The sequence below is a fragment of the Bos indicus genome, chromosome 8, assembly GCF_029378745.1.
Source record: "Bos indicus isolate NIAB-ARS_2022 breed Sahiwal x Tharparkar chromosome 8, NIAB-ARS_B.indTharparkar_mat_pri_1.0, whole genome shotgun sequence".
In the NCBI taxonomy this organism is placed as follows: Eukaryota; Metazoa; Chordata; class Mammalia; order Artiodactyla; family Bovidae; genus Bos; species Bos indicus.
This window is the reverse complement of record NC_091767.1, coordinates 96,835,036-96,907,124: the sequence shown is the minus strand read 5'-3', so window position 1 is coordinate 96,907,124 and position 72,089 is coordinate 96,835,036.

Genomic DNA, 72,089 nt, shown 5'->3' with positions numbered 1-72,089 from the left:
CATGGTGAATTGAGCATGTCAAGCAAAGTCCAGCATGTCACTTCCACGGTAACCACCTGCAGTATCCCTAATATCCCAGGAAAGAGGCTGGAATGTTCGGCAATTTTTTAAGGGTGGTGGGGAGGGTGGAGCACCCTGTTCTTTGGTGGAGCAAATAATTTGGAGCGCTCCATTTATCTTGAGAGAGTTTCCAAACTGTTTCTAGGGAGGTAAGTAGTTGAAAATATTCAAAGAGCAAAGGTCAAAGCTTCCTGAGATTGATCTCACCAAATGAAGCAGGATGTGAAAACAAACAAAAACCACAACAGGAGAGAGCGTTTAGCCAGTGTAATAATAACAGCTGTCGCTTCTGCACCATTTACCACACACTGAAGGCCACTGCCCCGATCACTCGCACCTCACAGAAAATGACGACGAAGAGGACAGCAGCCATCCGATCCCAGGGTTTTCACTATTACCCACTAGTCTATATAAACAGAATGTGATCAATGGGAGAAGGATGTTTCAATAATAGTAAATTTGTACTGTAGTTATAGAAAGGGGCCAGTGCTCCGGCTGTACTTCATTCTTGAAAAGATAGAGCAGAATTCAAATGAAGACAAAAAGAAACCATGTGTTCTGTTAATATCTCTAGTTAATAGAGCACACTTACAAACTGATAAGAAAAAGTCAAATAGTCTAATAGAAAGTTTGCCAAATGATATGGACAGCAATACACAAAAGCACACGTGATACCATTAAAATATGATGCAATGATACAGTGTTAAGAAAATATATGTATATAATTTATGTATTACAATCCTGGTCTTATAAGCAAATAAACAACCGCCTTTACCACCACTGCAATAAATACATGCACAAAAAGACAGAACAATGACTTGAAGAAAAGAAAAGAACCAGAATGTTCACAGTGGTTCAGTTCAGTTCAGTGGCTCAGTCATGTCCGACTCTTTGCGACCCCATGAATCGCAGCACGCCAGGCCTCCCTGTCCATCACCAACTCCCGAAGTTCACTCAGACTCACATCCATTGAGTCAGTGATGCCATCCAGCCATCTCGTCCTCTGTCGTCCCCTTCTCCTCCTGCCCCCAATCCCTCCCAGCATCAGAGTCTTTTCCAATGAGTCAACTCTTCCCATGAGGTGGCCAAAGTACTGGAGTTTCAGCTTCAGCATCATTCCTTCCAAAGAAATCCCAGGGCTGATCTCCTTCAGAATGGACTGGTTGGATCTCCTTGCAGTCCAAGGGACTCATAAGAGTCTTCTCCAACACCACAGTTCAAAAGCATCAATTCTTCGGCACTCAGCCTTCTTCACAGTCCAACTCTCACATCCATACATGACCACAGGAAAAACCATAGCCTTGACTAGACGGACGTTTGTTGGCAAAGTAATGTCTCTGCTTTTCAATATGCTATCTAGGTTGGTCATAACTTTCCGTCCAAGGAGTAAGCATCTTTTAATTTCATGGCTGCACTCACCATCTGCAGTGATTTTGGAGCCCAAAAAAATAAAGTCTGACACTGTTTCCACTGTTTCCCCATCTATTTCCCATGAAGTGATGGGACCAGATGCCATGATCTTCGTTTTCTGAATGTTGAGCTTTAAGCCAACTTTTTCACTCTCCACTTTCACTTTCATCAAGAGGCTTTTGAGTTCCTCTTCACTTTCTGCCATAAGGCTGGTGTCATCTTCAGTGGTTAGCCCAGGGTAATAAGTTGCAATTTATGAATGTATTTTCATTTTTCCAAAATTTCAATAAATAACCTTTATTTAGAATTAGAAAAATAAACCACGACACAAATTATTTGAACATTTGTGAGTTAAGTTTAAAATGAAAATATTATACTTACATGTTTGTTGTTAAGCTTGATTACTTAGAGCATAGTACTTGTTTAAAACCCATAGTGTACAACACAGAGTGCACCCTAATTCATACCGTGTACTTTGGATGATGATGATGTGTCCGTGTAGTTTTATTGGTCATAACAAGTGCACCTCTGTAGTACAGAATGTCCGTAATGGGAAAGTTGTATGTGGGAGAGGACAGGGGATATATGGGAACTCTGTACATCCCATTCAGTTTTGCTGTGAACCTACAACTACTCTAAAAAAACTAAGTTCATTATTTAAAAAAAAAAAAAGAACATAGCAGCCATAATGGTGTCAGGCATAGGATTTCTTTAAGGAGGAAGTTTTGTAAATACTCTTTATTTAAATTTGGCATAAATTTGGCATGTTTCTGTCCCTCAATGCCAAAAGTATGGTTTTTCACATGGTTAGCATATCCATTTATAAGGGGCAAACCATTATTTCTTAAGTGCATCAGATTGAGGTATAAGACCAATGACTATTTATTATTTAGAATGACAGTTCTCACATGGGCTAGAATACACATATGGACATAAGCACTGTCTTTTCTTTGTGAAGTCATGGGAAAAGCCTATATTATCAGGTTTCTTGGAGAACCTGAAATTAGGAGAAGTAGGAACTAGTGTCATGACTTGATTATTTAAAATATTTCTCAAAGCATGAATCCACTGACTATGTATATCAGTCTCACCAACGACGTTCACTAAGATGGAGGTTTTTAAACACGAACCTACATTTACTCTATCAAAATCTCCAGGTATGAAGTCAGAGTCTGCACTTTTAACAAGCATCCAAGATCTATTTATGTGCATGGAGGTTTAGGAACCAGGGGTGCTTGGTTCCAGAGTAGCAAGGAGAAAGGGTAGTGGTGGCTGTAGAAGTCTCTGCCAATAGAAAATTAGCAAGTCAAAAGTGCTGCTAAGACTGACTTCACTAAATCTACTGATAGAGCACAGCTGATCCACAGTTCTGACTGCTTTTCTGTGATTCCTTGATGTTCTTAACTTCATTCGATTGCTGTCAAGTCATGGGAGAATGTCATTCTTCTTTCCACTGTATATCACTGCCCAGATTTATTATGTATTTTTATATATATTTATAGAAGCATAATTGCATACCAGTGACAATTTCATGAGTTTTGACAAATGTAGATATCCATATAACCAGTACTGCAGCTGAGTATACCTTCACCCTACGAGGTTCACTGTGGTCTCTTCCCTTCTCTCCCTGCCCCTGTCCATCCTGGCAACCACTATTATGATTTCTCTCCCTGCAGAGCAGTTTTGCCTGTTTTATAAATCCATAAAATGATGTATTGACTATGAGGGAACACCATAATTTTTACAGAAGACAGTGACACTAATTTTTCTAAGTTCTTTCAAGAGAAACCACTCTCAGTTCAGTTCAGTTCAGTCGCTCAGTTGTGTCCGACTCCTTGCGACCCCATGAATTGCAGCACGCCAGGCCTCCCTGTCCATCACCAACTCCCGGAGCTCACTCAGACTCACATCCATTGAGTCAGTGATGCCATCCAGCCATCTCATCCTCTGTCATCCCCTTCTCCTCCTGCCCCCAATCCCTCCCAGCATCAGAGTCTTTTCCAATGAGTCAACTCTTCCCATGAGGTGGCCAAAGTACTGGAGTTTCAGCTGTAGCATCATTCCTTCCAAAGAAATCCTAGGGCTGATCTCCTTCAGAATGGACTGGTTGGATCTCCTTGCAGTCCAAGGGACTCTCAAGAGTCTTCTCCAACACCACAGTTCAAAAGCATCAATTCTTCGGTGCTCAGCCTTCTTCACAGTCCAACTCTCACATCCATACATGACCACAGGAAAAACCATAGCCTTGACTAGATGGACCTTTGTTGGCAAAGTAATGTCTCTGCTTTTGAATATGCTATCTAGGTTGGTCATAACTTTCCTTCCAAGGAGTAAGCGTCTTTTAATTTCACGGCTGCAGTCACCATCTGCAGTGATTTTGGAGCCCCAAAAAATAAAGTTTGACACTGTTTCCACTGTTTCTCCATCTATTTCCCATGAACCACTCTAGACTCTTACAAAACTCCACATCATTTCAATTTGGGTTGATAAAGGTGGAATACCTTAAGATTTCTTGGCCTCAAAGTATAAACAGTATCCTGCTAAGGATGTTAGAAACTGTCCTTCTGTAATTAGTTAGCTAGTTTTAAAATCTTGAATTAGACATATTTTAATAGTTAAAAATATTCTGATAGTGAGAGTAGGAAGATGACCCAAATGGAATCAATTCTTCTGATCCAAAACGATAATATCCGCAATCTCCCAGAAGAATTTGAAGATCAACTTGCTAACTTAGGAAGAAGAAAGAAAGTGTTCAGATAGGCAAAAGAAAGCCACTTGATCCACAGACCAGAGGCAACCAAGTTTGATCCCAGATCAGATTCCAAAAGGGATCAGTAACATCTTCCCCAAACTTGGATTTCAACATATTCTTACCCATTTCTGTCTTTTCAGCCCCACAATTACAGTCTTTTTCACGGCCCAAAAGAGAACTTTGAGGAACAGTACATCCTTTCTACCATCCGTTGTCACAATTCCTTTGGTCCCATAACACGTTCTGTGGTCCTTAGCAGATTTGCATGTTTTGATTGCTCCAAGACTTGAACATTCTGTTACTATTTGTGTGGTTCTAGGTCACTCGTGTAGAGTTATCACTTGCCTTCATCTTTTTGAATGTTCCTTCTATATTCTAGTTTAAAGGGTTCTGTGCCGTCACTCTCATTTGTTTAAGAATCTCCCCACCTCTTTTCTCTTCATTGGAATTGCCCCAAGTCATGCTTCAGAGCACTTTTGTGGCATTATGCTTATTTTTTAAAAAATATTTTAAAGTCTAGCTTCCTAAAGTCTGCTATACACATTTTATCTAGCTCATCCTTGTCTTCCCTTGAAGATGACATGGTCTCCCAGGGTCTCAATCCTTCCTCTCTGATAAATGGCTTCTTCCCACTGGTTGGAATCAGTCAGAGCAGAGTTATTTTTATTCCTGCCTCTAGCATCTAGGATGTGAAATTGTTGGGAAGGCAAGTGAAAAACTCTGCTTTTATCTGAATGAAATATCCAGAATGTTATCCCCAGCATGTGTGCTCTGCCAATTCTGTGGCTTTCCCCCATGTGTCTCAGCTCAGTTTCCATAAAAACCTCACTTCTGTTCCTCTCTCCTTTCATCTTCATCCAAGTGTTCAGGGATTCCTCTGCATCTATTGTTATTACAGCCTACAATGCTGCTCCGTCTCCTCTCAACGGGTCTTTTGTGTACAGCACACCCTTCTATCACTGTGTTCCCATGGACCGGTTCCACCCCGCCAACTCTCCCGGTATCTGTGAGGTCTTGTTTGTCACGCTGTGCTGTAATCTCAAGGTTACTTACTATGTTCTGGGTATGCTATCTGGACATCTGCTGCCTACGTTTTGTTTCTGATGTCCTTCCCAATTGTTTTCTCATTGAATCACTCAGCACCTGCCTCACTGTTTCCCTCACTGTTGAAATCCTTCCCAGGCCCTCCTTCATGTCATCCATGGAAACTCATTTCATTTTATATAGGTGATTTTTTTTTTTCCTCCCTTCCCATCTGTTTTCCATTTACAGCCCTTTTGGCCAGATGAGTTGGTCTCTGACTAAACACATTCTTTTCAGTCTTTGAAAAATGTTCTCCATTCTTAGTCAAATATCCATCATTCCTACATTTGAAGCTGTGGTCCTGAAATGAAAATTTGCACCAACTGTGTACCCAGTCATTCATTTTTTCTTGTATCATATTTTTATTCTCTGCATTGTGCCCTAAGTCTTTTATGTTCCAAATTTCACAGCATCTTGAGATGCTTCCATACACTATTTTGATGGCTTTTCATTTCCCTGTAACTTGGCAGTTGATAGTTTGACCAGCCTCAGCAGGCTCTGCCATATGCTAGATTCATATTCCATGAAGATAACTCCCCTTCCGGCACGACTTGGTTGTGTCAATTCAGATATTACCATATCCCTCGCTGGGAGTCCCAGAATTCCAGTGTATGACTTTTCCTCCATAGCTTTACCATCCTCTGGGGAAAGGAATATCAGAGGTGGTGCAGAGTAGTAAAAAGGAGGTTTGCTCTGCCACTTGTTACTGGGAAACTAAAGAGGACACTGGGCTTTCCAGGTGGCGCTGGTGGTAAAGAACCCAGCTGCCAATGCAGAAGACGTAAGAGGCGCAGGTTCGATCCCTGGGTTGGGAAGTTCCCCTACAGGAGGGCATGGCAATCCACTCCAGTATTCTTGCTTGGAGAATCCCATGGACAGAAGAGCCTGGCGGGCTACAGCCCATAGGATTGCAAAGAGTTGGACACTACCGAAGTGACTTAGCACACAAAGAGGACAAATAACTGGGCTCCCCTGGAAGTCCAGTGGTTAGGACTCCATGCTGCCACTTCAGGGAGCATGGGTCCGATCTCTGGTCGGGGAACTAGGATCCTGCATGCCATGCAGCATGGCCTAAAAAATAAAAAAGACTGCAGTAACTAAAACAAGGAGTCAACTTTCCAAGCCTCAGCTTCTTTACCCTTTAAGTGGTAATAGAATACTGACCTTTCTAGGTTATTATGATGATTTAATAAGATACTATTTATGAAAACACTTTGTACATTGAAAGTAACACAAATACAGACTTCAAGAATAATCACTGGGTAATTTCACTTTCCTAGAACCTGCAGAGCATGTGCAGCAGGCATGAGAGGTTGCTCAATATTTACTCCAGCCTTGTATTAACTCAAATATTGAGTGCCTCCTAGAAGCAAGGTTCTCTAAGGAGAAACAGAGGCAGGTGCACACAACTCAGCAGTGGAGTTCTCAGCCAGGAGGAAACTGAATTTGGGCAAGCGTCCTTTCCCCAGAGGACTGTTGTGGGCATTGGGGTGGGCTTCACACTGCTCACAAACATCTGTGCTGTCCCTTATCCTTTGGCTTCTGATACCATCCTGCGCACATGTTCCTGAGCATCCCAGGGGTCATCCCAGAGAAGAATCTGCTCTTTTTCCAGAACCCTGGGAAGTTTGGGCCTCTGGCTCATGCAGGCCCCATCCTCAGCTAACTTCACCTGGGAACGGGCCATAGTACCCCCTTTTCCACCCTCATCATGATGGAATGGCCTAGCTCTCTAGTTAGTCTGTAGGACCATCATAAGAAAAACCATCCGTGATAACAGCACCTGCAGTTCTCATGTTCTGAATACCTACCATGTGTCACATGGTCTGCTAGGCTCTGTATAGACATCACTATTTTTCAACCATTTAAAAAAACTATTGCTCCCCTAAGGAGCCATTTGGTGTTTTTCTAAATATCCCCTTCATGAAATTTTAATGCCAAAGACATACAGTGTATTTGTTTATGTTTTATTATCTATGCTTTATAAGTAAAAAGAGATTTTTTTCATCCCCTCCCTTGAGAACCAGTTTTCACCCCCTTGAGGATATTATGCTAATTGAGAATGCATTTGATTAATATATCTAATTTGCATATAGTCTTTCCTCCCCCTTCCCATAATCATTCCCTGAATAATTTCTAAACTGCTCAATCTCTGAACCTGTTACACAACCATTGGCCCCGGAGAAAGAAACCTCACTGTGGCGGTAACAGGAAGCACTCTATTTGAGGAAAGGCCATGTTTCCGCAGCAAGCCCAGCCCCCAGGTCAAGCCTGCACAGACCCTGGTTTGGCGCAGTCCTGTGGGCCGTCTCGACTTACTCACTTCTTCGTGATCTCCTCCTCCAGGATCTTGAACGGCACGCTAGCCATTCCTCGAGAGAAACCCAAGGCGGACACTCACAAGACGGCCACAGTTTTCCTACTGCCTGCTGCCAAGTGTCCTGAGGGCCCAGCTATTGGGATAAGATGTTGCAGAATTTTGATGTATTTATTTATTATTATTATTTAAAATTTATATATAATATACAGCTCATACATATTGTATATAAATTCTAAAATTATATGTATGTATAAAAACCTCTGAGATTTCAGTTTTTCTGTAGTGTCCAAGGGCTAGAAAATGTGGCAGTGGGGGAAGGTAGTGGTGGAAGGATGGGTGAGAGAGAGAAGGAGAGAGAGGAAAGGAGTGGAGAGAAGCCCAGAGGGCTGGGGGTTGGAGGAAAGAGAAAGGAAAGGGGAATGAGGGAAAAGGTGCTGGAAAGAGCACAGGCTTTACAATCAGACAACTAGCTTGTTACTCTGTGACCTTGGGAAAGTTACGTAAACACTCCAGGTCATTAATATTTGTTTTCCATGGTCTACGTTGGGTATGTACAATATCTGGCATATACAAGGTGCTCAACTGTGTAAGCAATGTCATTCCACATGCACATATAGGTAGTAAAAGGAAATCAAATAAATTTGCCAGTCCAGTTTTCTTATCTTTAATAAAGGCTTATGTGAACCGATACAGATGGGCACAATCGCAAGACATTCTGTGAGCATGGCTTCTATCTTTGAGCAAGTAGGGTTCTGAATACCAAACTCCAGGATTTGACCAACTTATTCATCAGTCTCAGGCAATGCCAGAATAAGGCAGGCTTCCTCAGGTGGAAGGAGATGCCCGCTGTGGGTGGCTTCTAAGAAGAGGAACAGAAGCAGGAGCTAGGCCCTGCATGATTTCTTTCTCCTCCTAAACTCTCCCCCCGAGGGAAGTCAGTTCACCTCCCCCGGGGAGGGATGGGTCAGGAAGCTGAAGAGGCCAGGTGTGTTATGCTGATGACATCCTTCCACCTGGACAAGGTCAATCGGAAGGAGCTGGGGCACGAGCGTCCCACCATCCAGCCAGTTCCCAAAGTCAGCAGCGGGACATTTGCAGAACTAGGAGAATTAATGGGCCTCTAGAACTGGCCCATTTCAATACTTTGAACAACTCTCTGAATAAAAAACTGTATCAGTTTATACATTTTACTGATATAAAGGGTGTGTAGCACACGACTTATAAACAATAATAAAATATACAATACTCTTTATCTTAAATTCCATATAGCCAGCTGATTCTCACTGAATGCTTTCACTCATTTTTGCTGAACTCTTATATCCATAGCCAGCCTATGGTTGCAGTTCAACCATGATTTGATAAGTGGAGTAATTTCCACCATCCAGATAACAATAGATATAAGTAACTCATAAGTGTAGAAAATATTAAAATTTAGTAAGATTATGAAAAAGTGATGAGTTTTGAGTATTTATGGCCTTTGTTTTTAATGTAAGTTAATTTTGTCTACACATTACTAAATTTTAATAATGACAGTGTTAATAGTCCAACTTGTAAAAAGCCTACAAATTTATCAGTTGGCACACCATCCAGGAATATCCCACAGTTCTAATTATGTTTTTTTACAGGTGTGGCAAATTACAGTTTAATCCTCGTTTGAGGAGATATTTGGTTACTACACTTAGGGAGGGGTGGGCTGGCTGCAGGGATGTTCAGGCAGGAAGAATGGCACCCACCAGGGGGCAGTGTGATTCCAAGTGGTCCCTTACATAGAGAGCCAGAGCCCTTCCTGCCCTTACTAGAGGAAGAAGGATGTCACGAGTCCGGGAGACTCAGGGGGCTGTCTTCTGGGTGCTGACCAGGGTTCAGTTCAGTTCAGTCACTCAGTCGTGTCTGACTCTTTGTAGCCCCATGGACTGCAGCACGCCAGGCTTCCCTGTTCATCACTAACTCCTGGAGCTTGCTCGAACTCATCATGTCCATCAAGTTGGTGATGCCATCCAACCATCTCATCCTCTGTCATCCCCTTTTTGTTGACCAGGGTAGCAATCAGGAAACCAAAACAGAAGTCCTGAGGTGATAAGAGAAGGAGTTGATGCTGAGAGCTCAGCTTCTCTGTACTTCTGTGCCGAATCTCAGAGACAGAGGTTTGGGTTAAGTAGAAAAGAATAACTTTATTGCTTTGCCAGGTCAAGGGGGACACAGCAAGCTAATGCCCTCAAAACTACATGTCCCAACTTGGGGAAATAGACATTTTATAGTAATTGTTCAAAGAGGGTGTGATCAGCTCATAGACATTCTTCTGATGGGTTAGTGGTGAGGTAAGTGGGAGTCAGGGTCAAACTTCAGGTCGAACTGGTCAGGGGTCTACAGGCTTGTGGGCAGCATACTATTAACTCCTCTCACCTGGAGGAGTTTTAGTATATACGTAGAAAATCTCAAAGATATCGTCTTGTGTGTCTGTTGATGGAGAAATAGGACCTTGCCCCAAGGCTGCTCTTGACTATTTCACCCTGGTCTCACATCCCCTCCTTTCCATAATTAACAACTGCTTGAATCTGCCTGTGGGAACTCAGGGAAGGCTGTTTCCTACAATCAAATAAATGAAGAACACAGAAAAGCCTTGTGCCCAGGAGCCCACCAAGCCCTGCGCTGTGTCAGAGTGAGAGGAGAAGCCTTCTACCCCTTGCATCCATCTGGCGACAGGGCAACAAGGCCCCCTCCAGACCCTTTTCTGGGGCAGGGTTTGGTGGCTGGAGGGGTGGGTGGGGGTGGGACTCACTCAAGTCAGAGGATGAACCTGGGCTCAGGAGCTGGAGCAGGACAGAACTTAATTACCCCAAATGGGGCTCAGGGGCCTGTAGTTGAGAGGGTCAGGGAGGAGAGACCAGTACTAGAAGCAAAGCAGAATTTTCTAGTCAGTTAAACAATTTGGAACCTTGGAGAACTCAAGCCGGATCACAAAAATCCAGTTTCCAGACTGTTCCCTTTGCTCCGTACAAGGTCTGTGGTTGAGCTTTTAAGCAAAATCAAATTACACAGCACCACACATCTATCCACAGGGGCTCTGGTACGGGAAGTACGTTAGATGTGATTTTTCCTCGTTCCATTTTTTACTCTTACAGTCACTTTCTGGAAAGCCCATTTCAGTCTTAAAGGCCTCTTTCAGGCGCTTGGAAGTGTAATGTCTTGGTGACTTACTTTTTCCTAACTAAGATAAATCCAGCTGCCTTAACAGAGCGAAAGCAAAACTGGTACCTGGAAAAATTGCGTTTTCTTACCGATTTTGGCAGAACTGTCTCTAAAATGTTATAGACTATCCAAATCATTTATATATATGTGTAAATATGTAAGTTTTTGTTTGCATATATATATAACACACATTATATATTTGCAAACTATATATATATGTATATATTTATATATATTGTTTGTCTACACTCGTCTTTTAGGAGATTCAGATTGCTGACTTATTTTATTTGTGACCTAGCAGCAGCAGCAGCAGCTTTGTATTGAAACTTGAAAGCCCAGGATTTCAAAAGCATTGTGCTCTTCTCTTTTCTTGCTTCAGGCATAAAATGCTCCCAGGCCATAAGATAAAAGTCACTTCATAACTAGTATATGTGCCTTAGGTCAATAGAAGATCAACAAATTTAGTTTGTGACAAGTACCTGACATCATCGTACATGGCTATTTTTAACAGTTTATGAACACAGTGATTTACTAGAAATAATGAGAAAAAAACAAATTTTTGATGATTAATATCCATTATAAATTAGTATTGCAAGAGAAGGGGCAGGGGCAAGAGAATATTTCAAGTCTCAGGTGAGTTCCTGGGATGGGCTGCTAACTGAGGGTCCTTGACTTCACATAGGAAAGACTTCAAGAGCAAGTCAAAGTAAAGTGAAAGCCGGTTTATTAGAGAGATGCACATTCCATAGGCAGAATGCAGTCTGTCTCTAGAAGTGAGACTGGCCCTGGGGTATGGAGTTGTTAGTTTTTATGGGCTGGGTAATTTTATACTCTAAGGAGTGGGAGGAATATTCTAACTATTTTGGGGAAGGAGTGGGGATTTCCAGGAATCGGACCACCGCCCACTTCTTGGCCTTTTATGGTAGGCCTCGGAGCTGCCGTGGCACCTTCAGTATGCCGTTTAGCTGTCTTGTTACAATGATCAGGTGTTGAGGCTAAAGGTCTCCTGAAAGTCTAATCTTCCACAATCTTGGCCCTAGGGGGTTCTTACCAGTCTTTGCTGAATCCTGTTTTTCTCAACGGCTTTTTTCATGGTTGTGCCTGCTGCCTTCCTTCTTGTCTCGTGCATTCAAATTGTTAAATCATATATGACAAAAAGTGTTCAAAGATTATCATGTTTCATATTGAAGAATAAGAAAAACAATAGCTAAAACTAATAAATAGGATCATATATACTGTTTTCAAACGTAAACATGTTTTTACAGTGTGTTGTCTTATTTATTATTATTTTTTGTCCGTGAATTGAGGCTTTCAGGATCTGTTCCCCAACCAGGAATTGAACCTGGGCCACAGCAGTCAGAGCATGGAGTCCTAACTACTAGGTCAACAGGGAACTCCTGCAATGCATAATTTTAAACTTGCGCAGACTTAGAGAATGTAATGAACCCTCAAACTTCGTTAACTTGTTTCATCTATAGTCTTATATCCCATCAGCATAGCAGTTCATCTCTAAATATAGAACTTAAAAAATAACATACCACTGTTACATTTAAAAATAGTCATAAAAAATCCACAGTGACATGTACACCAATGTTCATCGCAGCACTGTTTACAATAGCTAGGACACGAAAGCAACCTAGATGTCCATCAGCAGATGAATGGATAAGAAAGTTGTGGTACATACACACAAAGGAATATTACTCAGCTATTAAAAAGAATGCATTTGAATCAGTTCTAATGAGGTGGATGAAACTGGAGCCTATTATACAGAGTGAAGTAAGTCAGAAAGAAAAACATCAATACAGTATGTTAAGGCATTTTTATGGAATTTAGAAAGATGGTAACAATGACCCTGTGTGCAAGACAGCAAAAGAGACACAGATATAAAGAACAAACTTTTGGACTCTGTGGAAGAAGGCGAGGATGGGACAATTTGAGAGAATAGCATTGAAACATGTATATTACCATATGTGAAATACATGACCAGTCCAAGTTTAGTGCATGAAACAGGGCATTCAAAGCCGGTACACTGGGAAAAGCCAGAGGGATGGGATGGGGAGGGAGGTGGGAAGGGGGTTCGGGATGGGAGGACACGTGTACACCCGTGGCTGATTCATGTCAATGTATGTCAAAAACCACCAAAATAGTGTAAAGTAATTAGCCTCAAATTAAAATAAATAAATTAATTAAAAAATCCATAGTGTCTTTCAAAACTAGTCATTATGCAGATTTCTTCAATCTTACACCCACAGGTGTGTATGCTTGGACTTATAAAGGCAATACAATTCAATACAATTAATTAATATTTCTCTTGTTTCTTTTAATCTCTAAGTTGTTCCGTCTCTTTTTTTTCCATTTCATTTCTTAAAGATAACATGTTCTTTAACATAACATATCACAAACATTTCCCCATCATACTACAAGGCTTCATAATATTCTACTGTGTGGATGTTCCATAGTTTATTTCCAAAATCCTCTAATTGTTGGATAATTAATTGTTTTGAATATTTTTCTAATATTCAATTTCCTGCACTCAATACCCTAACACATATATTTTTGGAGAACTGCTTGATTGCTTATTTAAGAAAAATTACTGATTGTAAGAGTCACACTCTTCTCCGTCCCAGTCCTTTTCCACATGGCTTGCTTTACTTTTAAAGACCTGCTTTTGAATTTTACGTAAATTTATACTTTCCAAAAACTGAGGTTTCCTGCAGTAAATTTTGAAATAATTTCTTACTGTATGGTAAGATTCAGGATTGGGTAAACAGGGTCTCATTACAAAAGGGTTAGGGAGAGATTTATGACACAGTGACTACACAGGTGTTCAGCCGAAGAGCCTGTTGAACTGGAAGGTGTCATGTGTCCTCAATAGCCCACCCTCTGGCTGGATGAGTCACTTTAGTTGACCAGAAAATACCACCCTCTTATATGATTGATGAACAGCCTCGAGCCTGCAAACAGAATGCCTTGGAAAAGGCGTTCATTCCTTCTTTGATGGCTATGCTCAAACTGTAAGGTTACAGGAAAGTCGAGTCTTCAGGAAGGAATGTGAGCAGTTGTTATCACCACAGGCTAAGATTCCATGACTTCCTTTGAAAGCTCTCAGGAATTCACTGTGGGGTTGGATGAATGAAAAGGGGGTCGGGGCAAAGATGAAACAAGATCAGCCATAAATTGGTAATTATTGTAGCTAGTGATGGGTTGGAGAAGGCAAGGGCACCCCACTGCAGTACTCTTGCCTGGAAAATCCCATGGACGGAGGAGCCTGGTGGGCTGCAGTCCATGGGGTCTTGAAGAGTTGGACATGACTAAGCGACTTCACTTTTACTTTTCACTTTCGTGCATTGGAGAAGGAAATGGCAAACCACTCCAGTGTTCTTGCCTGGAGAATCCCAGGGACGGGGGAGCCTGGTGGGCTGCACAGAGTTGGACACGACTGAAGCGACTTAGCAGCAGCAGCAGCAGCAGCAGTGATGGGTACCTGGAGATTTGTTCTACTATTCTCCCTCATTTGGGATGTGTGTGAAAGTTCTTGTCTGTAATAAAATTTCAGAAATTCTCTCAGAGCAATATGGCCAATCCATGGCCATGGGCACCTATGTGGCTCTTTGGGGGTCCAAGTACAGCCCTTGAAGCAAGCATGAGTGAATAAGGTTTCATGATAAATTATTATGATGGAGTGTTTTTAAAGTCATAACAATCGTTGGATAAATTTCAAACAATATTCTATGTGAGTATGTGCCACTCTTCACTTTTATTTCATGGAATAAGTGAATAATATAGGAGTATTTTACAAAGGAAAATTATTGTGGCCCCTTGCTAATGATGCTGGAAGATTCTGTCATACTCTTTGTTAAGCAAACCACTCAAAAAAAGCAAAACAAAACTTCACAATCAGGAAATTCTCATGAATTTGTATAATGTGGTTTATAAAAGGTCCTGAAAATACTTGTTGCTGAGTTGCTAAGTTGTGGCTGACTCTTTTGTGATGCCATGAAGAAGAATACTGGATTGAGTTGCCATTTCCTCCTCCAGGGGATCTTCCTGACTCAGGGATCCAACCCATGTCTCCCGCACAGCAGGTGGATTCTTTACTGCTGAGTCACCAGGGAAGCCACTGAAAAATACCTATGGTGTGCCAAATTGAGATTCATGAGATAATACTGATTTTTTTTCTCTTAAGCTTCTTTAGGAAGTCAGGGATTCCAGAGGACCTCCTACACAGTAAATAGTCACGAAGAGCAGCTGTAGGAAATAAAGTGTCTAAAATTTTAATTGTACAATTAATCCCAAGTCCTGGTGGAATAAATTTCAGACATTAGAGTGCTTACATTAGTTATTCAGATATTTTACCTATCTGAGGCCCCCTCATAGTAAGACTAAGTATTGAAACACAAAATCAAATCACTTAAGCAGCCTCAGTGGTGGTATTCTGACGTACAGAGGAGAGAGAGGTTTTAATTTATGGGCTGGAAACCACTAGTAAGCAGCAGGTGGTTGATTTTTAGTGTCCTCATACCCTGATAATTACAGTAAAGTTGGTGCTAGTGGTAAAGAATCTGCCTGCCAATTCAGGACACACAGGAGTCATGGGTTCAGTCCCAGAGAAAGGAAGATCCCCTAGAGGAGGAAATGGCCACCCACCCCAGTATTCTTGCCTGGGAAATCCCATGGACAGAGGAGCCTGGCAGGCTACAGTCCATGGGGTCACAAGGAGTCGGACATGACTGAGCACGCATGCATGCACCCTGATAATGAAACTAGAAAGCTATAACTCCTAATGGGCATAACTTAGATCTTGGTTACAAAAGACCTCATTTCATAAAAGAATGAAGATTTTATCCCTTCAGTTCAGTTCAGTTCAGTCACTCAGTCACGTCTGACTCTTTGTGACCCTATGATCTGCAGCACGCCAGGCCTCCCTGTCCATCACCAACTCCTGGAGTCCACCCAAACCCATGTCTATTGAGTCGGTGATGCCATCCAACCATCTCATCCTCTGTTGTCCCCTTCTCCTCCTGTCCTCAATCTTTCCCAGCATCAGGGTCTTTTCAAATGAGTCAGCTCTTCGCATCAGGAGGACAAAGTATTGGAGTTTCAGCTTCAACATCAGTCCTTCCAATGAACACCCAGGACTGATCTCCTTTAGGATGGACTGGTTGGATCTCCTTGCAGTCCAAGGGACTCTCAAGAGTCTTCTCCAACACCACAGTTCAAAAGCATCAATTCTTTGGCGCTCAGCTTTCTTTATAATCCAACTCTCACATCCATACATGACCACTGCAAAAACCATAGCCTTGACTAGATGGACCTTTGGCAAAGTAATGTTTCTGCTTTTTAATATGCTGTCTAGGTTGGTCATAACTTTCCTTCCAAGTCTATACAGTCAGCAAAAACAAGACCAGGAGCTGACTGTGGCTCAGATCATGAATTCCTTATTGCCAAATTCAGACTGAAATTGAAGAAAGTGGAGAAAACCACTAGATCATTTAGGTATGACCTAAATCAAGTCCCTTATGACTATACAGTGGAAGTGAGAAATAGATTTAAGGGACTAGATCTGATAGACAGAGTGCCTGATGAACTATGGAATGAGGTTCGTGACATTGTACAGGAGACAGAAATCAAGACCATCCCCATGGATAAGAAATGCAAAAAAGCAAAATGGCTGTCCGAGGAGGCCTTACAAATAGCTGTGAAAAAAAAAGAGAAACGAAAAGCAAAGGAGAAAAGGAAAGATATACCCATTTGAATGCAGAGTTCCAAAGAACAGCATGGAGAGATAAGAAAGCCTTCCTCAGTGATCAATGCAAAGAAATAGAGGAAAACAACAGAATGGGAAAGACTAGAGATCTCTTCAAGAAAATTAGAGATACCAAGGGAACATTTCATGCAAAGATGGGCTCGATAAAGGACAGAAATGGTATGGACCTAAAAGAAGCATAAGATATTAAGAAGAGGCGGCAAGAATACACAGAAGAACTGTACAAAAAAAGATCTTCACAACCCAGACAACCACGATGGTGTGATCACTCACCTAGAGCCAGACATCCTGGAATGTGAAGTCAAGTGGGCCTTAGAAAGCATCACTACGAACAAAGCTAGTGGAGGTGATGGAATTCCAGTGGAGCTCTTTCAAATCCTAAAAAATGATGCTGTGAAAGTGCTGCACTCAATATGCCAACAAATTTGGAAAACTCATCAGTGGCCACAGGACTGGAAAAGGTCAGTTTTCATTCCAATCCTAAAGAAAGGCAATGCCAAAGAATGCTCAAACTACCGTGCAAATACACTCATCTCACACGCTAATAAAGTAATGCTTAAAATTCTCCAAGCCAGGCTTCAGCAATACGTGAACCATGAACTTCCAGATGTTTAAGTTGGTTTTAGAAAAGGCAGAGGAACCAGAGATTAAATTGCCAACATCCGCTGGATCATCGAAAAAGCAAGAGAGTTCCAGAAAAACGTCTATTTCTGCTTTTATCCCTTCAAGGGATTCCTTATTTTACACATAGGGAAACAAAGAATGAACAAGGCTGATAAACTCATGGTTAGATTGAAATCATGGTCGGTTCTGACTTATCTAAAGTGACAAAACCTAAAATTCATCCTGGTGACTTGCTTCATAAAACAAGAGAACATCTTATATTCTGTGAGAAAAAAAAAAAATGCACTCTATTCTATCTGCTATCAACAACTGCTTGCTTCTCACTAATACCAAAGTTAGTGTGTGTGTGTGTGTGTGTGCGCGCTCAGTTGCTCAGTCATGTTTGACTCTGTGATCCCATGAACTGTAGCCCACCAGGCTTCTCTGTCCATGGAATTTTCCAGGCAAGAATACTGGAGCAGGTTGATATTTCCTTTTGCAGGGGATCTTCTTGACCCATAGATTGAACCTGTGTCTCTTGCATCTCCTGCATTGACAGGTGGATTCTTTACCGCTGGGCTACCTGGGAAGCCCTAATACCAAAGTGCAGTATCATTTCCATTTAGAGTGCATCTAGAACTGAGTTATAATACAGTAGGAGAAAGCAATGGCACCCCACTCCAGTACTCTTGCCTGGAAAATCCCATGGACGGAGGAGCCTGGTGGGCTGCAGTCCATGGGGTCGCTAAGAGTCAGACACGACTGAGCGACTTCACTTTCGCTTCTCACTTTCATGCATTGGAGAAGGAAACGGCAACCCACTCCAGGGTTCTTGCCTGGAGAATCCCAGGGACGGGAAGCCTGGTGGACTGCCGTCTATGGGGTCACACAGAGTTGGACACGACTGAAGTGACTTAGCAGCAGCAGCAGCAGCAGCAGCAATGAACAGAAGCCAGCTTGTATCAGCTCTGTCAATACATTTCTTCTGTAACATCACAGGAGTGACTTGAAATCAGACACAGCAGGAGTATTAACACCACAGAAATAGGCGACCACTTCAACCAGTACTTGTTATTGTTTAGATTTGGAAAGCCGGTTTGCCACTGTAGGACTTGTTATAATATATACACTTAATCCTCAAGGCTTTAATATTTATAGTTTCAGCCTATTTCCAGGTAACCACAAAGGCTTATTATAATCTGCTAAGGTGTTGATCATGTCCAGAATCCTAAAAATGAGTTGGAAAGATTAAATGAGATGATGTAAATGCACAATATCTGATTCAAAATATGTGCTTAAAGAGTATTAATTATTTGCATATAGAAGCATTTGTCCAATGAGTATACATTATTTACAGGGATCTTCATTGGAAGTGGGATCTAATCAAAAAGATAATTGACAGGGAATCGCCCAATGGAAATAAAGGCCATTACAGAAAAAATTTTATAGATCACATTTCAACATTTCTTTTTCTGATTTGTCATAAGGCAAGGAAGCCAAAGAGAGTGCTTTGAACTAATTGGGAGGGCCAAGAAGGCAATTAACTGCTCTCTAATTAAGCTGGTAATAGCCACCTTCCATTGGAGCGATCAAAAGCTGGAGAATCACTGCCTGTGAGGACATTTGAAGACGGGCCTCTCTCAGTGATGCCAGCCTTGAAGTTTTGAGCTTACAAAGGCTCTGTCTGCTGGGGTCCAAGAAGAGGAAGGTCCAGGTGAATGGAGGACAGTTAACAGTTTATCTGGAAAGTGGTCACTTGTATTTGGGCATTTGCAGCTACACTTGTGATTTTTTTAAGTATTCATAGGTACACTAGACCCTTGACTAACGAGGTTGATCTGTGTATAACTTAGAGTCGGCCCTCCCTTCCCAAGTTTCCTTGGCATCTGCAGATCCAACCAACCACAGATCATATAGTACTGTAAAACTTACTATTGAAAAATATCCACCCAATTCAAACCTGTGTTGTTCAAGGCTCAACTGTTAGCACTTTAAAAAAAGTAAAAAGGAATAGGTAGAATTAGTTTTAATAATCTATTTTATTGAAACCAATGCATATTGAATATTATTACTTTGGTGTTGTTAAATTGCTCAACTGTGTCCAACTCTTTTGTGACCCCACGGACTGTATCCTGCCATGGGATTTCCCAGGCAAAAATACTAAAGTGGGTTGCCATTTCCTCCTCCAGGGGATCTTCCTGACTGAAGGATCGAACCTGAGTCTCCTGTATTATAGGTAGATACGTTACCCTTGAGCCACTGGGGAAATACTTATAGACCTTTTACAGCTTTTTTAGGCGGGTACAATTCTTTGAAATCTAGTGTGCATGCTACACTTACAGCATACCACAATTTGGATTAGCCATGTTTTAGCACTCCACGGCCACATGTGGCAGGGGCTCATGTGTTGGATATTGTAGGGTAGAGGATGAACAAGTGGAAGGTAGCAATCTGTCTTTGCACACACACTGCTTTCTGCAGTGCCTGAAACATAAATGCTGTTCCATGAATGAATGTGGCAGGCAGAATTCTAAGATCACTTCCAAGGATCCTTGTCTTTGTATAATTCATTCCTTTTTAAGGGTGATCATGAGGCAGACATCAATCTATCGCTTATGTTATATGGCAAAAGGGAAGTGGTCTTGAGTGGGCCTGCTCTATTCAGGTGAGTCTTTTAAGAACAGAGAGTTTTCTCCAACTGGTAGCAAAGGAAGACATCAGAGAACATCTCTGCTGGCCTGGAAGAAAGCATACAGCGATGTAGTGAACTGCCCCTGGAAGCTGAGACATTCCCCAGCCAGCAAGAAGACAGAGACCTCAGGCCTACAACCACAAAGAACTGAATTCTACCAAATACTAGTGAGCTTGTCAGAGAACTCTGAGCCTTGGATGAGCACTGCAGCTGATACTTGAATTTTTGCTTTGTGAGACACTCAGCAGGGAGCCCTCTGCAGAGAACCCACGCACACAGCGCCCTGATTTCAACCCTATAGAACTATGAGCTAAGACACGGGTGGTGTTTTAAGCCACTGTGTTTCTTGTAACTTCTTACACAGCAATAGGAAATTAATACCATGAATAAATGTCACAATTCAGCGATCATCATTCAGTTGGGGACAATATGTTTAAACTTTAGGCATAGTCCCTAAGAGGAAATAGCAGCTTGTGAACATTAGATTTGAAAATCAAGCCAGTATCACGATAGCAACATATTTATCTTAATTATGCCAGGGCATCAGCAGTGTGGGGCATTTGAGTTACTATCTCTTTCCCAGTGCCACTTGCTTCAGAGGGAGGAGCTAAGTGAGAGGCAAAAAAAAAGTATGTGGTGGGGGAAGCCTCTGGAAATAAGTTTGATATACTCATCCTGTAAAGGAGTGATTATTGATTAAGCAGAGACTCATATAAAAAGACAATGACAGTAATTAGCACAGCTCACACTTGCTGGGTTTGCACTCTGTGCCGGGCATGCCAGCCATTGCTTTACTCTATCTGCACCAAAGCCCTGGAGGCAGAAACTGTTACTAACTTCATTTTATGGGTGTGGAAACAAAGCAGTTGAGGTAGGAGGAGATTTAGCTGCATAATCAGGTAATAAAGGTGGTTTGGAAGGAAGCAGATAAAAAGGTATTCTTGGAGAAAGCACTGTTCAGAACAGATTAGCCTGACTCGTAGGTGCAGCCCATCTCCAGGATGACAGAGAGCTTCATTTCTTCTCTGTTAACAAACTCTTTTTATGCCCCTTTCTTCTAACAAGATGCATTTCCCAAGTGGTCATTAATCTATGCATTCAATCTTTCTACTTTCTCCAATGGAGACATCACTGAATCCTATGACTCCCAGTAACATCTCTGGTCCTGATTCTGAAAGGCCCATTTTGAACTCAGCTGTTCTTCTGAGCACCAGCCCTCTAGTGACTGTACCTGGATGCCTCAATAACCTCTTAAATTCAGCTTGTTTAACAAAGTAGTGTTCATCACTATGGCCTGAAAACCAGCTCTCCTCTCCAATACTCTAGCCTTACCAACAATTCTATTATCATTGACAAGTCCACAGGGCTCCACAACCCAGAGACCATTCAACCCTCTCTCACCTCCATTCCCTTTAGTCAATCAGCTGCTAAAAGTATCTTTCCAGAATGTTAACTCAGCCGTTTCTTCTCCATTCTTCAACTTCCTGAACACTTTAGTCCACTGACCTCCCTCACTTCCTTCCTTATCCAGCTATGATTTCATGCTGCATCAATTCAGTCACTCTTGAAAAATGAAAGTGTTAGTCACTCAGTCATGTCCGGCTCTTTGTGACCCCGTGACCCCATGGAGCCCTCCAGGCTCCTCTATTCATGGGATTCTCTAGGCAAAAATACTGGAGTGGGTAGTCATTCCCTTCTCCAGGGGATTTTCCCCATCCAGGGATCACACCCAGGTATCCTACATTGCAGCCAGATTCTTTACCATCTGAGCCACCAGGTCAATCACTCTTACCAGAGCCCACAACCCCTTGCCACTCTATTTTTCATCATTTCTATTTGACATAATGTGAACCCAACTATCTTATTTCTCTTCAACTGGGAGGCCAAGCTGTGCTGAAAAAATGACAGAGGGGAGATAAAAGTAAAATAGAACCCTCTGTTCTGGTTTTCACTGAGGCCCCAAGGTTGCCAAACACTGTCACATTCCAAAGCAAATTATTTGGTCTGCCTACCCATGACTTGTGAAGAAGGTGGGTGAAAACAGATTTTATGAGTTTTATCTTCGACTTACCTTGAGCTGTGAATTCTTCCTGACACTCCCTCCCTCCCCACACCCTAGCCATGTGGGAGCTTCACAGGCATCTTTGATAGGTATCTTTTGAAGCTGGAGGAACACAAACAGGCATTAGATTCATGCCTAAGGAAAAAAAGTCTTTAATGAGGGGCTGGCTGAAGTGAACTGTGTCAATATAGCTGAGGGCTGCCTTTAAGAAATTAACCACATTCTGGCGGATTCCAGGCCAAAGCTACATTTTTCCAGGGACCAAATGTGAAACCCACAGAAGGAATGCGAGTCTGGGTTGTTTAAAAAGGAATTCTGACCTAAAGGACTTCCTGTCGTCAATGAGGTGTCCTCGGCAAAAAGTGGTTGGTGATTCTACTGGGTAGAGAAGCAGAGAGGGATTGTAGGTGGCTGGTTAGAAAAGAGGCACTGCCTGAGACAAAGGAATTCCAAGTGGAAGGGTCCAGCAGTAGGGGGTCCGAGGAGGACACAGATGCCCAAATGAGAGAATAAACGGCAGCTTAGAACATCAGCCAGGGGGCTTCCCTGCTGGTCCAGGGGAAGGTTAAGAATCCACCGTCCAATGCAGGGGACGTGAGGTCAGTCCCTGGTTGGGGAACTAAGATCCCACATGTCGTGAGGCAACTAAGCCCCTGCACCAGAATCAGAGAGCCCACGTGCTCTGGAGCCCCTGTCCACAATGAAAAACCCATGCGCCACTGTGAAAGATCCCAGCTGAAAACACCTCTGTTGATGTTTGACAGAAACAAGAAAATCCTATAAAGCAATTATCCTTTAATTAAAAAATAAATTAATTTAAAAAAAAGAAAGGGAAGAAGGAAAAAAAGACCATAGTACAGATTGGTTCCAAAAAACTAAAAAAAAAAAAAAAAATTGAAAACAAACAAACTAAAAACAACATCTACTAGAACCAGAGGGAACTACACCAACTTATATCTGTGTCAGTTGAATAAAGCCTTCCTTCCCCTTACCTTCCTGCTGTCTCTGCTCCCATCCCAAGTGGTGGGAGATGAGAGAGGAGTCAGGGGTAGTACTACTAGTTGGGAAGTAGAGGTGAAATCTGATTCTCCACTTCAGGGTCTTTGTTCTAAAGCATGAAGTTTGGAATTTTGTTACAATAGTTCTGGGCATGTTGTTGCTGTTTAATTACTAAGTCATGTCCAACTCTTCTGTGACCTGTGGTCTGTAGCCTGCTAGGCTCCTCTGTCCATGGGATTTCCCAGGCAAGAATACTAGAGTGGGTTTCCACGTCCTTCTCCAGGGGATCTTCCCAACCCAGGGATCAAACCCTCATCTCCTGCATTGACAGGTTGATTCTTTATCACTGAGCCACCAGGGAAGCCCCAGTTCTGGGCATATTAATTTATAAACTGAGGCTGTGATTTCGAGATGAAATGACCAGAAGACATTTTATCACCTAAAGCCATCAGAGAGTTAGAAGACCTTCCTGATATTTCATCTGAAGGGTGAGAAAGAGCTGGCCCAAAAGAGAGGAAAATGGGCAAGGGGTGGGGTGGAGGGTGAAGAAAAAATTGTTTTCTCTTCTAGCCCGAGGAGTCAGTCTTGTTCAATGAGATCATTCGGTTACATTACTGAAATAATCTCAATCCACAGCTAGGTTGAGACCTTTGAACCATGGCAATATAACAATTTTTTTCTTTTTTTTTCTGTTGGGAACCCTCTCCTATTCTCTGCAGTTACCTTAAGCCTCTCTATGCTTAGTTGCTCAGTCATGTTGGACTCTTTACAACGCATGGACTGCAGTCTGCCAGGCTCCTTTGTCCATGGGGATCTCCAGGCGAGAATACTGGAATGGGTTGCCATGCCCTCCTCCTAAGCCTCTCTACCTTCCCTGATCCCTGAGCTGTACACTGCCCCCTTCTGTTCATATGATCTTGCCTCAGTCTTTGCAGAAAGAGCATGATTCATCAGAAGGGAGGAGACTCTTTTCTTCTGCACCCCCAAATGAAGCTGAGAACCGTACTTAGAGTATTGTTAATTAACACATATATCATAAGTATGTAAAAGTACTTCCACTACTTGACAATCATATATTCTCTCAGGCAGGTAGACTCCTTTCTCCATAATTTTATTTTCAGTATTGGTTTGCTTATCATCTCATTTTCATACATTGCAAAAATAAACTTTTAGCTTAATTTGGAAGCTTTTTCTGTTCATACTACAATTTATGAGAATCTAAAGTCAAGTTTTAATTTATATAGATTGCATTCTACAAAATATGTCCACAAGATTACCATTTGTATGACACGTTACAATATTTGAAACAGGGCATTTCACACTTTTGCCATTACCCTCAGAGAGCTTTTCTAGTCTCAGTTCTCTTATTTCATCTAATTACAATTTCATTTTAAAACCAGTCAGGAGCGTATATACCCTGAGTGTTTAAATATGTTACATTTAATGTATCTAAGGAGTTTCTAATTCCAATATAACTAACAAAATAATTGAAAAACTGAGTTGCTAATGGAAGCATGCTCTTCTATACAAGTCATTTACATTATCTAAAGGAATTATAAGTTCATTATAGAAAATTTGAAAATCACAATAAAATATAAAGAAGAAAATAAAAATCAGCCATAATCACACCATTATCTCCCTACCCATTCTTGAGATCTTTCAGCCTTTTCTATTTTTCAAACTGGGTATAATGATGCACAAGCATTTCACTGCAGTTTTCACAGTGAACATTCTAGTGAGGGCATCTTTGTTTCTGTGCTTTTTAATACTATCCAACAGTCTAATGTTGGTGATCAAATTGTATTCCATCATATTATAATCTGTTTTAATGTTTTATATTATAATGTGGATTACGTACAATTTTATATTTATAATATATGAAAGTGAAAGTGAAGTCACTCAGTCATGTCTGACTCTTTGTGACCCCATGGACTGTAGCCTAATAGGCTCCTCCGTCCATGGGATTTTCCAGGCAAGAATACTGGAGTGGGGTGCCATTTCCTTCTCCAGGAGATCTTCCCAACCCAGGCATTGAACCCAGGTCTCCCTCATTGTAGGCAGGCGCTTTACCATCTGAGCCACCGGTCCTATTATAACATTTAATAATTCCCAGCCTGCTTATTTCTATAAATAGAAAAATATACTTTATACTTGACTTCTGGCATGTGTTCAGTTTTGATACTTCATCCCAACATCAATAACATTGACTTAAATTTTCTGCCAAATTGCAGACTTCATAGTCTGTATTCAATTGTAGTCCTATTTTAAGTTCAGCAAAAATTAAAAGGCCACCAGACTCCTTAGGTTTCTGAAATTGCACTCTTCTCTCAGGGTCTCACTTTCCTCCATGCCCTTTACTTCCTAATTCCTTATTAACCAGATTTTCCCCTTTATTAAATTCTTTATACTCTTTTCTATGTCTCTCTTTAATCTGGTTTGTTTTTATTGGATTTTTCGTTCTAAATGCTCATTGTAGAAAAAATCAGATATTACACATAAGGCTTGTAGGCCTTACGTTTGCCTACATACCATGCATTTACCTGCATATCAAGGGTGGAACCAGCTAGGGAGAGAATCGAAAATACCATTTTCATTCCGCTGATGAACCAGAATGTCAGTTTTTAAAGTTACTCAAATGAGCAGTGGAACTGTCATGTGGTCCCAGATGCTCTAATGTAACTAACACACACTCTTACTGATGATAGACCTTCAAGGAGAGCTGAATCATAAGCAGAAGTTTGCTTAATAAGAATGAAATCAGAGCAAGGAGTTTGGGATTAGATATTTAGAATGTTTGGTGGCCACATACTAAGGCAGCCTTATGTATGCATTATTATAATTAAGGCTCAATGTGGGGTTAGGGTGAGGCTGAGGAACAGAAATTGTGACTGAGAAATTCATCAAGGAAATGAGTGCCATCTTGAAGTGTCTCTTGTAAGACAGGCATAAACCCCTCTGCCTTACTGTGCATGGTGGACCCTTCTATTAGAAATTTCTGCTTTTATGACTTGCTCCTCTCTTTACTGCCCCTCTTTCGTCCTGCTCACCCGTGACTCTGGCTTTCTTGGTCCTCCCCCATGTCTAATTCTTCTTTGTCTTTTTTCCATGCTGATTCTTAGGACTCGCTTCTCTGTAGTGACATTGTTTATACAAAGCCTGTCCTGGGCCTTGAGTAGTCATTAATGTGGCTCCTGATGTCAGCACTCCTCTCTTCCCAGACACATAGTTGGATGACAAGCCCTGCCTTCCTGTGGTTGGGTGGGGCTGTGTGATGAGTTCTGGTCTTTGAATTATGAGCAGGAGCAATGTCTGTCACTTCTGGGCGAGAGCATTTAAGTGCCAGTATGAGGACCCTTCTTTCTTCCTGCTACAGAGACCAGCAATGTTCTAGGTGGGTAGTTGTTCATCAGTCTAAATCCCAGAGTGAGATGACACTGAACAGAATTCCTAGTCAACTCTTGACATAAAGAATGGATGAGAGGGACTTCCTGGTGGCCTAGTGGCTAACACTCTATGCTCTCAGTGCAGGGGGCCAGGGTTCGATCCCTGGTCAGGAAACTAGACCCCACTTATCACTACCATGAGTTCATGTGCCATACAGCTAAGGATTCTGTGTGCCATAATGAGGAACAAAGATGCCACGACAAAGAACATGCCACGACTAAGACCTGGTGAAAAGTGAAAGCCACTCAGCCGTGTCCGACTCTTTGCAACCCCATGGACTATACAGTCCATGGAATTCTCCATGCCAGAATACTGGAGTGGGTAGCCTTTCTCTTCTCCAGGGGATCTTCCCAACCCAGGGATCGAACCCAGGTCTCCCTCATTGCAGGCGAATTCTTTACCAACTGAGCCACAAGGGAAGCCCAAGAATACTGAAGTGGGTAGCCTATCCCTTCTCCAGCAGATCTTCCTAACCCAGGAATTGAACCGGGGTCTCCTGCATTGCAGGCAGATACTTTACCAACTGAGCTATTAGGGAAGCCCTGGTGCAGCCAAATAAATAAATATTTTTGAAAAACATAAAAAGAATGAATGAGAAATAAACCTTTGAGGTATTAAGTCACTGAGATCTTGGGATTGTTTGTTCAGCAGCATAATCTGGCTCTACCCTGACTGAAACTCATCTAGCCCCCTGATGAGCTCATCCAAGATTATGGGTTTATCTTTATCCTCTAGTTAAATGAGTTCCAAATCCACTGAACTGAACATAATTGATCAGCTGAGCTCAGGTCCTGGTTTTCTGGTGACCTTGTTGTACTGTGTTCACAGGAATTGCAGTCTGAATGTGCCCCAGATATCTCAAACTCAGCACCCACCAAGCACATCTATCGTCTTCTTTCCTTCAATGGCTGCTTCTCCTCTATTGTGCCTTATCTTCCTTGATTCACCCAGCATCTGAACCTTGGAAATGTGCAAATTTCCTCTCCATAAGTGAAGTGGGACTGGTCTTACCCGTGGAAGGTTCAAAAGTCAGTGAGACCAAGTTCAAACACAAAATTTGGGAAGCAGAGGCACAGTGGAGTTGTATCCATTCAAGTTCTTAGAAACCATCTTTATTAAATTCTTCCTAGTAGAAAAGAACGGGGTTCTCATTTCTCTTTTCAGACCATGTGGGTTGACTTTCTCCTCCACTGGTTTTACTGAAAGCAGAAGTAATCATCTTATCCATCAGCCACCTAAAAACAATGAGATTATTTTTTTTTCTCTTTCTTTTTCCTTTCTTTTTAGTTTTAATTAAAAGAATCCTTGTAACAGGATTATAGTCAGCATCAAGCACATTGGCTGTTGCAGCCTTCATAAACTATGGTGGACTTTACGAGCATCACTTTCTTGTCTCCGTTGCATAGTTGATGAGCAGCTGGCATTTAGCCCCTGAACACAGCCAAGAAAGGGAAATCAAGGCTGATGATCAGATGGTGAGGTAATATCAACTCTATGCCCCTGAACCAGATGTCTCCACCCCGGTTTCATTACATGCGTCTGCAGCTTTATAGCAGTTGCAGATTTGGAAGGCTGCCATTCCAGATGACCAGGCCATTTATTTATTCATCAAACCAAGCCCATGATCCAGTTGTTCCTCCAATCACCAGCAAAATAGGGAAGAGTGATGAAATCAGTCTTTGGCAATGCAGCAGGAATCAGGAATATATTTGCGATTGGCTGCTATTGTCCCACTTTAGGTTATAATCACCCAAGGGGAACAGGGAGCTGAGAATCAAGTACTGTGCAAAGAATAGAGAGAGTCCAGGGGAACACTCCATGCTGGTTCTTCCCTTTGCTGAAGCAGTTCTTCCTTATCTCTGTAGGTGGAGAACTGAGGCCATTTCTTTCCAAGAGGGGGTGGGTTGGATATGCCTCACCAAGCACTTACAGAGGCAAACACTAATATTTTGTGGGAGCCTTTGTATGAAGTCATTGTTGCAGAAACAAGCGTGTGGAGTGAGGTGGGGTGGAACTGAAGGTGAGTTCACTGGGATCAGCTGCTGGTGTTGCTGTTAAGAAGACGATCCCATGCTCATCCTTGTACGCATGCTCAGTCACTTCAGTCATGTCTGACTCTCTGTGACTCCATGGACTGTAGCCCACCATGCTCTTGTGTCCATGGGATCCTCCAGGCAAGAATACTGCAGTGAAGGTTGCCATGCCTTCCTCCAGGGGATCTTCCCCACCCAGGGATCGAACACATGTCTCTTGCATCTCCAGCATTGCAGGTGGATTCTTTCCTGCTGAGCCATGGGGGAAGCCCCATGCTTATCCTTACTTCTTGTGACTAGTGTTCTGCAATTTTTTTTTTCTAAGACATTGAGTATAGGACATCCCTGGTGGTCCATGGTTAAGAATCCACCTGCCAATGCAGGGGTCACAGGTTCGATCTCTGGTTCAGAAGATTCCACATGCCACGGGGGACCTAAGTCCATGCCCACAACTAGTGAGCCTGTGCTGTAGAGCCTGCGAGCCACAACTACTTGGCCTGCGTGCTGCAACAACTGAAACCCTTGTGCCTAGACCCCATGCTCCACAAGAGAAGCCATCACAGTGAGAAACCTGAGAACCACAGTGACAGAGTAGCCCCCATTCACTGCAACTAGAGAAAGTCCCTGTGCAGCAACAGAGTCCCAGCACAGTCAAATAAATAAATAAAATAAAAAGATATTGAGTATATCAATAACCTCAGATACACAGATGACACCACCCTATGGCAGAAAGTGAAGAAGAACTGAAGAACCTCTTGATGAAAGTGAAAGAGGAGAGTGAAAAAGTTGGCTTAAAGCTCAACATTCAGAAACTAAGATCATGGCATCCGGTCCCATCACTTCATGGCAAATAGATGGGGAAACAGTGGAAACAATGGCTGACTGTATTTTTCTGGGCTCCAAAATCACTGCAGATGGTGAGTGCAGCCATGAAATTAAAAAATCGCTTACTCCTTGGAAGGAAAGTTATGACCAACCTAGATAGCATATTAAAAAGCAGAGACATTACTTTGCCAACAAAGGTCCATCTAGTCAAGGCTATGGTTTTTCCTGTGGTCATGTATGGATGTGAGAGTTAGACTATAAAGAAAGCTGAGCGCCGAAGAATTGATGCTTTTGAACAGTTGTGTTGGAGAAGACTCTTGAGAGTCCCTTGGACTGCAAGGAGATCCAAGTAGTCCATCCTAAAGGAGATCAGTCCTGGGTGTTCATTGGAAGGACTGATGTTGAAGCTGAAACTCCAATACTTTGGCCACCTGATGCAAAGAGCTGATTCATTTGAAAAGACCTTGATGCTGGGAAAGATTGAGGGCAGGAGGAGAAGGGGACGACAGAGGATGAGATGTTTGGATGGTATCACCGACTTGATGGACATGGGTTGGGTGGACTCCGGGCGTTGGTGATGGACAGGAGGCCTGGCGTGCTGCAGTTCATAGGGTCACAAAGAGTTGGACACGACTGAGCAACTGATCTGAGCTGAACTGATAGTTCCGTGTGCTGTGTAGTAGGTCATTGTTTGGTTACTGCCAGTTCTATTATTTCATTTTACTTTACTTTATTCTGTTCTAGTTTATGCCCTGCCATGTGACTTGCAGGGTCTTAGTTCCCTGACCAGGGATTGAACCTGGGGCACATCAGTGAAAACCTGAAACCCCAACCCCTAGACCACCAGGGAACTCCCCTCCTGTCTGCAGTTTTAAACTTGAATGGCAATATTTCTGCGAACTACCTTGAAGAAGGGAGTGCACTGGACTATCTGTGTCTCATGGGATTGATCACCCAGTCTCCTCATTTAACTGTGGCGCCTGCTCTGTGCTCAGCTGTGTCTGGCATCCCAAGTCCGGACACCATTGCAAACTATGTCTGGAGGGACAGGGCAATGACTGTGGCCAGCTGGACACAAAGAGCTGGTGAGGGGACCTGGGGGATCACTCACTCCTTGCAAAACTTGCCGTCAGTTGTCCTGTTTTCAGACCCACTCAGCATTTCTTCCTTGGGAGGCAGCTGGGTACATCCTCAGATCCTGAGACTTGCTGGTGGCTCTGAGGCATGAACTGGTTTGTTTCCAGTTGACTCCTCCTCCCATGCCTCCTTTCCTTTCTCTCCTTGGGTTTCCATTTCCAAATAATTGTGGCTGTCTGTCATCTGCTGTCCTTTTCTCTTTTCTTTGTTTTTGTGGGTTCACATTTTCTTTTTCTTTTAATTTTTACTGTCATCTTAGAGGGGTTTAACTGACTCGTTGGAAAAGACGCTGATGCTGGGAAAGATTGAAGGCAGGAGGGAAGGGGATGACAGAGGATGAGATGGCTGGATGGCATCACCAACTCAATGGACATGAGTTTGAGCAAGCACTGGGAGTTAGTGATGGACAGGAAAGCCTGGCATGCTGCGGTCCATGGGTCGCAAAGAGCTGGACACGACTGAGTGACTGAACTAGAGGGGTTTGGCAAGGGAAAGGCAAATTTGTATGTATAGTCTTTTATGTTTATTCACTGTTCTATTCACTTATTCTATTAGTCACTTCGTCTATTCACTTATTCACTTAGTCTATTTACTTATTCTTTCTTCTAGTTTTTCTTATGTCTCTTAGAGCACCACTGAATGTGTCTTGAACCCAATAGGTACTTGATACAAGTCAAAGCGGTTATAATATGACAAAGTGGCTTCCAGGGGGTAAAAGGCAGGAATGAAAATTACCCTGTATGAAGATTTCTGAAAACAGCAGGTATGCAATATTTATCCAAATTTCTTGTTTTCCATTCATTCAAAAACTTATGAACATCATGCTCAGATTTAGGTGTTGGGACATGGATAAAAGGATTAGAAATCTTAGAGCATCTCCTGGTGTAGCTTTTGTGTTTCTTCATATTGACACATGGTGGTTCGATCACTAGTGTAAGTTGAACTTTTGCTATAGGCTGGAGTGAGAGAGAAGAGACTGTCCTTTTATAGTGAGAAAACAGCTGTGCCATCATTCATTTGCCAGGAAAGAGAGGAAAATTTGTCAGAGGTTCCTGTTTGTTCCTGGCAAAGAACAGTGAGATGCCGGGGCAACACAAATTATTCCAGAGGTGCAGATTCTTCTGTCAGTTTCCCAGAATTGACTTTCCTTTATCCACAAGGATTCTGAAATTTCTCTCCTGATCAGCCAAAGCCTGGCCTTTTACACAGAACTTTTTATGTTGCCAACAGATAGTTTCCAGAGCGGAATAGGTAATTAAATGGAGCTCTGGTTGCAGATGATTCCTTTTCATGCCTAGCTACCCAAACAAAGGGAATGAGCCAGAAGCCAGATCTGCAAGTGTACGCACACAGTGGAATTGGTGCATGGGAATGTCCAGGGTGCTGCCTGATTAAACTGCTGCCAGAGCGCCAGGGGGCAATTTCTGTAAGCCTCCCAGTCTTGTATTTTGGCAGCTCCGTCTTCTCTCCCCCCACCACCCACCCCAGGTCCTCAGATCCATTTGCCCCGTTGTTTGGAAAGAGCCCAGCACACAGAGATCGGCAGCACTGTGACTGGTGCTTGACTCACCTTGCCTCTCTTCTCTCTGAATTTGATCGTTCTGTTAATGACAGCTTATTTCCCCCACCCCCGTACCATTGGAAAACCAAAAGCAACTCTTGAGAGAGTCGTGCAGTTATATTTGAGTTTTCTGATTGTACACTGTTATGGGAAATACATTTCACATTTTAAAATATTTTCTCACTTCTGTCCCCTCTTCCTTCCCCCTCACCCAAACAGTCGACACGGATGGGAAACTTTAATGTTGAGAATTGATTTTTTTTTCCCCCCAGAAGTTATTGTGATGACAGTGGCAACATCCTTGAGCGTTGACTTGTCAAAATATTGACAGTCTCATTGAAAACCTTCAACATTGTCATCCTAATTGGTGCCTCCATTTGCTAGACTTTGCTTATTCATGTGCATTTCCTTTCAAGTGATATTTCTTAGGGTAATATTCACAAGGGTTTGGGGCTCCTGGAGTGAAATGTGTTGTATAAACTGAAATGTTTACCCCCTGGCAAAAGGTAGTCTCCATTGCACACACCACCTGGTTTTAACAGCTCACATTTGCACAGTGCTTTGTAGTTAAGAAAGGATGTTCATGTATATTGTTTCACGTAATCCTCCTGAGAAGAACACAGAAGGGATGGTGTGGTGCCAGGAATCATCCCACCTTGCCCTGCCGCCAGCCACGTGTGATTCCGTACCTGGTGTACTGCTTGACTTTTCACAGGTGTTGTCGTTAAGCTCTGTAGAAGCCGTGTCCCAGGTGGTTCAGTTTTGGAGAAGGGTTGACTTTATAGAGGCACAAATGAGCACAAAATAATTAGAGGATTTTTTTCCCATTTTCTGATGTCTCCTAAGGAGGAAAACAGGGCAGGTAATTAATTACAGGATCTCTTTGGCAGACTGGGTGAGAGGGGAAATCTGTGCAAAATTAATAAAGCTGATTCCATCACAACTGTATAAACATCTCAGTTAAGGATATGTATAGGGACTTCTCCGGTGGTTCGGTTGTTAAGAATCCGCCTTCCAATGAAGGGGATGCAGGTTGGATCCCTAGTTGGGGAAGCTAAAATCCCACATGACAAGGGACTACTAAGACTCCAGGCTACAACTACTGAGCCCGGGAGCCACAATGAAGACCCTGTGTCCTGCAACTAAGACCCAGCACAGCCAAAATAAGTATTTTTAAAAATATAATAATAAAATAAAAAGTACTTTACTGGCTAATCATATAAGAGCTGGCCCTTGGTCCAGAATCTGGTTTGTGCGAATGATTGTAGATAGGAATCGGCTTTTCATTTCCCATGCAACCAAGGGAAATGGATTACAGCTTACATTGTTGCAAATCATTTAAATGTCTTTCACCTACGGATTCTGGAATCATTTTTAAGGAACGTGGGGGCAGTGAGTGCCCTTTCTGGAATCTGAAGTGAGACTCACACTTGCCCTGAGTTCTTCTTTCTTTCCACCATCTTCACCATGGAACCTGGGAAAGGGACTTGTCTCTGTAGATGTTGACTGGCCATCCTCTTTCTGCACATAAACAGACTCAAAAGGAGGAGCTATCACACATATGAGAGTGAGCTAGTATGTAGGTTGAACGCTTCTTGGAAAGCAGAAATCTGAACAAGTCAACTCAGGCAACATAGGAAATTTATTGGCTCAAATGATTTGGAAACTCAGGGATAATGCTGATTTTAGATGCCAGGTTTATCAACCCCAGTGAAAAAGAGGTATTCTGATTACTCTGGCAGAGAAGTCTTCGGGAGGTATACTTAGATCTGCCTTGCTGGACTAGCAAAGAAAATTGCACGATTGCCTGTCATATTCTATTATATACTGTAAAAATCATGTGGAAACTGATGTTACTCCTATTTTATTGTCTGCTTTTATCTTCCTTTCCCTCCTTTTTTGTGGTTTGGGTATAGATTCTTCGGCGCTTCCCTGGTGGCTCAGACGGTGGGGAGTCCACCTGCAATGCAGGAGACCTGGGTTTGATCCCTGGGTTGGGAAGATCCCCTGGAGGAGGGCATGGCAGCCCTCTCCAGTACTCTTGCCTGGAGAATACCATGGACAGAGGAGCCTGGTGGGCTACAGCTCATGGGGTCACAAAGAGTCGGACATGACTGAGCGACTAAGCACAGCACTAGATCCTTAAATATCCTCAAGTATGTTACATGTTTTCTGTTTCTATTTCACTAATCATGGCACTGCGTACATCACATGCCCATCTTTGAACCATTCACCATGACCAGAGGGATGGGCATATTCATTGGTGAGTCTGGGCCACATGACCACTCTTGAGTTGAGAGCAGGGTGGCATCACCACTCACAGTTGCATCAGGACCACATGACCGGGGAGGATGCAGGGAGCAAACAGCGTGGATCTACTGTACCCATCCTTGTACTGTGCCTTTTCTGTTGAGAAATGTAATTGTTATGACTAAACCGATTCCTTCTGGCTAATTCCTTTCCTCTTCCGCCAGCTGGTCACAATCTTCTCATGTTTATCCTCCAATAAAAGGCAACAGTTAAACCCTTAAATGTTCTTGAGAAGTTACATTATTTCCTAGCCTTTACAAATTTAGCAATGAGAAAAACAATCTCCATTTCCATTAAACTTTTTCCAGGCAGAATTTCTGAATCTTTTGTTATCTTCCTACATCTGATCAACAGTGTTTCATTTCTTTCCTACCTTTTTCTAGTTCAGAATTCCAAGTGGAGCTGATGCGAAAGATATAGTGTAGGGTACTGGGGGGAAAAATATGAATTTCTGAGTCAACTGACTTGTATTCAAATCCCACTTCAACCACTAGACCAGCAGTTGTTGTTGTTCAGTCGCCAAGTCATGTCTGACTCTTTGTGACCCCCTGCACTGTAGCCCTCCAGGCTTCTCCGTCCATGGGGTTCTCCAGGCAAGAATACTGGACTGGGTTGCCATTTCCTTCTCAGGGATCTTCCTGGACCAGGGATTGAACCTGTGTCTCCTGCACTGGCAGGTGGAATCTTTACCACCAGGGGAGCCTGGAACAGGCATGTTTTTATAAAAGCCCACTACTCTGTGTCTCTCTAGCAGTGGTTAGGGAAATGCAAATATAAATGCTATTCTTTTCATTTGTGTTGGCAAAATTTTAAAATATTGATGTAATATACGTCTGTTTTTTCTCCCCTGCCTTGCATCAGTTTCTTCTGTTTTATAGCAAAAATACCACATGCGTTTTGTATCTATTCCTATCTTAATTCAGATATACTCCTGGACTGTTCAGTTAGATGAGCCAAGAAATTCCCTTTTTAATTTAAACCACTTTGGATCAGTTATTTATTACTTGAAGTGAATTGCAATTCACATAATTGATCATTTCTATTTCTCGTGAAGGTATGGGGAAGGTATCAATTAGGCAGCTGGTAGCACATTGACTCTAGGGGACCCCTTTCTGCAATGCTAGTTGTATCAGTCAGGTTTATAACTTTTTCCAGGAAGCCTCCTGTTTTAAGTCTGTAGAGACTGTAGAAAGTCATCACACTGAAGGGTATCTGATGAATGGGACTTAATGTTGGGCAAGAGTGGACCTGATCTGTGCAAGAGGTGTTCTGGATCAGACTGTGTTGTGCCACTTCAAATCCTTGTGTTTCCTCAGCCTACTTTTTACTCCAGCCAGTTTTGCAGCAACCAGCTTTGCGGAAACATGCTCTGACAGCATCTCACTTCATCTGCCTCATGTCTTCCTGCCCTGGGACTTCTCTAATGCTGTGCTGAAAGATGGCTGTGGAAATCCAATCAGGCACATGGAACCTGAAAGGGCAAGGAAGTTAAAGTCAACGGGCATCTCTTTTCTAATGAGGGATGAGAGCTGGTGGATAAATGAGGCATATTCCGTGTGGCTCCTCGGAGGCACTGAGTGGGTCAAGCCCCACTAACACAGCAGTGATCGCCTTGATGATATACCCTGGAATAGGCGTTCACTCTCGGCCTCGTTTTTCTGAATCACTTCCCAAATAAACTGCTTGCGTACTAGCCCTTGTCTCAGGTTCTGTTTTGGAAGGAGAATCCAGAATCACCACAGTTTGAATGAGATTCCCAAATATAATGCAAGTTTCCTCCAGTGTTACGTGCATAAATACGCACAATGGAGCACAGCATGGGTAATGACCAAAAATTTTTGGCTCTTGTCCCAAACTACATGAGTCTACAAACGTTGATCTCAAATTATTTTTCTCCAGCTTACACAATCAATGTCCACTGAAGGAAAAGTCCCTCAGTGATCACATTCCAGTACTTTCAGTGATGCCAGCGCTTGGGGGACAACAGCTGTCTGCTCTCCAAGTGATACCCAAGGTGCAGACCCCAACTCTCCAGCTCCCAGGTGGCTCTGCAGTCCCTTGGCTCTTCTCTCTGTTGGATCCAAACAGCAATGAAGAGAAGATCCTACGTCCTGTCTGGATTACACTTAATTCCCAGGTCCAATACCCTGCAAGCAATATTCTCACGTCTCCTTTTGTTTCTGCCTGCGGCCCAGAGACATCAAACCAGACCCATAGTTCATGAGCTGGGTCAGGAAGCCATGCACAAGGCAGATCCCAAATCCTTCATTTCATCTGCATCACTCTCAGACACTTTTCCAACCTTCTCCACTTGATTCTTCCAGGTAACCCCATAATTCAGGAAGCCCCTTCCTCAGTAGTCCTTTATGGCCAGTCCCCGTCTTTGATTCATCAGGATGGTCTAAAGCTCAGCAGTGGAAATATCTTTGGCGCAAATGGAGTCCTTCCTCTTTCCTGCCACAATATTATCCTCAGAAAATGAACTTCACAGCAAAAACACCAACATTAAAATAGAGTAAAACATGAACGAAATCCTTCTAGTTATAGATTGTGTGTTATAGTTATAGTTATAGTCTATAGAACTTATAGAAGTTATAGACTTCCAAGTGTGACTAAGGATTTCCAAGCCCTACTAACCTCTGATGACCAACTAAGGTCATATTTCCTTTTATAATTTAAAGGAAAATGACCCTGGACTAACCTGGTGGTACAGTGGATAAGAATCCACCCGCCATTGCAGGGGATGTGGGTTTGATCCCTAGTCTGGGAAGATTCTACCTGCTGTGGAGAAACTAAGCCCGTGCTCCGCAACTGCTGAGCCCAGTGCTGCAACTACAGAAGCCTTTATGCCATAGAGCCCGTGCTCTGCAAGCAAAGCCACCACAGTGAGAGCCCTGAGCTCCAGAAAAAGGAGCGGTCCCTACTCCCCACAGCTAGAGAAAAGCCGGCACAGCGATGAAAACCCAGTATAATCCATAATAAATAAAAACCCTTGTGGAAATAAAAAAGTAAAGTGATCCCAAGTCCTCACCCTTTGAAGACCCTTCCTCTGCAGAATTTTCCTCACCAACCCAATTCTGGGAGTCAAGGGGTCACTCGCACGCTCAACGTATTTGTTCTCTGCTTGTGTTCGTCAGCCGTTCACCTCTGAGCTGACCTTCTCCAGGACGCCTTGTTCTCCACGTAGGATTGCAAGAGCAGAAGGGGCCTATCAGCTGGATTTAATCAATTTGGTAACACAGCTCTTTGTTGTTGCTTTTAATGGATGTAAGAGAATAGGTGGTCACTCAAAAAAGCTTGAGGTGAGGACATTTGCTACTGCCACGTACCTCACTGCCATATTACAGTGAAAGCAAGTCTCAGACCAAGTTCTGCCACACAGCAGACGGTCACTAACAAGCGGGCATAAAGCAGCTCACACTGTCTGTTCTGGAAGCTTGATGAAGCCACAGCCTCTGTCCGGCCTTTTGGATGGTCCGATGAACACCTTGCCTAAGCTTCTGTTCATTGGAGACAAAAGCCAAGACTGCAGAGGCAGGGTTCTGTCAGCCTCTCAGTCAATATCTGACATGGACATCCCGCATCAGTGGAAGCCCACTGGAGGTGATGTGGAACCTTTAGCAGTCCAGTCTGCCGAGGGTGGTGGGCTGCTTGGCTCTCTGGATTCTGACACCCTGATTGTGAAGACAGGGTAAAGTTTATTTTAGCTAGTCCACTTATTAAGAACACTTTTTTTTTTCAGCATTCTTAGAGACAACTTTACTATAAATTTTCTCTTCTTTTACATGTTTAAATTGAACTATATTTGACAAAGAGTCCTTTTAATTTCACTAAAAGGAACCCATTTCTGAAATTTGTTATGCTGATCCACAGGACATCATTTTCCACGGTAAAAAAACAAAACAAAACAATTTTTTATATCCTGTGTGCAAATGAGCAAAGCTGTGTATGACTATGAATTGAGATATAGACAGCAGAGGCACCGGTAGATGGACTTTATGTGAGAATGCTAGGTAACCATCCCAGCTGCTCGTAAAGTTAAAGTTGAAACTAACTGGCACATAAGACCTCACTGTCCATGTGGAAGTGTTTTAAAGTAAAGTACTGTCTTCATTATAGATCCCCAAACCTCAAGCTCTAAGGCTCCCAATCTCTTGGATTCCACAGACTGACCACTGGACTCAACAGTTGCATGCTTTTCAAACTGCAAATTGAGATCCGTTAACAGGTCATAATATGAATTCAGTGGGATATGACCAACATTAAAAACAATGGCAAAGACCTTCCCTGGAGGTCCAGTGGTTAAGACTTTGCCTTCCAGTGTAGGGGGTGTGGGCTTGATCCCTGGTTGGGGAGCTAAAATCCCACATGCTTTGTGGCCAAAAAATCAAAACATAAAACAGAAGCAACATTGTAACATGTTCAATAAAGACTTTAAAAATGGTCTACATCAAAAAGATCTTAAAAAAATAACAAACGACAAAGATATAGCCGATTCACGTCCTTGTACAGCAGAAACTAACACAACATCGTACAGCAATTATACTCCAATAAAAAATAAAAACAATGACATTATATAGAAACATCAGCAGAATAAGAATAGGTGTGGCTCTGTGAAACTTGTTTGTTAGATATTTGTGGCATGTGTTCACTGGAATACTACGTAAAATTTAAAATATCTTTTAAAATGTCTTTTTAATTAAAAAAAAAAGTGAAATTACATTTTACAAGTTTTGTGTTATTTACTCTTTGAATTCCAGTGGTCTGCTCTAGCTACACATTTAGGCAAAACATTTCTCACCTCTTCAAGGGCAGGGTTCTGGCCGAAGATACCCACTTACATCACTGGATGGGATACTTGGCACCTTGATCTGCAGCATCAGCATTCAGATTTATGGTGACTTCACTGCCGTGGCCAAGGACAATGAGTGGGTACTTGCTTTACATTTATGTAACTACAGAGCCAGTCCTGGCAATTTTCCAAAAACAAAAAGGAATCAGTTCCAGAAATTCTGAGCTTTCTCAGCCCCAATCCCCCACTCCAAACTAAAAGCTGTCAGCAACCTTCAGTGGCAGTTCCAGCAAAGAAAAAAGAGATTCTGTCTTTACTAGGTATCAGCATCATGAGTCTATTCTGAACACATACCCTTAACCAAATGTTTTCCTTTATATCAAATAAGTTGAAAAGAATGATTGAAGTTTTTCTGATGATTGCATCACCTCCTTCTCTTTTTGCAAACGGTGACTAGTATTGAGGGGGAAATCTGTCTTCGGCAACAAAGTTCTGTCAAGTGTTTTTAAGAACCTTTTGGTGGAAAGGCAGCCCTACCCCAAGGAGAGATTTTTAACTTTCGGTAGCATTTCTATTAACTAAGTCATCGATGCTCCAAGATCCTGCAGAAGAATTGAAAAATGGAGTTTGCAGGGATGAGTATGTCTACATGATTCTTTAAATGCAAGTTTCTGTGAACTTAGTAATATGACAAAAATTTACAGTATTGACTGCTAATGTGGTTGTTATTCAGTCGCTAAGTAGTGTTTGACTCTTTGCAACCGCATGGACTGCAGGTCCGGCTTCCTGTCCGTCACTATTGCCTGGAGTTTGCTTAAGCTCATGTCCGTTGAGTAGGTGATGCCATCCAACCATCTCATCCTCTGTCCCCTCCTTCTCCTCCTGCCCTCAGTCTTTCCCAGCATCAGGGTCTTTTCCAGTGAGCTGGCTCTTCACATCAGCTGGCCAAAGTATCGGAGCTTCAGCTTCAGCATCAGTCCTTCCAATGAATATTCAGGGTTGATTTCCTTTAGGATTGACTGGCTTGATTTCTTTGCAGTCCAAGGGACTCTCAAGAGTCTTCTTTAGCACCACAATGTGAAAGCATCTATTCTTCAGCTCTCACTCTTCTTTATGGTCCAACTCTCACATCCATACGTGACTACTGGAAAAACCATAGCTTTGGCTATATGGACCTTTGTCAGCAAAGTGATGTCTCCGCTTTTTTGTATGCTGTCTAGGTTTGTCATGGTTTTCTTTCTAAAAGCAAGCATATTTTAATTTCATGACTGCAGTCACCGTCTGCACTGATTTTGGAGCCCAAGAAAATAAAATCTCTCATTGCTTTCACTTTTCCCCCTTCTACTTGCCATGAAGTATTGGCTTCTAATATTAAAATATAAATATATGTATGTATGTGTATTAAAGGTAGTTGAAGAATATAATGTGTTAAAAGGGATGAATGAAAAGTGAGTTTGTTCTATAGTCCAATGGAAGGATATATGGTTTACTGGGAGGAAAACATGCCTAATAATGAGTGGAAAGTGCTGAGAGAAGGAGCTCCCCAAGGAGGGCAAAGAGAGAAACTAGAGGGGAAGGAATCTGTGATGCCTGGGGCAGAAGTCTGGGAGTCAAACGATCTATGGGCTATAGACCATTTGACTCTGGGTTGGGGTGTACACAAAAGCCTTTGAGAGAAGCAGAAATAATGCAGTTAATGATGAGGGAGCCCTGTGAATCATCGATACAGGAAGGGACTGAGAAGGTGGCAGGGATGAGTCATGCCAAGTTGTGGTTCCAGAATCGAGGAGAGGGCTTGAGAGCCCTAAAGAAGCACTTCACGCTTAGAGCAGCCAGCAGATAATTGGAGTCCTTAGTGAGTGTATTGCTGCAGCGTGAGAAATAGCCTATTTTTCAAAAGCCCAGCCTCTTGTTTCAGCAAACAAAATAGTCCAGTTCTTCTAAATTTCTTACAACTGACACCTTTTCCCCACTGCAAAGTCAGAAAAATGTGAGAAATGACTGTCTTGTATGGTTTGGATTTTTTGATATGTGCCCTGGTGGCTCAGATGGTAAAGAATCTGCCTGCAATGAGGGAGACCCCAGTTCGATCCCTGGGTTGAGAAGATCCCCTGGAGAAGGGAATGGCTACCCACTCCAGTATTCTTGCCTGGAGAATCCCATGGACAGAGGAGCCTGGTGGGCTACAGTCCATAGGGTTGCAAAGAGTCAGATGCGACTGAAAATCTAGCGCTTTCACACTTTAATAAGAAATTAAAGTGAAGTTCCAAAATTAAGTACATTTTAGTTTCTTCAGCATACAGTGTGAAGCATATAATACAACGTATTGCCAGCCTGTTTAGTTTATCCTTAGACCAATGTTGGCTGTTGAGTGGGTGGGGCAGAGGGCATGGAAATAGTATCAGAGAGCAAGAGGCGTGATGATAGAGGTCAGGGGCAGCCCTAGGTACTGGACCATCTGCCTTCACATCCCAGCTCTGCACTTTCATCCACCGGAAATCTAGGGCAGGCCACCTGGAGTTTAATTATTTAAATTGGCTGCCCTGTGCAGGCCCCCAACCCCCATATGATTTCTCAGATCTCTGTTAGTTTTATCTAAGAGGCATAGAGATGAAGAATATAGGCTCTGGGCCTGGGCATAAATTCTGACTCTGTCCCTCACCAGCCTTGACATCTTGGGGGCAGTTAAGCAACCTTTCTATGCCTCAATATCTTCAGTTGTGAAATGGGAATAGTAACAGTTACAGTCATAAGTTGCTTTAGTCACGTCTCACTCTTTGCGACCCCATGGACTATAGCCCACTAGGTTCCTCTGTCCGTGGGATTCTCCAGGCAAGAATACTGAAGTGGATGGCCATGCCCTCCTCTAGGGGATCTTCCCAATCCAGGGATTGAACCTGCATTTCCTGTGTCTCCTGTATTGGCAGGTGGATTCTGGGAAACCATTTGGCCCATCCTAGGTATTCCTTATGGAGAAGGAAATGGCACCCCACTCCAGTATTCTCCAGCAGGTATTCATTAAAAGGCTGTGGAGGGACTTCACTGATGGTCCTGTGGTTAAGAATTAGCCTTCTAATGCAGCAGACTTGGGTTAGATCCCCTCATTAAGAAACTAACATCCCACATACTTGGGAGCAACTAAGCCCATGCACTGCAACAATTAATAGAAGCCAACTATTAACAATGAAGAGCCCAGCTGCTGCAAAGAGACCCGACACATAAATAAATATTAGTCAAATAAATACAATTTTTAAACAGAGGCCATTGAGCACATGCATGAATGAATACCTGTAGTCTAACTCAATGGCTTGCCATAGAGATATTGGCTGTCTGTAGCTTTCCAAATTTGCCACATGCACTTGCACTTGTCTGCGTCTCACACACCTCTAGATGGGATATAGACATTGTCTCCTACTTCCTCTCCTATTCTGCCTGTGATGCTCACGAACTAAAAAGGCAAGCTTATACAACATGGGACCCTGAGAGCCTCAGGGAGCACCTCTTCATTCCTCCTTCGGTATACTAGGGAGTCATAATATCCCCAAAGCCTGGAAATCCAAGGACACTAATTAATTATAGACACAAATCCAATCACCCTTCATCCCTTTATCCGTGAATATTTCTGGTGGAGAGCAGTTCCCTCTGTCATTTGCTGCAGAAGTGGACAGGTCCCCAGAGCAGGCTGGCTCCCTGTTAACCCAGAGCCTGTCTATCTGCTGCCTGGGTGGCAGTGGCAGTTCCGCCCCTTCATAAACATTAAGACACGAAATAATGGAATGTTTAGTCTGAGTAATACATTAAGGAAATCAATTAGGCCCACATGCAACTTTCTAAGGTTTTAATTACAGTACTTAGGGTACCACACTAGAGCAGTTTGTCAGGAACATAATTTGTTAATGAATAACAACTGACACAGTGAATTAGCTGGGATTGTAATTAGCTCTCGCTAGCCATCCATTGGAACCCCGATCAAAAGCCAGTCAGTGAAAGAGGAAGAAATCAGCTGTAAATGATAACCTCGACTGCTCTATTGGGGCTGTCTCCCTGATGCTGGTGCACCCAGAGGGGCCTGGCTAAGACCACGTGCAGAGTTTAACTCAAGTGAGGTCAAGGAGCAGCCTCTGCCCCACCCGGGAGCCTGTTAGAAATGCAGACTCTTGGGCCCCCACCCCAGACCTGTCCAATTTTAAGAATCTGCATTTTAAGATGCCCAGGTGATTTCTGAGCATATTGAAGTTTAAGAAGCACTGTCAAAATAAAAACAGCAGAGGTTCAAAGTCAAACAGATCTTACTGTAACTCTTGACACGCTCACCTGCTCACTAGAGGTATATCTTTGGGCAATCGCTAAGTCACTTTGAGCCTCTGTGTCCTTATCAGAAAGTTGCACCTACTAATACCTATAGTGGGGGGTCCTTGTACTGACTAGCAATAACATATGTGTGTGCCTAGCACATAGCAGGTGGACAGTAAATGAGGGCGTAGGAGAAACTCAGAGAGGCTTCCCGAGACCTGGCCCTGACTCCACGTGGTGCCACATGGTCCTCTGTCCCGGGGTCACTTATGTGGGTCATGCCTTCCAGTCTTCCATTCCACAATGGGGAAGGACTAGCAGAGAAGAGATAAAATATTACAAGTAAGTTAAACGAATAGAGAAAATATTTTTAAGGATAAAATAGTGAAATTAGTCAAAGAATATGCTAAAGTTAGATTAAATTGATTTTTTTTTAAGGTGGCCAAATGGCCAAATAGGAAAACACTGGTTGGTAATGTGAAACACTTAGGAGGGTGCATGGCCCAGAGTGTTCTCTGTCTTCCCATGGGAGGGAGGATCCTGAGGAACAAGGTAGTGGTGAGCATTCCTCCCAAGTTGGGGTTCTCTCCAGAGAACTGCGATCCATAGTTAAGGAGCAGTGTTTTAGGAAACACCTCTGACTGACCGTGCACGATGGATATGTTCCTGATAGAGCATGCAAGCTTAAAAATATGTACATCATCTGTCGATGGATATCTTGGTTGCTTCCATGTCCTGGTTATTGTAAATAGTGCTGCAATGAGCATTGGGGTACATGTGTATTTTAGAATTATGGTTTTCTTAGGGTATGTGCTGTGAATGGATAAAGAAGATGTGGTACATATATGAGGAGGAATATTACTCAGTCATGAGAAACAATGAATTTGAGTTAGTTCTAGTGAGGTGGATGAAGCTAGAGCCTTGTGATACAGAGTGAAGCAAGTCAGAAAGAGAAAAACTAACATACTCTCTCTATATGTGAAGTCCAGAAAAATGGTATTGATGAACCTATTTGCAGGGAAGGAATGGAGACGTAGATGTAGAGATCGGACTTGTGGGCACAGTGGGGGAAGGAGTGAGAGGGATCAATGGAGAAAGCAGCATCAACATATATATCATGTGTAAAATGGATATGGGTGGGAAGTTGCTGTTTAACACAGGGAGCCCAGCCTGGCACTCTGTGATGACCTAGGAGGGTGGGATAGGGGAGGGAAGGGAGGCTCAAGAGGGGAGATGTATGTATAATTACAGCTGATTTGTGTTGTTGTATGGCTGAAAGCAACACAATATTGCAAAAATTAAAAAACAAACAAAAAATAGGTACATCAAAGCAATTTCCTCATTAGAGAATTTTCCTCTAAGCTTCCTCACCAAACTCAAGAGTGTTAGAAGGAACTCTTATGTCAGCTGACTATTAGACCATGTGCTCAAACACAAGGATTACCACTGTGTCATGGCTTATACAGAAAATGGAAATATCCTTACAGCACATTGTGGGTAGACTAAAGGGGTTCTGAGGTCATCTGGGGGATAAGGTGGAAAGATAATTTTTTTACATCATGTAATTACAAGAAAAATTAAAAATTGAGAAAAATTTTTGACATACAGTTTGTGATGGCACCCCACTCCAGTACTCTTGCCTGGAAAATCCCATGGATGGAGGAGCCTGGTAGGCTGCAGTCCATAGGGTCATGAAGAATCGGACACGACTGAGCGACTTCCCTTTCCCTTTGCATGAAACATCCAATTAGAGTATTGTCAATTTTTAAAATGAGAAAATAAATGAGTTTTCTTCTGGAAATGTTAACTTTTTAACATCAGATTTGATGCTTGTCTATACTCAATTCCTGATCAAAACTTTTAATAACGATCTTTTCAAATTTTGGATATTCACCATCAATGAGAAATTCTGTTTGCATAAGGAGGTCATAAAAAGTTATTTAAATCATTGTTTTACAGCTATTTCAAAATTTGTAGTAATTGAAATTATACTTAGGGACTATAACAGTCCATCCTTTTCTTGAAAAACCTAATGTTGAAAGTTCTTGTGATAATGCAAGTGATTTTTGAATCTAATTGAACTTTTTCATGTCTAGTACTTCAGAATATTAATGTAGCTCTAATTTGCAAAACTACCACACATCATGAGAGTAGTCATCACCGACAGGACACATCAGTTACAAATGGGCAGAAATCTCAAATATATGGGCAGGCCACCACCAGAAGCTCAACCTTCCTGCTTCCCCTTCTCTCATCACAGACATGTGGCACCCTGGGCTCTGCGCTGTGCTCCTTGAGCACCAGAAGCTCCATGGGCCACTTGTCCATGAGGGGCGACCTGGGCTCCACGCTTAGCTACTGGCATGGCTGTCGATGTGGAAGGGCTCCTGGTTAGTCCTGCTCAGAATGCTGAGACTGATCCATTTGTGCTCAGTGGTGCTGAGTACACTTCTGTTTGTAGGGACTGTGGGAAGTACAGACAGGTCTGGCTTATCTGGGACCACCCTCTGTAGAGCCCCAAATAAGGCTGCTCATGGCCACAGGTTACCAGTCTGGGGTTTCTGGCAGCCCCAAAGGCTTGAGGTTGAAGTTTCTGTTGTGGTACATGTGGAACCTACTCATGGCACGCAACTGGGCCCATTGGGAATCTCCAGATTACTCATATGCAGGAACCAAATCATCCTCTTTCTCTTCTACTTCTTGAATCTGTACATGGTAGGCTGTCTTGCCCCTTCCTCTTTTACTTCCCATTCCAAGGATTGGTTGAATGATTGGGGTCTTTCTCTGCTGTGTTGGAGGAGACTTGGCCAACTCTGGCTGGATTTCATTTCTTCCCAGGGACAATCTGACTTTGTCTATTCTTCTCATGCTACAGGAAGATGCCTGGAATACTCAGCACTAGGATTGGATCAAATGTGGTCCTTTTAGTGCTTTGACTGGCTCCACTGCCTCTGGTAGTTGGGGTTCTCTGTGCTTTGTCTTTGCATGACAACAATAACATGCCATTCTTGGGTTTGAGGACTAGAAGAGGAGGCAGAGTAGGAAGCCTCATCTGCATTCTTTATTCTCTTACAAAGGCTTTCCTTTGGAGCATCAGGCACTTACGTAGCTTTTAATAAATTCTGTAATTTCTTACCCGTTTGGTCACTTAAAATTAAGCGGGATTAGAGATTTCAATTGATGTAATACCATACGTTCTAAAAGTATGACTAGACCATGTGCAGAAATTACAGAAAAGTTAAGTTGAAAACCACAGCTCACCAACCCCCAGTCATATCAAGGATATAATGAGATGAAGAGAATGGAAAGTTAGGGAAAATGGATGAAAGTTTCTTTGGAGAGAGTTTGGCTGTGCTCTGAGTCCTCCTTCCCCATCCAAGGAGGCAGGTTAAAGGAGCTTCCTTCCTCATCGTGTCAAGCTAGAGGAGTTTCAGTGGGACCAGAGAGCATTTAGGGAAACACACAGGCCTGCTGCCTGATCCCACACGCTTGTTCTCACCCAAGATGCCAGAGGGTGAAGCCTGGGCTATTAGCGTATGTAGCAGAGGAGAACCGCTCCTTCTTGGGGATTGGTCTTCATTCCTAGAGTGAGTGCAAAGGCATGGTAGTTTTTCTGGCAACTCTGGGTAAGGTCATCTTGTATCCCGTCCAATGGAGTCATCCAGGTGGGAAAAGTACCCGTAACAGAGGCTGAGCTGAAGTTGTGCTTCTAGCTTTCTAGGGGCAGAGAAGAGAGGGAGTAGTGCTAGACCAGCAGGTTTTTGCCCGGGTCAAGGGCATGGCCTGTGAGAACACATCAATGAACTCCCCCAGAAAACAACTTCAATATCATCCATCTGCAGGGCTCAACCTGCTAATGATAGTCAGATAAAAGCATTCCTGCCACTCTTCCCTTTCTTTCCTTTCCCCAGTCCCACCTGAGCTGTGCTTAATCACTCAGTCACATCTGACTCTTCGGGACCCCATGGATTGTAGCCTGCCAGGCTCCTCTGTCCATGGGGTTTTTCAGGCAAGAATACTGGAGTGGTTGCCATTTCCTTCTCCAGGGGATCTTCCCAACCCAGCAATCAAACTGGGTCTCCTGTGTCTCCTGCATTGAAAGCAGATTCTTTACCTGTTGAGTCATCAGGGAAACCCATCTCCACCTGATCTTTCCCTAACCCAACTTTGAGGAGATGAGAAACTTGCCCTTCCTCCGGCCCCTGCCCTCCTTAGGAAGTAAGGGAAAGTCTTACCTTCAAATGAGAAGGCAACTTTAATTAGTATTATAAGAGGCTGACCTTGGTAATCACTAGCTTTATATTGTGTTTGTAGCTTAAAGTGGACATCAGACTTCTGATCAGAAGTGGATCCAAAAATCATGAGATTAGAACTTCCCTAGTGTTCCAGTGGTTAAGACTTTGCCTTCCAGGGCAGGGGGTGAGGGTTCAGTCCCTGGTCAAAGAACTAAGATTCCACATGTTGCAGGGTGTGGTCAAAAATTCTTCAAAAATCACCAGATTGCCTGAGTTTTCATCCCACTGAATACAATTAGAAGGGAAACAGAAATAAAATTGCCATCGGATTATGTTCCATGAGGGCTAATTTTTCAATGTGCCACTTACCAATCCTTATTGCATGATCCTGGTTAAGGAAGCTCTGGAGGTATCGGGAGCACATTGGAGCAAACCTCATGTGACCCTTCATTGTAGAATCACAGAATATCAGACTTGAAAGGAAGCTTGAAATCATCTATTCAAATGACACCCTGCAATTTTGAGACCCTCTGCCAGATCCCTGCCCAGTGCTCACAATACCTATGTTTGAATGTCGGCAAAAAAGAAGACATTCCTCCTCTTAAGACAGTCCTTCCCATTTGGGAACAGCATGTCTCATTTTGTTGTTTCTTTTGCTGCACAGAAATTTTATATCAATAGTTCAATATAGTCCCATGTGTTTAGTTTTGCTTTTGTTGCCTTTGCTTTGGGAGTCAAATCCAAAAATTCATTGCCAAGATCAGTGTCAAGGGGCTTCTCCCTATGCTTTATTTTAGGAGTTTTATGGTTTCAGGTCTTATGTTTTATGTCTGTAATCCATTTCAGGTTTGTTTTTGTGAGTGGGGTAAGATAGGGTCCAATCTTATTTTTCTTCATGTGATTATTTAGTTTTCCCACAAGCATTTGTTGACAATATTATCCTTTCCCCATTGAGTATTCTTGGCTCCCTTATCAAATATTAGTTGATCATAGATGCACAGGCTTATTTCTGGTCTCAGATCTGTTCCATTTGTCTGTGTGTCTATTTTTATGCCCATACCATTCTTTTTTGATGACTATACCTTTGTGATATAGTTTGAAATCAGGAAGTGTGAGGTGGACATTTAGGGGGCATTGATTAATAAGGCCTGATGTACTCATTCTTGGATAATGCCTGTTTACTCAGGTCCCAGAAATTTCCTGGGTCCCCAAACCTCTGCTGCCTCACACTGAATAGGGGCTTTTCTATATACACCCTGAGGGCAGGGTTCATCTTATTCGCTGTTAAATCCACACACTAAGATCAGTATTTGAAGAGAAGTGGGTACCACTAGATTAGTTCCCTTCCCCATCACTGCCTGATCTGTAGCTGCCCCTGGCCTTGCTTCTGGGTGTTCCCATTCAGTCTTACCAGGAGAACTCTGGCCCATCAAACAGACCGATTATGCTTTCTTTGCTTCAAGCTTGATTCCCAGGTTTGTCTGTCCAATTCTAAAAACACTTTGATTTTTTAAAATTATACTGAAAAGAGGAAGAAAATTATTTTCTAAGGTCAGGTAGTTGGGCCCTGGGACAACTGGGAAAGAAACAGATGAGTTCTGAGAGATCATTTGAAACTCTGTCCATAAAAAAAAAGCAAACTACTCTATTTCTGATATTTCTGCCTCAGTCAGTGATGTTGTTTCCTTTGGAAAAATTGAATGTTTGTTATTCATTTTATGGGCAGAGGAGTGAAATGGCCTGGGTCTAGAGATGAGGGGCAATTAACTGCTGGTCAGTGACTGACCTTGCCATCTAACAAAAACAGGTTTACATGAAAGCATTGTAGGCCCACTGCTGCCTCTGTTTCAAAAGAGAATTATTTATTTTGAGTCACATTTTTTCCTTTCTTCAATTCCGTTTTTGAAAAATGATTTGTACTTTTATCTCACTGCGTGCTTCTCCTGTTTCTCTGACCCAGCCTCTGCCTTCGGAGATAAGCCACACATTAGGTTATTTAATAGCCTCCCACCTGTTCTCTTGACCCTGGGTTTTCCCTCCATCCTTTCACTTCAGGCCTCACCCCACATGTTTCCCAAGTTTGGCCCTGGCCTCCAGGTCAAGAGCACCCTTGGCTCACTGAGCAAGGACCAAATGCTCGCGCATGGCCTTGAAGGCCTTCTGCCTTCTGCTCCTTCCTTTTGTGTTCTTTCTGCACCAGTTTCACCAGCAGCTGCTTTGTGGATGTGCCGCCCCTTTTCTAGAGCACCCCATGTCCTCCCTTTGAACGTGTTGTCTCTCTAGTTCTACCTGCTCTGCACTCCTCATCCTACAAGGCCTAGAACCAACCTTACCTTTTCCTTGAAGATATCCCTCGTCCCTCCTGCTGAACGAGTGGATGTGTCTCTTCACCAGGTTGTTGGAAGGACTGAACAAGATTATGTGTAGAAGTAGAATGGTGGCTGCCAGGGGCTGAGGGAAGTTGTTGTTCAATGGGTAAAAAGTTTCCGTTACGCAGAATGAGTAAGTTGTAGACATCTGCTGTACACCACGGTGGCCATAGCAATACCGTATTGTGGGACTTCCCTGGTGTTCCAGTGACTAATACTCTGCACTCCCAAGGCAGGGAGCCCGGGTTTGATGCCTGGTCAGCGAACTAGACCCCACATGCCGCAACTAAGGTTTCACATGCTGCGACTAAAAGATCCCACGTGCTGCAGCCAAGACCTGGTGCAGCCGAATAAATAAATATAATAATAAAAACCGAAACAATGCTGTGCTGTTCATCTAAAAGTTTGTTAAGAGCGTAGATCTCATTTTGAGTTGTTACCACAATAAAACGAAAAGATTATCCACATGGATGCATAAAGTGAGATGCCTAGCAAACACTAAAAACACAATTTTTTTTTTCCCTTTCTACATGTTTTACTTCTTTGAACTCCAAGAGTATTTATTTCTCCTAGGGCAGCAAAGTTATTCTTCTTTACCTTGTGTCATAGTTACTTCAGTGCATATCTTAATTGTTATGTATCACAGTAAGAAAAAAAAAGGGGGGACCAATTTTGATGTCTGACATTTGGTTTTGGGAGCTGTCTCCAAAACTCAGTAATTGTGCGGTCTTGAGTAAGTTGCTCAATTTCTTTATGACTCACTGACTCAAAGGACGTGAGTTTGAGCAAATTTCAGGAGACGGTGAAGGACAGGGAAGCCTGGCGTGCTGCAGTCCATGGGGGTCACAAAGAGTCGGACATGACTTAGCAAATGAACAACAACAACAGTTTTATAATCTGTTTGAAAAAGGGAGAAAAAAAAGAAAAATAACAATTATCTCTCTGGTCCTAAGGATGGCTTAAACATGCCAGTACATGTGAAAATGGTGACAGATACATGGCAGCAGCTTAGAGTCCTACTGTGGTTTCTTTTCTTCTTTGAAGGCAGTGACTACAATGTCTACATGTTTATAACCCTAAAGCACACAGCATGAAGCTCAGTAAATGCTTGCTGAATGAATGAATGAATAAGTGAGTGAAAGGAAGATTGGAAAGAAGGGAGGTGGGAAGGGAAAAGACAAGGAAGGTCAGCTTACTTATGTCTTCTTTGTAATGCAAAGTTATGATGGTTTCGACTCAAAGACAAGTCTCTCCAATGAGAATAGGGATATTTCCTTGTCATCCTAACCCTGTGCAACACTTTTAGTCACAGCAGCATCCTTTGTATTTGGAAAGAGAGCTGTTTAAAGTTCCCCAACTTTTGGAAGCCAATAGTTGATATACCAGCAATGCCACCTCTGTTAAACAAAAAAAAGTATTCTGACATTTGTTAAAATGGTAAGGAAGAGTTTATTCAAGGTAAGTATAATAAGGGTGAACTCTGTTGTAGTAGTGGAGAAAGATAAATCTCAGCTTTGAATACAACAAAGACAAATGGGGATTTGTAGCCAAGGAGCAGAATTAAGTGGTGAGTGAATAAAAAATTACTAAGAAGAGACATCACGGGTAGGGAAATTCTTGCTAAATTGACCTATTAGGATTCTTGCTGAAGGAAGATCAAGGACTTAGACATCCAAGGTGGGGAATGGGGAACTTACTCAGATACCAAGAGTGATCAAATATCAAGCGTGGAGGGATTCTTGGTAAACTGACTTAGCAAGAGTCTTGCTAAGACTGGGTAGGCAGACTGAAGACAGGATGGGGGCTGGGATTGCAGTCTAGTTGCGAACAGGGCTCTGAGGAACCCAGATAAGGTTTAGTCAAGGAGGCCTGGGGAAAGCTGTCTGCCCTACTCCCACTGGGGAGAGCAGGAGTGGACAGGGTTGCTGCCCTAGAGGTCATGAGAGTTTGGCAAACGTTATAAATATTCTTATCTCTAGCTTTTCATTTATGAGAGAGACATGATGTCACTTTTAATCCCAACTATCTTAGTGGGTGTATTAGTTTCCTGTAACTGTTGTAACAAATTACCATAAACATGGTAATTAGCTAAGAATAACACAAATGTACTCTCTCACAGGTCTGTGGGCTTCTCTGGTGGCTCGAATGGTAAAGAAGCTGCCTCCAATGCAGGAGAGGTGGGTTCCATCCCTGGGTCAGGAAGATCCTCTGGAGGAGGGAATGGCTACCCATTCCAGTATTCGAACAGAGGAGCCTGGTGGGCTACAGTCCATGGGGTCGCAAAGAGTTGAACACGGCTGAGTAAGCACACACACACACTCTTTCACAGGTCTCTGGTCTGAAGGCTGAAAACTGTGTCACTGGGTCAAAATCAAAGCCAGGAGGGCTGATCTCCTTCTGAAGGCCCCAGGGGAGAATCTGTTCCCTGCCTTTTCCACCATCTGCTGCCTGCTGGCTTTCCTGGGCTTGTGGCCACATCATTCCAGACTCTGCCTCCGTCTTCACATGGCCTTCTCTTCTTCAGGCTGTTTCTAACCTTTCTCTGCTTTCCATTTATATGAATACATACTGTGTTAGTCTGCTCGGGTTGCCATACAAAATATCATAGATGGGTAGTTTAAACAACAGAAATGTATGTCTCATAGTTCTGGATGCTGGAAAATGCAAAATTCAGGTGCTGGCCAATTTTGTGCCTGGTTAGAGCTCTCTTCCTGGCTTGCAGACAGCCACCTTCTCTGTGTCATCACATTGTGTGTGGGGGTGGGAGGACAGAGTGAGAAAGCTCTTCATCTTTTATAAGGCCACCAGTCTTCTCAGATTAGGACCCCACCCTCGTGACCTCATTTAACCTTAATTACCTCTTAAAAGTCCTGTCTCCAAATCTAGTCACATTGGAGGTTATGGCATCAACACATGGATTTGGGGGGTATACAATTCAGTCCATAGTGCATGAAACTGCATTTAGGATTCACCTGGATAATCCAAGATCATCTATCTGGCTAAAGATAGTTAACCTAATCACACCTGTAGAAACCCTTTTTCCTAATAATGTAATATTTACAGGTGCCAGGATTAGGACCTCATATCTTTGTTCTTCCTTATTTTTATTTCATGGCTGCACTGTGAGGCATGCAGGGTCTTAGTTCCTCTGCCAGGGATTGAACCTGCAATGGAAGCACAGAGTCTTAACCACTGGACCACTTGGGAAGTCCCAGGAGCTCATATCTTTGGATAGCCACTCTTGAGCCTACTACCAGCCTGCCAAATGAATCATAAGAGCCTGGGTTTATGAAAGGCTTGGAGGTCCTTCATGGTCTTAATTGAATCCAGAGCATTATAGATTTATTCACAATAAAATAATCCTCAAGATGATTTCAAAGTTTGATCATTCTAGAGTTTTGTTGCATTGAAGTTTGTGGTGTGCATGGTGACTGGAAACCTTCCCTTGACCTTTAGTCCTTTCCATTTGGATGTTTAATAAGTAATAAAATTTAACAGAATATTGTTTTCCTCCCGCCAGACTTATTCACTGCCTATTCCTCCACATGTCAGCCAACAGCCATGCATCCATCCAACAGCTCAAGCCAGAAGCCTAGGAGAGCTTCATTCCTCTCTTTAGCCTGTATTTTAAATCCAGTTGTGATCCTTAGCAAACAGTGTGGCATGGGAAACACCAGTCAGAACAGAATCAGGCAGTAGAGCAGTCTAAGGGGTGTCTCTATCATGCCAGGCATTATTGTATTTTAGTTTTTGATTCTAGGGGAAGTCTGGTGGCATCAGGGTATTGGGGTGGGTCACCACGTGAGGGGTTTTGGCAGTGACTGTTCACCAACTAGCATAGAAATATTTCAGTATGGTCACTGGGAGGGCTCTCTTGGGACTTAGCAGCAGGCAGGGACATAGTGCCCTGCCTGAATCCAACTTATCAAGCCCTGTTGCCTCTACATCCAAATCATGTCTTAAGTCCAGACACTTCTGCCCACCCCAGCGGCGACTGCTCTAGAACTGAGCACCATCTTCTCCTGCCTGAACTCCTGCAGTAGACCTCTAGGGCTTCCTGCTCCCAGGTATGCACTCCTAGAGCCCCTTCTCCAAGCAATAGCCAGAGGGATCTTTTAAGAATATAAATTATATCATGCCACTCTGCTGAAAGCAGATTCCCTTGTACATAGCACACTATGCAGCCTTCTTATTCTGACCTGCAAGGGGCCTCATTGTTCGACCTTTGGCCCTCTGCTATAACCTCATCTTCTCTGCTTTCACTCTCCCCAGCAGCTTTCTTTCCATATCTTGTTTCCTTCCCTCATGACCTTGGCACTGGCAACTCTCTCTTGAATACTATTCCTGCCTAGATCTTTGCATGGTTGTCTCCTGCTTCAGGGTTCAAGTCAAGAGTCAACTGTCACCCTTCTCCATTTGTTATAACAAAATTAGCTTTGTGCAATATCTTTTGTTTATTCACTCAAACTTTTATTGAGTTTTATTACTATGACCTTGGCACTCTACTGGGTACAAGGATACACAAATGAATAAGACCAAGTTGTTTTCCTCAAGGGCCTCAGCTGAGTGAGAGAGCCAGAAAAATAATTTCAAAGACCTCGAGATATTTATGGTACAATGCAAAAATGCGCTGTAATTGAAGTCTTGTGGGAGCCCAGAGAAGGACGTAACTATTAATAACTGTGCCTGGGGGAATCAAGGAAAGTTTCAGAGAGTCACTGACTTTACCTGGATAATTACAGTGGAGAATTCTTATTTTAGAATGAATGAAATGGAACTAAATTATACTGTTCAATTTAAGACAGAAGATTAATCTGTGTTTGGTAAATATTTAAACAGGAGATAGTCCTGATTCTCATACACAATTTTAACAGGCACTAAATAAAGCAGAGTAGATTTTTCACTTTTTTTGTCCCGAAAGGGGAAAAGTTTAGCTTACTTTATAGTAAAGACTGATAGCAAGTAACATCAGAAATGGAGACCTTTGAGTTGATACATTTTTCAGTTGCAGTGAGGTGAGTGGAAAGTCATGGTCACCACACAGCTGATCTGTTTTTTTTTTTTTTGATTTGCCAAGTTTTTTTTTTTTTTTTTTTAAACTTTACATAATTGTATTAGTTTTGCCAAATATCAAAATGAATCCACCACAGGTATACATGTGTTCCTCATCCTGAACCCTCCTCCCTCCTCCCTCCCCATACCATCCCTCTGGGTCGTCCCAGTGCACCAGCCCCAAGCATCCAGTATCGTGCATCAAACCTGGACTGGCATCTCGTTTCATACATGATATTTTACATGTTTCAATGCCATTCTCCCAAATCTTCCCACCCTTTCCCTCTCCCACAGAGTCCATAAGACTGTTCTATACATCAGTGTCTCTTTTGCTGTCTCGTACACAAGGTTATTGTTACCATCTTTCTAAATTCCATATATATGCGTTAGTATACTGTATTGGTGTTTTTCTTTCTGGCTTACTTCACTCTGTATAATAGGCTCCAGTTTCATCCACCTCATTAGATCTGCTTCAAATGTATTCTTTTTAATGGCTGAGTAATACTCCATTATGTATATGTACCATAGCTTTCTTATCCATTCATCTGCTGATGGACATCTAGGTTGCTTCCATGTCCTGGCTATTATAAACAGTGCTGCGATGAACATTGGGGTACACGTGTCTCTTTCCCTTCTGGTTTCCTCAGTGTGTATGCCCAGCAGTGGGATTGCTGGATCATAAGGCAGTTCTTATCTCTGAAATAAAGCTTGATTAAGTTTGTTTGTATTTCCCAGGAAGGTGGATGTCCTTTCCTTTTTATCCAGCTTTATTGAGGTATAATTGACACGAAACACCATGTAAGGTATACAATGTGATGATTACTTATATACTGATTAACTTATATATTCAGTTCAGTTCAGTTCAGTCGCTCAGTCGTGTCCTACTCTTTGCAACCCCATGAATCGCAGCACACCAGGCCTCCCTATCCATCACCAACTCCCAGAGTTCACCCAGACTCACGTCCATTGAGTCAGTGATGCCATCCAGCCATCTCATCCTCTGTCGTCCCCTTCTCCTCCTGCCTCCAACCCCTCCCAGCATCAGAGTCTTTTCCAATGAGTCAACTCTTCCCATGAGGTGGCCAAAGTACTGGAGTTTCAGCTTTAGCATCATTCCTTCCAAAGAAATCCCAGGGCTGATCTCCTTCAGAATGGACTGGTTGGATCTCCTTGCAGTCCAAGGCACTCTCAAGAATCTTCTCCAACACCACAGTTCAAAAGCATCAATTCTTCGGCACTCAGCCTTCTTCACAGTCCACCTCTCACATCCATACATGACCACAGGAAAAACCATAGCCTTGACTAGATGAACCTTTGTTGGCAAAGTGATGTCTCTGCTTTTGAATATGCTATCTAGGTTGGTCATAACTTTCCTTCCAAGGAGTAAGCGTCTTTTAATTTCATGGCTGCAGTCACCATCTGCAGTGATTTTGGAGCACAAAAAAATAAAGTCTGACACTGTTTCTACTGTTTCCCCATCTATTTCCCATGAAGTGATGGGACCAGGTGCCATGATCTTCGTTTTCTGAATGTTGAGCTTTAAGCCAGCTTTTTCACTCTCCACTTTCACTTTGATCAAGAGGCTTTTGAGTTCCTCTTCACTTTCTGCCATAAGGATGGTGTTATCTGCATATCTGAGGTTATTGATATTTCTCCCAGCAATCTTGATTCCAGCTTGTGTTTCTTCCAGTCCAGCGTTTTTCATGATGTACTCTGCATATAAGTTAAATAAGCAGGGTGACAATATACAGCCTTGACGAACTCCTTTTCCTATTTGGAACCAGTCTGTTGTTCCATGTCCAGTTCTAACTGTTGCTTCCTGACCTGCATATAGGTTTCTCAAGAGGCAGATCAGGTGGTCTGGTATTCCCATCTCTTCCAGAATTTTCCACAGTTTATTGTGATCCACACAGTCAAAGGCTTTGGCATAGTCAATAAAGCAGAAATAGATGTTTTTCTGGAACTCTTTTGCTCTTTCCATGATCCAGCAGATGTTGGCAATTTGATCTCTGGTTCCTCTGCCTTTTCTAAAACCAGCTTGTACATCAGCAAGTTCATGGTTCACATATTGCTGAAGCCTGGCTTGGAGAATTTTGAGCATTACTTTACTAGCATGTGAGATGAGTGCAATTGTGTGGTAGTTTGAGCATTCTTTGGCATTGCCTTTCTTTGGGATTGGAATGAAAACTGACCTTTTCCAGTCCTGTGGCCACTGCTGAGTTTTCCAAATTTGCTGGCATATTGAGTGCAGCTCTTTCACAGCATCATCTTTCAGGATTTGAAATAGTTCAACTGGAATTCCATCACCTCCACTAGCTTTGTTCATAGTGATGCTTTCTAAGGCCCACTTGACTTTACATTCCAGGATGTCTGGGTCTAGGTCAGTGATCACACCATTGTGATTATCTGGGTCGTGAAGATCTTTTTTGTACAGTTCTTCTGTGTATTCTTGCCATCTCTTCTTAATATCTTCTGCTTCTGTTAGGTCCATACCATTTCTGTCCTTTATTGAGCCCATCTTTGCATGAAATATTCCCTTGGTATCTCTGATTTTCTTGAAGAGATCTCTAGTCTTTCCCATTCTGTTGTTTTCCTCTATTTATATTGCAACTTATATATTATGAACACTTATATATTGCAAAATGGTTTTTTTGCAAACAGCTATAAGCTCATATAAGTAGATGTATTTGTGTATGTGTGGTAAGAACATCTAAGATCTGCTCTTAGCAACTTTTGGATATATAATTCAGTATTGTTAACTCTAGTCCCCATGCTATGCATCACATTCACAGAACTTACTCATCTTTTAACTGGAAGCTTCTGTGTGCCTGATACTTGTGCCTGACTCTTAGAGACTCTTTGGACTGTAGCCCGCCAGGCTCCTCTGTCCGGTGTGATTACATATTAATTTCTGAATATTTTGTTCAACATCTGTGTCTCTGCTATATTGAAAACTCAACAAAGGTGGAGATTTCCATGGCCCACTGCTGGATCTTCATACTGTGAGCCTGGATCTACACACTGAGCATATAGTTGGTGCTCAAAAGACATTTATTCAAAAAATGAATAAATGAATAATCATGATAGTTTGAGTAAAAGCCAAAAAAAAAGATAATTGGAGGATTCACACAAATTAAAGGATAATTGGGGTCAAAGGGACACCTCCTCGAGGGCAAATCAACCTGTGGTAGTTCTTAGAGATACTTCAATTGGGTGTGAATTCCAGGTTCCCAGCCATTCTGGTATTGTCTGCCAAAGGGATAATTTAAATTGGACTCATGGGGCAGGAGGTGCTCAAAATTTTAGATAATGAAAATGGTTTTTATTTGCTCACTGAGCAGTTATTCTTTCCTTCCAGTAGAAGGAGAGAAGTACTAGTCATTCTTATATCTAACAGGAAACATTGATATTTATTGAATACACTCAGGAAGAATATTCTTCAGGGTTAACTTAAATGAATGGGTTAAGTTGGTATAGTTTGGGAATATATCATTTAATAAGAAGTTTAAATTTGGTGAACAGGTCACTGAACAGAGAAGCTTCTTTTTACTCCCCTGGGGATCAAACTCTACCTGCCTTTGGTGAAAGAGGCTACAATGTCAGTACCATTGCAAAGGGGGAATGATCCACCTAAACTGTTTGGATGTGGCTCAATAAAGGTTCCTGGCAAGTCTGACCCATGGTCTCCCACCCTGGTGTTATGAACTGTCTTGATGTACTCTAATCATGCACAACTCTTTAGGCTTATTTTGGTGCAAGATGAGAACTGAAAAGCATTGGTGCCATTTAACCGAAGGTCATTAGGAACACACTTGTGGTCAAAGTTACTTTCTTGGTGTGGTAGGTAGATGCTAAGGTTTCTGCCCTCTGGTGGATAAGCCCTATGTCATTCCCTCCACCCCAACTCTTAAGTGTATGCTCAATCGTGTTTGACTCTTTGAGACCCCATGGACTGTAACCCACCAATCTCCTCTGTCCATGGAATTTCCCAGGTAAAATACTGGAGTGGGTTGCCATTCCTTCTCCAGGGGAACTTCCCGACCCAGGGATCAACCCACATCTCCTGCATTGAAGGCAGATTCTTTACCACTGAACCACCTGGGAAGCCCAATATATATGCATAATATATGCCTAATATAATATCCCTAAGATTAAAGGATACAGGCCTCACTGGATTCTCCTACCCTACTCATGCAAAGGTAGAAAGTGTATCTAAAATATTATTAGCTGATACATATATATACTATAAGTGTAATTTCACCAGTGACAGCCCATTTGTAATACTCACCATGCTGTTTCATAAAACTCATTTTTGATGTCCAATATGCTAATTTACAAAGCACTCATTTTTGATTGAGATAGGATACTCTTGAAAAATGAGTATCTGGATTAGAATGACCACCTGAGAACTTTGCACATTTCAATATAGTATCCGTTCTGGGCTGGAACTTAATCCAGTGGTTCTCATCCTTGCCCATCTATTGGCGAACCCTGGGGGAACTTTTAAAACCAATGATGCTGGTGCTGCCCCTTCAGACCAGGTATATCAGGCCGTCTGGAGGCAGCACCCAGGCTTTGGTGCTTTTTAAAGCTCCCAGGTGACTTCAGCATGCAACCCGGGTCAAGAACTACTGGTTTACTCCAAAAATGTAATTAACACCATGCTGTCTGTGCTGAGGTATCTTAAAATAAATTATGGATATCTTTAGAATATGGTTGCCCATTAGAATTCCCTGGGGAACATTAAAAAAAAAAAAAAAAAAAAAAAAACAGAAAAGATGCTTGGATCTAACCCCAGATCAATTAAATAAGAATCTGTGGTGGGGGGGGCCCTGAGCACTGCTGTCTTAAATATTTCCAGGTGACTCTGATGTGCAGCTGGGTGCAGGTCCGCTGTGATGGACGGTGAGTGACAACTGCAGACGGCAGGAACCTGTAGGAGCCTCACGAGGAAGCAGCTCCCGAGGCCCCTCCACTTGATGTGAGGGGCACTGCCCGGTTCCCAGGGGCCCTGAAGTTCCCAGACTCTGGGCACCAGGGGAAACCAGCAATCTCCCAGTGCCAACTCTGCTTCTCTACCTAAGCCTCCCAATCCCAGTTCCCATCCTCTTGTCCCAGACCTCCTTTAAAGTCACGGGCCCATGTCTGCCCTTCCTCACCCCCACCCAGGCTGCCTGAAGTCCTCGGTGTCCTCGTGGGCAGGGAATGAGGTCACCTGGATTTACCTGTGCCGACTGTGGCATCAACTCTGTCCATGTCTCCACTTGACCTCGAACATGGGAGGCAGGTATAAAGCTCACTCTCCCCAGTTGTTGTCCTTTTACATGCTGGGCACCGAGGCCCTTCAGATGGGCTCCATCTGTCTGTGCCATCTACAGAGGATGGCCAAAGGTGGCCTCCTGGACATTGATGCCACCTCCAGAACTGTCCTGGCCTCCTCTGGTTTGCTCATTTCTCCTTTTGTCAATTCCTCTCAGGTTTGTTTTTTGTTCCACCCCACCTTTTTTAATCCCTCTGATTGGCTCTGGCTTCCACCTACCCTTTTGAATGGATGACAGGAGGAAACATGATGTGGTGGTTAAGAAAGATGGATTTTGGAATTACATCCTCCTGGGTTTGAATTCACCACTTACTTCCTTGGCCAGCTGTTTGACCTCCCTGAGCCCAAATTTCATCTGTATAAAAAAAGGTCAGAGGTATCTTATTGTACAGATTAACTAGAGGATGCCTAAAGGAGGCCTAGGGCAGAATCAGACATAATGAATAGCATCTATTTTATCATCATTATTATTGCTGTTGTTATTCAGCTTGGAACATCCAAGCTGGATATAGCTTGACTCTAGAAGCATAATTTTCAACCTTGGCTTTTCTCTGGAATTTCCTAAGGAATGCTAAAATCTTGAGCCTGGGCCCCACTCCTGAGATTCTGACACAATCATCCAGGGGAGGGGGCCAGGTCTTGATTAGTTTAAAAGCTCCCAGCTGGTGGGTCTGATGTGCCGCCAAGGCTGAGGACCAGAGCAGTGGTTCTCAAAGTGTCGTCCCAGCAGCAGGAGCATCAGCAGCATTGAGAGCTCGTTAGAAATGCAGATGCTCGGCCCTCCTGAGTCATATTTCAGGGTGTGGAGCCCAGCGACCTGTGTTTTAAGGAGCCTGCCTGTGGATTTGAATACCCTATTGGGTTTGAGATTTGCTGTGGTAGGGAATATGCCCTCATTCACGTAAGTGTCCTCTGGCTGGCTTTGGTGGTGAGGGGGAAGACCTCTCTTCGTAGGGCTCTTACCTACCAGGAGTGGCTTTGCTTCTGAGTTCCAGCCTGCTTGTTTGAAGATGGAATTTAAAGGTGGTCCATCAGTTGAACATGGAGATGGAAATGGCAGTCCACTCCAGTATTCTTGCCTGGAGCCTGGTGGGCTTCAGTCCATGGGGTCGCAAAGAGTCGGATACTACTGAGCACACAGTACATCAGTTGAACAAAAGGGGCACCTGTATAACTGCATTTACCGGGGAGAATGCACATATGCTCAGCTTCATGTTCATCTGGCGTGCTTTTCAGTGAACAGTAGCATCAGACAATTTTGCCTTATGCACTGTTTTAAATAAAATAGAGGAACTCACCAGCTTTATTTCCATTGCAGGTCATTTTCCTTGGTGTTTAAGAGCACTAAAAGGGATGTATGTGTATGCGTGCTCAGTCGTGTCTGACTCTTTGCAATCCCATGGACTGTAGCCCACCAGGCTCTTCTGTCCATGGAGCTTTCCAGGTAAGAATACTGAAGTGGGCTGTCATTTCATTCTTCAGGGGATCTTCCCGATCCAGGGATTGAACTCGAGTCTCTTAAATCTCCTGCTTTTTTTTTTTAAACTTTACAAATTGTATTAGTTTTGCCAAATATCAAAATGAATCCGCCACAGGTATACATGTGCTCCTCATCCTGAACCCTCCTCCCTCCTCCCTCCCCATACCATCCCTCTGGGTCATCCCAGTGCACTAGCCCCAAGCATCCAGTATCGTGCATCGAACCTGGACTGGCAACTCGTTTCATACATGATATTATACATGTTTCAATGCCATTCTCCCAAATCTTCCCACCCTCTCCCTCTGCAACAGAGTCCATAAGACTGTTCTATACATCAGTGTCTCTTTTGCTGTCTCGTACACAAGGTTATTGTTACCATCTTTCTAAATTCCATATATATGCATTAGTATATTGTATTGGTGTTTTTCTTTCTGGCTTACTTCACTCTGTATAATAGGCTCCAGTTTCATCCACCTCATTAGATCTGCTTCAAATGTATTCTTTTTAATGGCTGAGTAATACTCCATTGTGTATATGTACCACAGCTTGCTTATCCATTCATCTGCTGATGGACATCTAGGTTGCTTCCATGTCCTGGCTATTGTAAACAGTGCTGCGATGAACTTTGGGGTACACGTGTCTCTTTCCCTTCTGGTTTCCTCAGTGTGTATGCCCAGCAGTGGGATTGCTGGATCATAAGGCAGTTCTATGTCCAGTTTTTTAAGGAATCTCCACACTGTTCTCCATAGTGGCTGTACTAGTTTGCATTCCCACCAACAGTGTAAGAGTGTTCCCTTTTCTCCACACCCTCTCCAGCATTTATTGCTTGTAGACTTTTGGATCGCAGCCATTCTGACTGGCGTGAAATGGTACCTCATAGTGGTTTTGATTTGCATTTCTCTGATAATGAGTGATGTTGAGCATCTTTTCATGTGTTTGTTAGCCATCTGTATGTCTTCTTTGGAGAAATGTCTATTTAGTTCTTTGGCCCATTTTTTGATTGGGTCATTTATTTCTCTGGAGTTGAGCTGTAGGAGTTGCTTGTATATTTTTGAGATTAGTTGTTTGTCGGTTGCTTCATTTGCTATTATTTTCTCCCATTCTGAAGGCTGCCTTTTCACCTTGCTAATAGTTTCATTTGATGTGCAGAAGCTTTTAAGTTTAATTAGGTCCCATTTTTTTATTTTTGCTTTTATTTCCAATATTCTGGGAGGTGGGTCATAGAGGATCCTGCTGTGATGTATGTCGGAGAGTGTTTTGCCTATGTTCTCCTCTAGGAGTTTTATAGTTTCTGGTCTTACGTTGAGATCTTTAATCCATTTTGAGTTTATTTTTGTGTATGGTGTTAGAAAGTGTCCTAGTTTCATTCTTTTACAAGTGGTTGACCAGTTTTCCCAGCACCACTTGTTAAAGAGATTGTCTTTAATCCATTGTATATTCTTGCCTCCTTTGTCAAAGATAAGGTGTCCATATGTGCGTGGCTTTATCTCTGGGCTTTCTATTTTGTTCCGTTGATCTATACTTCTGTCTTTGTGCCAGTACCGTACAAATCTCCTGCTTTGGCAGGCAGATTCTTCCCCACTGCACCGCCTGGGAAGCCCGCTGAACGGGATACTCACACGATGCAGCAAACTTTAATTCACCCACTGTTGTGACCTGACCTTGGCTCATTTGCCTGTCTGCCACGAGCAGCTTCTTTTCTGCTGAAGTTTCATGGTTTTCAGTGATTAGAGGTCAGTGAAGGCAATAGGTCTCCTCTAAACCTCTCTTCTGGATGATGTGCTACAATGCAGGCAAGGTTGGACCAAATTTACCACATGTAACAACAAAAATAGTAAAGAAACAAACAAAATTCCCAACACAATAATGGAAAGCAGACAGACTGGTCCAATCTATTTTAGTGTGGACCCTCCATTCTTGGGGTTCTCCAACCTAGATGGTTCACTTTGAGGCAAAAATGCTACAGGGTTCTGCTCATTGGCTAAGCTTCTCCAGCATCCCTGGCATTCTGGGTGTCGGACTTTCCTGGGTACTGTAGGATAGTTAGCAAACCTGGACCCAGGTACTGAATCCTTACTTGCCATCCTCCTCCATCCACTGCTGCTGCTGCTGCTAAGTCGCTTCAGTCGTGTCCGACCCTGTGCGACCCCATAGACAGCAGCCCACCAGGCACCCCCGTCCCTGGGATTCTCCAGGCAAGAACACTGGAGTGGGTTGCCATTTCCTTCTCCAATGCATGAAAGTGAAAAGTGAAAGTGAAGTCGCTCAGTCGTGTCCGACCCTCAGTGACCCCATGGACTGCAGCCCACCAGGCTCCTCTGTCCTTGCCATTGCCTTCTCCGCCTCCATCCACTACCTACCCCTTAATCACTGTGATAGCCCCCAAATGCACCCCATTTCCTAACCTCTGATAAATGAAGGAATGATGGGATCAAATGGATCTCTTGACCTAGAGTATTACTCTGAAGGTGTAAAGTGTTACTCCCAAGGTTGCTGGGTTTGGATACCTGATTTTTCAAAGTATCTATTAATGCAAGGCAGAATGATTCTTGAATAGCTTGCGTTTCACTGATGAAACATTATTTCTAATATTCCTTATGCTAATGAACGGGCTCTATGTGCAGCTTCAGATAGTGGTATTTAAAGCAAGCACTTGTCACAGTGCTTGTAACAGGCACTGGAGCTGGAGTATGGCCTCCTGATTAGGCCACCTCTGGAATATGGATTCGTGATTAGGGTACTTCACATATTAATTAACCATTTCTAGGGTGTAGACTACTTTTAATTTACACCTCATATTTCTCCTATCTGTGCTGAAGCGTGCTAATGTAAATTACAGATAAGGTTCTATACCTCGCAAGGGAAACCTCTTATGTGGTTGATGGGGAAGTTAACACATATCTGGCGGGTGATCCAGCAGTACACTTCAGAAGGCCTTGGAAAACACATCAGTGTTGACCCAGGGATATAGTGACCAGTTGTCCTGATTGGCCAGAACTCCAGGGTTTCCCTGGATGTGATGCTCTCGGTGCAAAAACAGGGCCGTCCAGGGCAAACTGAGACAGCCTGTCACCCTACCAGGACCTCTGCCTGGAGATATTTCTCCTAAGGGAAAGAGACTAGAAAGATCACTTATGTAATATGTGTCACTTGTGAGAAGGGCAAATTTGGAAGCGTTTTACAGGAATAGCATAAGGAAATTTGTTGAATACACTTTTGTATATCTAGCGGAGAAGGCAATGACACCCCACTCCAGTACTCTTGTCTGGAAAATCCCATGGATGGAGGAGCCTGGTAGGCTGCAGTCCATGGGGGTCGGACATAACTGAGCAACTTCACTTTTCACTTTCATGCACTGGAGAAGGAAACGGCAACCCACTCCAGTGTTCTTGCCTGGAGAATCCCAGGGAAGGGGGAGCCTGGTGGGCTGCCGTCTGTGGGGTTGCACAGAGTCGGACATGACTGAAGTGACTTAGCAGCATATCCATCAGAGAGAGTAACACAGTTCTGAAAAACCCATTCTCTCTGTGTTAGTCAGAGAACTAACTCAGCTCAGTCAGCTCAGGCTGCCGTAGTAAAATACCAAGGACTGTGCGGCTTAAGGGGCTTCCCAGGTGGTGCTAGCGGTAAAGGACCCGTCTGCCAACGCAGGAGACATAAGAGACTCGGGTTCAATCCTTGGGTCAAGAAGATCCCCTGGAGGAAGGCATGGCAACCCACTCCAGTATTCTTACCTGGAGAATCCCATGGACAGAGGAGCCTGACAAGCTACAGACCTAGGGTTGCGAAGAGTTGGACACGACTGAAGCAACTTAGCAGGCACACACGCACGTGGCTTAAGAAACAGAAGTTTATTTTCTCACAGTCCTGGAGGCCGGAAGTCCCAGACCAAGGTGTAGCAGGGTGGATTTCTGGTGAGGGCTCTCTCCCTGGGTTGCTAATGGCTGCCTTCTTGCCATGTCTTCACAAGGCAGAGGGAGAGAGAGAGCCAGCTCTCTGATGTCTTTTTTTTTAAAGACTTTTTTTAAAAATGTGGACCATTTAAAAGTTTTTATCAAATTTGTTACAATATTGTTTCTGTTTTGGTTTTTTGGCCCGGAGGCATGTGGAATCCTAGTTCCCCAACCAGGGACTGAACCCGCATTCCCTGCATCGGAAGGTAAAGTCAGAGCCACTGGATTGCCAGGGAAATCTCTTGTGTCCCTTCTATAGAGGCACTGACCCCATTGGATTTGGGTCGAAGTTTAGAACCTCATTTAACCTTAACGTCTTCCTTCCTCCAAATATAGACTTATTGAGGGTTAGGGCATCAACATATGAATGTTGGAAGGACAGAATTTAGTCCATAGCATTCTCACAGATTGACTATGAGGAGATGTTTACAATATTCAGTGTTTATTGAAGCCACGAAACTGTATATGGTATGATTCAGATATTGTATAAAAAACAAATCAGAAGAACATATGTTTCTATAGGAAGACTGGAAGTCTTTATAGCATGTTTAAAAAGGAAATTAAGTTGCTTTAAAGTTTTTTTTTTTTTTAACCACTTCAGTATTCTTGCCTTGAGAACCCCATGAACAGTATGAAAAGGCAAAATGATAGGATACTGAAAGAGAAACTCCCCAGGTCAGTAGGTGCCCAATATGCTACTGGAGATCAGTCTGAGTGAACTCCGGGAGTTGGTGATGGACAGGGGGGCCTGGCGTGCTGCGATTCATGGGGTCACAAAGAGTCGGATACGACTGAGTGACTGATCTGATCTGGTCTGATCTGATAGTTTTCTAGCTTTTTTTGGCTTTTGTTTTATATTCCAAAATTTCAAAAGATAAACATGCAATGCTTTTTACAAAGAAAACGGTGGTTTAAAAATACAGTCTCCGGTTAGGTTACTGCCAGACCAGAGGAGACTGGGTGTGACGCCAATCAGGGAGAAAGATGGAGCCTAGACTGGGGCAGCTGGAAAAGAACAGATGAAGAGGGAATCTGTAACGCTGGGGTCCACCTGAGTTGAATATTCCTTGGCTAGTTTGGCAAATTGAACCTTGTTGACTATGAGAATAGGTAGTGGTTAAACACCCAGGATCAGGAACAGGTCATCATGGCTGGAATCCCAGCCCTTGGGCTTGCTGGCCAGCTGTCCTTGGGCAGATTTCTCTCTGTTTTGGTTGCATGTGAGACGGGAATCATGGTAATGCCTGTGCCATTGGCTTGTTGTGAGGTTGGAGTAAGTTATTACACGAAAGGCCCTGGGAAAGTGCCTGCCAAGTAGAAAGATGCCTGGTAAATCAGCTATTGTTGGTATTCTTGCTCGTAAGAATGCCTGGCTTTGCATCTTAGGCAATGCTTAGAAATTAATTTCGTATTATGGCTTTGGACAACAATTCCCCCTGTTTCTTTGGGAGGAGTTTGTTACATGATGTTAGGTTTGTTAGACAAACAAAAATGCAGGACACCCAGGTAAATCTGAATTTCAGATAAACAACACATAATTTTTTTGAGTCTAAGTATGTTCAGATATCGCCTAAGGCATACTTATGCTAGAATGGCACCCCACTCCAGTACTCTTGCCTGGAAAATCCCATGGATGGAGGAGCCTGGTAGGCTGCAGTCCATGGGGTCACTAAGAGTCGGACACGACTGAACGACTTCACTTTCACTTTTCACTTTCATGCACTGGAGAAGGAAATGGCAACCCACTCCAGTGTTCTTGCCTGGAGAATCCCAGGGATGGGGGAGCCTGGTGGGTTGCCGTCTATGGGGTTGCACAGAGTCGGACACGACTGAAGTGACTTAGCAGCAGCAGCAGCATGCTAGAAAATTATTCATTGTTTATCTGAAATTCAGATTTAACTGAGTGGCTTGTATTTTATCTGGCAGTCCTAATTATTATAGATATAACAACATTGAAAAGACACACAGCAATGACACTTTCTTATTCAGTCCCTGCTGAACTCCTGGTGCTAGCTGGCAATGCCTTTACAGTGAGGAACTTGTGAAATAACCTCTGTGTTGGCCCTAACTTGGCCTATAGCAAATGGTTGTTCAGTCTCTCTGTCGTGTTTGACTCTTTGTGACCCCATGGACTGCAGAACGCCAGGCTTCCCTGTCCTTCACTGTCTCCCAGAGTTTGCTCATATTCATGCCCATTGAGTCGATGATGCCATCCAACCATGGTACATGCACAATAAATCAGGCAGGAGAGCCAGCCCTGAACTAGCCTGTGACTTTGGGGAAATTACATAATCTCTTTTAAGTTCAATGTCTTTAAGTGCAAAATGGAGCTAGTAATAAGAAGATCTGCTTCTTTGTGAGAATTTAGTAAAACGAGATAATTCTCAGCCCACAGGAGGCATGGCCTCTGAGGGTGAATGTGAGAGTGGATTTCAGAGCGCAGTAGCAAGGTGCTCAGTGGATCCCAGTCCCGGAGTGGAGAAGTGGGAGGTGCATTCTCAGTCTCGCCACAGTCCTGTATCCCCATGACCTTTCTTGCCTGAAGAAACAGTTAAGATAGAAGGCAAATGGTCTCCACTTGACTTCTCCCACACGGATTTGGCATGAGCACGTTTAATTGGAAGAACCTAAATTGTACGGCAAACCCTAGCTGCAAGCGAGCCCTGCCAGACATTACATGGAGTTGTAATGTCTCTTTCCAGCCTGCTCTGAATGGGAATGTGCACCAGGAGTGGGAAAGGATGCTGAGGGCATTGGATGCTGCTCAGCCCAACACAATGTCATGAAGTGTAGGCTGCTCTAAAGGTAGTTGTCTGGATCGAGAGCAGTTATCCAACTTCTGTTCTCGAGGACAGCATCATCTCTCTTGCCACCAGGGTACTCTTTGTATTTGAGACCAGCCTTATTTTTTTATCTTCCTCCTCCTTCTACCTTCTTCCTCCCTAGGGGCCAGTCTCGATCCTGACCCCTGTTCTAGAGTACAAGCCTTGATTATTGGTCATCAGACTTCTTGGGGTTGCCTTCCTGAATTTCTAAGTATCGCCTCTCCTGAACCCCTTGTCTTTGCATCCTGCTGTCAAATAACTATCTTCTACTCTTTGAAGTCTACTCTTATGGATTGTACTTTCTCATCACCTGGAGCCCATGTGTGCTGACCTCTCCAGTCTTTGATATCCCGGGTGAGCCACCCCCATGATTTTCCCCATCTTGCTGTGGTTAAGGGTTACAAGAGAGAAAAAGCCCTCATGGACCAAATCCAAGCCATGGGACTTGAAAGCCACACAAAGCATGAGCCTGTTATAGCCTGTGAGTTCCCGGGTATCGAGAGCAACAATAGTATCTAGCCCCCAGGTCCACACTGGCATTCAGCCCTCTGCATATTAAACTGATCCCGAATTCTTCAGGACCTGCCACTGCACCATTTGTTAAAATCACAATGCCCACCTCTGCTGCCAAAGATAGAATTATAATTCCCCCCTCTTCTCCAAATACATACTTGGTGTGGTTCTAAAAAATTTTAGCAATTAGCTTGTATCATCACCTCTAATTAGCCACTGGCAAATACGATTGAGATAATAAAGCTTAGTGATGAAGAAGCATGAATAAGCACCAGATTCTGAATCTATTGGGGAAGTGACCCTGATGAATCATTTAATAGTCACTGTAATGTAATTTTGCAGGTTTGTTGTACACACACCACAGAGAACATATTAAGTGGGTCTGAGCCATAAGAGAGTCTTAATGATTAATTTGCCATATGCTCCTGAAAATCTGATTTTTCTGACAAACAATACACATTTACTCTTTTTCTTATTAATAAAACTATCAATAAAATCCACTTTTCTTTTCATCTCACTAATGACTCCCTCTGACTCACATGGATATCCAGGGATTGGTCTTTTTTTTAAAATTATATTTAAATTCCCATGGAAGTTAGTCAAATACAGCTATTTACTTTCTTATTATGTATTTGATTTTAATTGCTGGCAATTGCATTTTTTTTTTTTTTTGCAATTGCTTTTTAATCATTTTTATTGGCTAGTCCACAGTGACATCATAGGGAGAAATTATTGTTATCCTTTTTATTTACAGAGTAAATGTTGCTGCTGGGTTAAGTGACATGCCCTGAGACCTCTACAAGGTGGAGGTGGGGATCGAGATTAGAGCCCGGCCTTCAGAGTCTCAGCATGTCTCCTACAGAAAGACTAGAAGCAAAACATCACTATTGTGAATGCAAAACCAGACTAGAAGCAGGGAGTAGGGAGCCCTGCCTCTGAGCAAGACTACCACATCTCTGAAACTCAGTTTCCAAATCTGTAAAATGGGCTTGTCGTGGGACATTGTTGTGAGCATCTAATAAAAGAGTGGCTATAGAAAGTCTTTTGGGTTCAACACACCTAAGAGATTGCAGCATCACTAGAAGTGGATGCTTTTTTTCCTCTGTCCCCTTCTGCAGACTGGGTGACCGACTAGTCTCTGGGCACTCTGAGTTGGGGGGTCATTACCTGTGGGTATCTGCGGCTAGACACACAATTGACCACAATGAGCATGTTACTGCCTTCTCCATCTGGCTTGGATGGCACAGCACTCAGCTTTCTTCAAAGCAAAGGCATGTATTGGCTCTCACTGAACATTCCAGCATATCTTTACTGCAGGGGGCTCTGGTGATTACTTCAGAGTCCTACTGAGCATGGGAGAGGGGTAGGTGGGTTTGGGGAGCAGGTCTCAGCCTGGCTATGTTGTCCCCCTCCTATCATTCGAGGGTGGGGTGAGGATGAGGGTGTGCTCACATGGATGCGATCCAGGCTGTGAACCTTCCCTCTGCTGCAGTGACCCTCCTTCTCTGCCTCTTCACAGCTGTGCCCAGTTATGTCTGACTCTTTGTGCTTAGTCACTCAGTCCTGTCCAGCTCTTTGCAATTCCATGGACCATAGCCTGCCAGGCTCCTCTGTCCATGGGGATTCTTCAGGCAAGAATACTAGAGTGGGTTGCCATGCCCTCCTCCAGGGGACCTTCTCAACCCAGGGACTGGACCCAGGTCTTCTGCATTGCAGGCAGATTCTTTACCATCTGAGTCACCCACTGCCTTCTGAAGAAATAATCAGTCTTTTCTCCTGTCCTGATGCCTGGCACATTTGGCATAGTCCTGAAAAACTTCCAACGTTGTACCATCACCTCTACTTTCAGTTCAGTTCAGTTCAGTCACTCAGTTGTGTCCAACTCTTTGTGACACCATGGGCTGCAGCACACCAGGCCTCCCTGTCCATCACCAATTCCTGGAGTTTACTCAAACTCATGTCCATTGAGTTGGTGATAAAATCCAACCATCTCGTCCTCTGTCGTCCCCTTTTCCTCCTGCTTTCAATCTTTCCTAGCAACAGGTCTTTTCAAATGAGTCAGCTCTTCACATCAGGTGGTCAAAGTATTAGAGTTTCAGCTTCAACATCAGTCCCTCCAATGAATACTCAGGACTGATTTCCTTTAGGATGGACTGGTTGGATCTCCTTGCAGTCCAAGGGACTCTCAAGAGTCTTCTCCAACACCACAGTTCAAAAGCATCAATTCTTTGGCAGTGAGCTTTCCTTATAGTCCAACTCTCACATCCATACGTGACTACTGGAAAAACTATAGCCTTGACTAGACAGACCTTTGTTGGCAAAGCGAAGTCTCTGCTTTTTAATATGCTGTCTAGGTTGGTCATAGCTTTTCTCCCAAGGAGCAACCATCTTTTAATTTCATGGCTGCAGTCACCATCTGCAGTGATTTTGGAGCCCCCAAAAATAAAGTCTGCCACTGTTTCCCCATCTATTTGCCTTGAAGTGATGGGACTGGATGCCATGATCTTAGTTTTCTGAATGTTGAGCTTTAAGCCAACTTTTTCCACTTTCCTCTTTCACTTTCTTCAAGAGGCTCTTTTGTTCTTCTTCACTTTCTGCCATAAGGGTGATGTCATCTGTGTATCTGAGGTTATTGATTTTTCTCCTGGCAATCTTGATTCCAGCTTGTGCTCATCCAGCCCAGCGTTTCTCATGATGTACTCTGCATATAAGTTAAATAAGCAGGATGACAATATACAGCCTTGACATACTCCTTTTCCTATTTGGAACCAGTCTGTTGTTCCATGTCCAATTCTAACTGTTGCTTCCTGACCTGCATACAAATTTCTCAAGAGGCAAGTCAGGTGGTCTGGTATTCCCATCTCTTCCAGAATTTTCCACAGTTTATTGTGATCCACACAGTCAAAGGCTTTGGTATAGTCAATAAAGCAGAAATAGATGTTTTTCTGGAACTCTCTTGCTTTTTCCATGACCCAGCAGATGTTGGCAATTTGATCTCTGGTTCCTCTGC